Source organism: Oryctolagus cuniculus, chromosome 15 (genome assembly GCF_964237555.1).
Source record: "Oryctolagus cuniculus chromosome 15, mOryCun1.1, whole genome shotgun sequence".
NCBI classification, from domain to species: domain Eukaryota; kingdom Metazoa; phylum Chordata; class Mammalia; order Lagomorpha; family Leporidae; genus Oryctolagus; species Oryctolagus cuniculus.
This window is the reverse complement of record NC_091446.1, coordinates 24,315,379-24,387,467: the sequence shown is the minus strand read 5'-3', so window position 1 is coordinate 24,387,467 and position 72,089 is coordinate 24,315,379. Positions and strand designations below refer to the sequence as shown.

The 72,089-nt window shown below is 39.4% G+C and overlaps 2 long non-coding RNA genes across 2 annotated transcripts; both read left to right on the top strand.

Annotated features, from left to right (window-relative positions):
* The first annotated feature begins 36,544 nt into the window (after positions 1-36,544).
* On the top strand, positions 36,545-53,682 carry LOC127484239 (uncharacterized). Its single transcript, XR_007911110.2, has 3 exons — positions 36,545-36,682; positions 39,543-39,597; positions 53,609-53,682. It is a non-coding gene; the product is annotated as an uncharacterized lncRNA (long non-coding RNA).
* A 546-nt stretch (positions 53,683-54,228) lies between these two features.
* Positions 54,229-67,528, top strand: LOC138845492 (uncharacterized). Its single transcript, XR_011382769.1, has 3 exons — positions 54,229-55,023; positions 65,844-65,930; positions 67,436-67,528. It is a non-coding gene; the product is annotated as an uncharacterized lncRNA (long non-coding RNA).
* The last annotated feature ends 4,561 nt before the right edge of the window (positions 67,529-72,089 follow it).

Genomic DNA, 72,089 nt, shown 5'->3' with positions numbered 1-72,089 from the left:
ACCTACCCATTCCTCCTGTGTTCCTTCTCTTTATGAGGAATATGCCCAACTTCTACAACATTCTCTGTTTTTCCATCTGCCTCTCAGCTGCAGATTTCCACCTTTTCTTTTCTCAAGCCTCTATTTACGGCACTCTCAAGACTTGTCCTCTCTACTGTGAGGTCAAGGACTTTTTTGATCTTTTCATTGTCTAAAGCATGGTTTGGGATGGATTTTCTTCCTCAAGATCGTAGTTAGCTTGTCTGAGAAATATACCACACTTTGATTCTCAAGTGAAAGAAGAAAATTATAAAAATGGGAAATAGCCACATATGCCTATAATGATTTCTTCCCCCTGGGAAAGTAATTTAAATGGTTCACAAAAATTCCTCCACATTGCACTCTTTCCTCCTCAACACTCAAACAGTTTTTGGGACCCACTTTTCCACACAGAGGGCTACAATATAGACCAGAAGCAAAATCTTCCTCTCTTTTCCATATCACCAATCCAGTCACACGGTATCAGAGCAATAAAAAAAAAAAAAAAAAAAAAAAAAAAAAAAAAAAAAAAAAACCTCCTTCTTGGCATCTTTGACAGATGACAAAAAGCTAGGTTGGTTCTCTGTAGATTGTTTGCATGTATCCCAAAAAATTAATTTTTTAATTTTTTTCATCTGAAAGGCAGCGAGACAGATATTCCATGCCCACAACAGCCAGGGCTAAGCCAGGTAAAATCCTAGAATTCACTCCAAGTCTACCATGTGGGTTGCAGGTACCCAAGCACTTGAACTACCATCTGCTGTCTCCCAGGGTGCAAATTAGCAAGAAGCAGAGATTGGAAGAGGAGCTGAGAGTCAAATGCAGGCCTTTTGATAGGAGAGGCAGGTGTCCCAGGTGGTGGGTATCTTATCAAGTATCCTACTAAACACATGCCCCACAGAGTTTTAGGAAAAGAGTTTCATAATTTGCAACTCACCATCGAATGGTGATGCCTGCCATTTGGCAGATTTATGATGTAAGGTGAGGTACACAAAAGTGAGCAAGATGTGAAACCTGACCCTGGAGAATGTATTGGCTCAGTGACTGCCCAAACATGTAAGAATAATAGTGGAAAGTGTTAATAGTAAAAACAAGTAGAAGATGCTGTTCTATCACAAAGAAGGGGGAACCAGCACAGCTTGGGGAGGGAAGCAATGGTGCTTGGTTTTCTTGACAGGAAAACGGGACTTTTGTAATAAAAGGCAGAAAAGCCCCCTGAATGAACAGAGGGTCATACAATAATCTAGCATAATGAGTATGCTGTTATCAGTACACAGGCTGGAAACTGAAGAAGTTGTTAAGCATGAAGTTGGAGAGGGTTTGGGGCCAGGTTTTGAAATGGGTTGTTCAGTGTTAGTTAAAACATGGAAGTAGCATTCCACACTGGGGAGAGCATGCTGAGTAATACACATGTGATAACAGAATTTCATGGCTATCCACGTTGGAAGAAGAGCTAATAGGTTGATAGAACATTTAGGGAAATAGGATGAGAACTACATAAATGATTCCACTTTTGAGAGAAAATGATAGAGCAAGGGGTGACCAATAGGAACAAATGCAATACAGAATAAGAGAATAAGGATTAAAAAACGATATAGCCTGGATGCAATACCTCAAAGTGAGTAAGAATGACTTGGGTGGGCTGTGAAGGCAGGTGGTGGGATGGAGGAGTCAAGCAGCAGGATGAGCAGTTGGCCATGCAGGGATGTCAGCTCTGTCCACCGTTGGGCTCCAGGCTGTGGCAAAGCCCGAGCAGGAAGCATTCAGGGGACGTTTTTTCAGGGGCAAGCCCTGGAAAGTGTGCTCACCCCCTCACTGATATTCCACCAGCCAGACCTCAGCTGCACGACCTCCTCCAACTTCCAGGGGAACTGGAAAATGCAATGTAGCTACACAGGATTAATAAGAAACAGGATTCGAAGTAGTAAACACAGAGCAATGTCTGTCACGGCTGCTTTTCCTTGTTCTTTTATGGAATTACAGACAAAGTAGCAAAAATAACTTCTAAGCAAAGGAAGAATTTTCAGGCTTTGCTTGCCTCTGCTTCCTGATTACAGTTTATCTCCTGGGAGAGACAGAAAAGTCTTTCTTCTTAGGAACAGCAGAATAATAGCTACAGTGTTTTGATCCCATTTGCTTTCAAGTTTGAGGGAAAAATCTTTACAAGCAGCTGTCGGGGTTCTCAGGCCCTACATGGGGTACAGTATTTGGATGGGTTTAAAAGCAGAGAGAAACAAAAGATGAGATCACAAATGATTATTACTAAGAGACTTTCTGGCCAGAAAAAAAGTTCTGATTATTACCAACCATTGTGGTGCTATAGACCATGGGTTGTGCAGATGCGAGCAATCTCATTCACAGTATAGCCAAGCATCAGACAACGTCTATTGGAGAAGGTGAAAACTGTCATTGTCCCACTGAATCTAATCATGGCCAAGAAAGAAGGAAGTATTCAGGGCATGAGAACCTTGGAATAAAATGACCATGTCAGAGAGGATTTTAAAATAGACAAGCAGAGACTTAAGAGCAGATTTCAAAAAATTCAGACAAGAATGAAGGTTTTGTAACTAATGGCTTTGGGAGGATATGGCTCAAATGGCATAGATGAAAACCTGAATATATGACCATAGAATCCTTCACAGTGATTCCAGATGAGAAAAAAGAGAGTCAGATAAAGGGAACCAATGCCATAGCTTCAGCACTCTAAGTAGATTCCATAGAAACAGGAAACTTGTTAGAAAAAGGGCTGAACTCAAGAAAAGATACAGGTGGAGAGAGATTTTGGATGGCAAAGAACTAAAATAAGAGAAACTTTTGCAGGGTACACAGTAACTATTTGTGTTTGCAACAAAATGAAAAGGCCTAAGAGGGGTGGGTAGTTTGGCTGTCAGTTGAGATGGCTATGTTCTGTATCAGAGTGCCTAAGTCAGAAACCCGTCTTTGGCTCCTGACTCCAGCTTCTTGATAAGATGGTTCATGTAATTGGGTCCCTGCCTCTCAAGTGGGAGACTTGGGTTGAGTTCTCAGGTCCCAATCTGGGTCCATCCCAGTCCTGGCCATCCCAGGCATTTGGGGAGTGAACTAGTAGATGAGAGTGCTCTCTCTCCCCCTCTCCCTATCTGCCTCTCAAATAAGAATAAATATTAAGAAGGAATGGACTACACAAGCGTTGAGTATATTTACCCCTGGAATAGGGGAGAGATAATCCTGTGAATTCTTATTTTTCAGTCTTTTCCAGATACTATTGTGTTAAATTCAGAACTCTAGGGAAAGCATTGCTTCTCATTATCAAAAATAAACAGAAATTCAACTTAGAAGGAAAAATTTCTTTTCATCCACAAGAAAGGAACTTATGTCTCAAACTCAGGTAGAACTAATTCAGGGGTATGGAGAAATATGAATAGCAGTTTTCACATTGAAACTATCAATAATCTTTACAAACTGGAAGCAGAACTTCAAAACTCAGAGCAGAAAAAAAATACATTCATTTTTAAAGGGTCAGAAAAATAGATTATAGAGAAGAAATACTCATCTGTCAGTTTGCTAACAGTTTCTACAATTTGAGAACACAAACAGATGTTTATATGCATTTGCAAAAGCAAGCCATGTTTGTTTCAATATAGTATCAGTTTATTCAGGATAATATGTGCCATACGATTGCCATTTAGTTAAGTGGTATTGATAAGTATTATGGTTCTATTTGCTGTACAGAAGAAAATTTGAGGGCAATACACTCCACATAGAAATTTTTGTATTGTTTATAATTTAAAATAATTAATCAATAAGACAAAGCTTTCATGTATCCTCCTTGTTAAAAAAAAAATCTGCATTACCGGTAGACTAGGGACTCCTTTGACTACCTCAACCAATTCTGTCCTTCTCTGTTCTTCAACATTGTAAATCTTTATGCACTCTTCCTTGTCTTCTCTTATTTATTTATATCCAGGCATGCACATGGTAGGAGGAGGAAATTAATATTAATATTTTGAATTTTTATCATAAGATATCCTATTTTCTTAGCTATTTTGCAAGTTTTATTCAATAATGTTCACAAATATTTCTTATGCCATATATTAAGATCTAACTTATTTTATTGATTTCTGTGGAATATTCCTTTGTATAAAATATCAGTGTATTTATTCACATTTCTTTAAGACCCATTTCCTACTCTTTCTGTGTGTGAATGAAGGATTAGCTGATCATTTGCAATGAGCTAGCGTCACTCAGCCCAGTGTGTGTGTGTATTACAATGTTCTGTGTTTTCCTTTGAGCACCATTGAGTTGCTTACAATATGCCTGCTAAGTCCCACTCGTAGACTTTATTATGTTGCTGGTCCTCAGATATGAGTGTAATCCAGTCTACTTCTGTCTCCTGATCTGCTATGAAAGTTCTGGGGAATGTTCAGGCCAGCTTTAGGAACACAAATCTGGGAGACTGAGGTCTAGCATGACTAGGAGGTTCCCAATTTCAAAATATTGACAGTGTGTGTGACCTTTCCAGATGACAAGCAATGTTGGAGATGTGCTACTTCTCTGGAGACTTCGTTCATTTGTGCATTTGTGCATTTATGCATTCATTCAGCTTGTGGGGTGGCAGGTGCCATTCTGTCAACAGAGCTACACACAAAGAGCTACAAGCTCCTGGGGCACTTCCCTGGCAGGTTGAAGATGATCTGAGCTCAACAAATCAACAGTAAATGAGGGAGTTTGATGTAGTAACATGGCTTTTAAGAAAATTGAATAGATGAATGCGTCTGAGTGATTATGAGGAAGGTGACGCAGTGTTTCATAAAAGTAATACTTGCAGTAAGAATAGTATTTTACATGCAAAGATTATGTTCTATGAGAATGCATTTATTAAATCATCTATTCCTCACAAACATTCGGTGATGTAGGCAGTATTTTCAACGTTCTTTTATAGAGGAAGTAACAGAAGTTCAGAGCAAATAAATAGCTTGCCGATATCCTAGCCCTTGTAGAAGACCTGGATGGGGCAATAGCAATAGTCTCTTGAGGTGGTGATATGAGAGCTGACACTGGATTAATAAGCCATTCACAGAAGCCAAAGGGAAGTTCAAACAGGGATTTCTTAGGGTGAAGGTTCTTGATCCATGTGAGAAACAGAAAGATCATAGAGAGGCATCTCTAGGATTTGCTTCATCAAAATACATTCTGTGGAAGCATTTGGGGCATCATATCTCTTAGAATAAGTACTATTAGAAAATGAGGTCCTCACATCGAAATATCTGGCAGTTGGTATGTGATGTTCGCCCTGTCAGGTTCTGGGAAACCATTGGAAAGGGCCTTGGAACAGTTGTGTTTTCTTTTTAAGATGCAGATTCTGGACTAATACCACGAAACTAATGAGAATTTGGATTTCAGCAAAGTATGATATCCTGAACAAGAGCTAGAGAAGTCAGGTCAACTTTAAGTGGTTGCATTATTATACCATCAAAGTGTCTGTTTAATAGCAAAATAACAAGTAAAGCAGTCATTACTATCCTTCACTCCGGCTTTGTCTTTGCACATGGTATAATCAACTTTGAAAAGTTCCCAGTATGAAGGCATAGAAATATGTCATTCAATTTGTGGATAGCATAAAGCTGTGATGAAATACAAAGAGGGAATGTCAGAATCAGAGCTAATATGAATTAAATAGACTCCACATAAAGGTCATTCTTACAAGAGGTAATCTATCTGAAAAAAATGAGAAGTTGTGAATGAAGTACAAATATCTGAACACATGTACATTTGTTTGCTTCTGCCAGTGTGCATGAGCCTGTGTATGCTAATAAACGCATACCCAGAGCATGAAGGTGTTCCTGATCTAACCAATATGTTTTCAAGTGGACAAGTAGGATGCATGTTTGGGGACATTCCATGTCAAATCCCTTATGAGTAACGAGTCTGTCCTGGCTCATTAAAAAAATACCTTTGTTTATTTGTTTAACAGGAGAGAGACTAAAAATAAGTTCTAGAAATTGGTTCAAATATGAATATTCTGAAGAAATAGAACTTTACCTTGGGAAAAAAGTTTGGGCTAACTGCCTTTGCAAATATCTGAAAGATGTTAAGGTACAGAGATTAGAGCAAAGGGTCAAAGTTAAAGTCAGTCATCAGCAAATGTGGTTTGGCTGGTAATGTTATCTTGAACCATGTTTCATATTTGAATGCATTCCCAATATCTAAAACCAGAGATTTTTTTAACTTTTATTTAGTAAATATAAATTTCCAAAGTACAGTTTATGGATTACAATGGCTTTTGCCCCCCAAAACTTCCCTCCCACCCGCACCACTCCCATCTCCCACTCCCTCTCACATTCCATTCACATCAAGATTAATTTTCAATTCCCTTTATATACAGAAGATAAATTTAGCATATATTAAGTAAAGATTTCATCAGTTTGCATCCACACAGAACATAAAGTGTAAAATATTGTTTGAGTACTAGTTATAGCATTAATTCACATTGGACAACACATTAAGGACAGAGATCCTACATGGGGAGTAAGTGCACAGTGACTCCTGTTGTTGACTTAACAAATTGACACTCTTGCTTATGGCGTCAGAGTTTTTAATGTGAATCTACTTCTCTGATCTTTTCTGAAGGCTTGGAAAATCCAATGATAGTGGTCTATGTTTTTCCATAATAATAATTGGGGCTCATGTCCTTTAGAAAGTAAATGCACATGAACTGAAGTTCCTGTCATTTCTTATTTTCACTCCAACTTACTATGTTATACCTAAGCCAAGTATTCATTTAATTATCTTCCCAATCCTACTATCCATGGCTAGAATGCTTGTTGAGGCCTATTTCAACGCAACGTTCAGAAGCAATGCTAAATTTGGCCAGCAGTGGACCTAAGGGCTTTAGGAGGTAGCGCACTTCCTGACACTGGAAATACCGAAACCATGAATCAATATGCAGGGGATGTTTGGAATGAACTAAAGGACCATGCCTTAGTCTATTCTCTATGTGAAGTAACATGGAGGTGAATGGGGACAACAGAAAATAAATGAATGACAGAGAGTGAAAAAGAGAGAGGGGAAGAGAGTCATTAGGACATCAGAAGAAAAATAGGCAACTTAAGTGTGCCAAGAGGTCCAAGAGGCAGTGGGAACAAATGAGACTCTAAATGATGACTGTACATTTCAGAGCCAATTGTAAATTTATCTGCAACAATTGCAATTAAATGAGGTGTGTCCTGGGCAGCTGTCTTAATGCATTAGTCAGCCAACTGGAACCGTGAAAAAGTGCATTCATCTTCTATTTAAAGCACTGGTACCAACTCCTTAAGGGTTGGTATCTCACAGGTCTCAAATTAATTAGTGGAGGTATTTACAAAAATAGTCTCACCAAATCACTTGTGGCCTATGATGGATTAAAATGGATCTGTTGTTAAGTATTGTAATTACGAAACAGTTTTGCGAAGTGTTATGCTTTCCTTAATTATAGAAACAAACAAGGTGGTAGGCAAACAGACGCATTGTTCCCATGCACCTTCCTAGTTTCTTAAGTTTAGCCCTTAGAGGATTCAGCGGTTGCCCTTTTCCACCTGCCCCTAGCAAACTGTTAATCGTGACTGTTTTAGGAAAAAAGCATAAGCTCCGTTTAGAAGCTACAAGACTATGAAAATCTATGCAAATTCACAGAGTGGGAGGAAAACAGGAAGCAAAGCTGATTCTCAAGGAGGTCAGTTCACTTCCTTCTTCAGAGTCTTCCTGCAGTGGGCACACTGGGGGCAGCTCTGGGGCTGAGAAATCAGGACTCCACACTTTGCTCACTGCCGCTCCTCTTCATCTCTTTAAAAAATCAGGCAATGGAGAAATACTTGGAAATGTTTTTTTCCTGATATTTTCCCAAATCACAGTTAAGTATTTTTACCATCACATCTTTTTTATGTAAAGCCTCATTGGAGGATCTCTTTAAAAAATACAAATTTCTGAGTCACTCTGTAGACACTGAAAATCAGAATCTCAGTACAATGTAGCCTGGTAAAGTCTGTTTTTAAAATTCAATAGAAGATGCTAATGCACATAGATATGTGGTAATTACTGATCAAGAGCCACCCTCTGTTTAGAGACTGTTTCAAGCTTCTGATAATGACATTGAGATGATTCGAAGCAGCAACATGGAGTGCATACAGCTGTTGGGAACTGAAAGGAATTCTCAGCCTGGGCATCTTTGGAACATTAATTGGCTGTAATCTATAGAGGATGAAGATAAGAAGGTAGAAATAGTATCAGTATTTATGGGGTACCTTAGTGCCTGAATACTTTGCTTGACTGCCAGTCTGTACCCTATGCTTGTCCTCAAAGCTTGCCCTGATGCCACCCAAAGGGTGACTTGAGAAAAGCTTACCCCATCTCTACTTATGCTATCCAAAGAAGTAGAGGACATTAGGGTTTTCTCTGGGCAGGAAAAATTTTTACTGAAAATATGAAAGAATTACGACATAGATAGTGATGTGTGATGGATGGTTTGAAAAAGACCACTTGGCAATTGTATTTACCTTTTCCCATAACAGAACAAGAGGGCACTCATTCAACTGGGGAAATCAAAAAGCAGCACATTTCAAATAAATGAAAGGAAACTTTGCAGCCCATAATGAAGTCCATGCACTGGCTACAGATTGCCAAGGAACATTACTGAAGCAATTAAACATTTGTGGGTGAACAATAGCATTTTACAGCCTCAATAGGTAGAGGAGGAATAAATCCTGTACTTCTGGCTCAACTGGGCTTCTTTTTCTTTAAGTAGTAGCTATCTTCATACCTGGGAAAATAAACTAATCCTTCAGCTTTGTACAAAACATGCCCCTTCTCACTCAAGCATATGAAAGAATATTCTTGCCCAGAATCACTAAATATATGGAAAGAACAGGACTCTGTTGTGAGTCTCCAACACCAATCTACTCATAGGTTTGGAGACTGGCTGTAAAGGACTCCTGGGACTAGCTTGTTGTCACACTTGCAGCCAAGATTTATTACAGCATCTTACTAGTAAGGCTATATAGCTGCATCATAAGGAGAAAAGACACAGGGCGTCTGGTGAAATCCATGTTCAGACTTCCCTGTCATCTTTCTTTCCCTTGAAAGGTCACATAGAGCACACTCTACGTGAAAATTGGTGTTAGCTTTCTGCCTAGCAAAGTCCATTAGAGAATCAGTACTGAATGTTTTACTGGGGACTGATCTCAAAGGCTTTGTATGCCTAGCATGCACACAAACTTTCAGAAATAGAGCAGGTGTTCAGCATAAACCATATTGTTTGCACAGACAGTGGTACCCTCATTGGTTATCATTCCGAGAGCCAAGGTCTCAGACGTGAGCCAAAGGCCAACCTGGCAAACTAGTCTCTCTAAGGGTAACATTCTCAGACCTCCTATGTTTACCCTCAGATCTAAAATGAGCCAGTGGCAGCTATGTAGAAATCAATCGCTCAACATTCCAAAGGAGTATATTGTTCTATCGTTTTAAAACATGGATAAACAGATAGTAATCAAAGTCTGTAAAACTTGGTTTTCTTGTCCTACATTTTATCAAGGGTCTAATAACTTTTCTCCATGAAACATTTTTACTGTATGTTCGACATTAATTACACAGAAAACTTGGAGCAACTGAGAAACTCCAGAAACTCAGGGCTAACATTTGTCCACTTACTTATTGCGTCCCTATGTAAGAACTAATATCCCTTCTCAGAAAGGTCACTTTTAAAATTACTTGATATACTATCACAAGCACACAAATGCTCAATGAATTTCCAGTTTCTAAATGTATCTCAAGGGTGTAGGTCTTGATATTAAAGTATGGCCTTGGCTCGACTTCAAGGTTTGAGAATAAATGCCGGGAATCAGGCATGGGATGATAATGCATTTACTTCTTACATATAATTTAAACAGTGGTTTTGTACATTGAGGAATAAAGGTTCACTGATTACTTTTCAGAAAATAATCACCTCTCAATATAAACCATTACCTATATAAATTCATTTATCTGAGTGAAATCAGAAGCACAAGAGAGAAATAGCTTGTATCATCTTAACCGTGGTTATAACTCACTGAAAAGTGGTTGTTCTGAAATCATGCATAATTTTAAAATCTTTCACACTTCCCATTCTAATTCAGGATCTGGATGCCTGAAGCCTAGAGTATTCCAAAGCCAACTTCATATTCTTCCTATTTCTAAGGTCTACTCATCCCACACCTATTATTGCTAAATGAATCTTCTCAGACATGCTGATGTTACTCTTTTTCCAAAAACTTGATAGCTTTCTTTCAGCTTGAGAATCAATCTCTCAGTCCTACCCACTACCACCACCACCCCTTATTTTGGTTCAAATTTAATTCTTCAATTTAAGAATGAATCAATTGTCTTGTCTGTGACAAAATTAGAATTTTAAATACAGGGGTTTTTTTTCCCCCTGCTGTGCTTGTGAGAGAAGCAACCAGACTGTACTTCTCATCTATCTTACATGCGGATTAAATCTTACCCATCCTAAAAATGTAGACTGTTTTGGTCTCCCATACTGGGTGTTGGTGCCCTCTCACTATTTTCTTCCTAACTGCCTAGATGAAGGGAAGCATGTGTTCCTAGGATCCCCAGAGGGAATTTCATCAAGGGTTAGTTTTTTGTCCACTGCCAGATAACCCATTCTAATTATCTCATCACCCATTCTAATACTCTCATCTCCCTAGTCTTGTTATGTGCCTCCCTGCCACCTATAAGGTGAGCCACTGTACCAACAGCTCATTGGGACAGCTTCCATGTGTATTTTCTATAACATCAAACCCTGAGCCATGGAAGAAGGTTCCGTGTACTACTCTTTCCCTTTCACCCTCGTGATGCACTCCCACACTTATCTGGCCCCTTCCTAGACGCTTTAGCCAGGCCCTTCAGCTCTTTGAGTTTGCAGAGACTCCATGTTCATGTTCAGGTTCTGTTGACACCTGTCCATATGGAAAGGCAGTGTAGCAGAAGCAGCCTTTTGCAAGCATTTTGCTACGTCAGCTGTGGTCTTTTGTAAGTCCTCCAGATGAATCAAGTTTTTGTCTGGTAAAGAGGTGAATGCTACTTCGCCAGGCCCCAGTGTTTAGGGCATCTAAAGGGATCAAGATACTCAGGCTTGCCAAGCACATGTCATCTACTCAGATCACAGGCACTATTTTCCCTTTATGAGTCCTACCTTTAACATAAGACATCTGTTGAGGGTATACATTGCCTCCTTTGTGACTTTAGCACATTTACAGTTAAATCCTGGGTATAAATTTCAGCCCAGTTTTAGGATCACCTTAAGGATTGTCATGAATGCCTTCTGGTTTTCACAGGTTGTCATTGTTTTTAAAATTCTCCAAAGAAACTGATTGGAGTAAAGTTTGTGACAATCCTCATAATTATTTGTGTCCTGACAGTGTTTAAATTGTGAATTAGGCCGGTGCCGCAGCTCAATAGGCTAATCCTCCATACACACCGGGTTCTAGTCCCAGTCGGGGCGCCAGATTCCTTCCCGGTTGCCCCTCTTCCAGGCCAGCTCTCTGCTGTGGCCCGGGAAGGCAGTGGAGGATGGCCCAAGTGCTAGGGCCCTGCACCCCATGGGAGAACAGGAGAAGCACCTGGCTCCTGGCTTCGGATCAGTGTGGTGTGCCGGCCACAGCGTGCCAGCCGTGGCGGCCATTGGAGGGTGAACCAATGGCAAAAGGAAGACCTTTCTCTCTGTCTCTCTCTCTCACTATCCACTCTGCCTGTCAAAAAAAAAAAAAAATTGTGAATTACTGTGTAAGCTACTACACCACTGGCATATTACGCCAGCCCATCATAGCTTAGAGTTTTAGGGCCTTGATTGCTACAGTATGCCAGAGGTTCTTACACCCAATTATGAAGCCAGTTTTGGCCACTTGAATGGTGAGAGATCCACTTCCAGAATCCCATGATAAAGAACTCTAACATGCAATATTTTCAAAGAATATAGTCAATATTTTTCATTGTCTTACATTATTGGATATTTTCTGCCAATATCATTCTCTTTTTTTACATAGTAGATACTCTATAACATCTATATATGAAGTCAGCACAGTTCAGGTTTCTCTTGTATGCTGCCTAATTTCAGTCAGGGAAAGCTTAAATGAAAAATAGTTTAAAAAGTAAATACAAGTAAAATATAAATGAATCTGTTTTAGAGAATACACGTGGAACACTTCTGTCAATTTTGAAGTTAATCTGTTTTTCAAACAGAAACCTTTTATTTAAGGAATACCAACTTCATGCAATTCCCTAGTCCAACTTTAGGAAAATAGTGAATCTTCACATTGTACTTGTACACCCACTCTACTTCCTCCTCATTCTCCTATTCCCATTCTTATTTTTCACTAACATATATTTTCAATTAAATTTATATACACATGATTACTAAGTAAAGAGTTCAAAGTCATAGCATCTCAAAGTGTCCATTTCATTTCTATAGATTACCTTTTAGGTGCTCTATTAGTTACCACAGATCAAGGGGAACGTATGGGTATTTGCCCTTTTAGGACTGGCTTATTTCGCTAAGTATGATGTTTTACAGTTTCATCCTTTTTTTTTTTTTTCAAGTGACAAGATTTCATTTTTATTTTTTCTCCCATGTAGTATATTCCATGGTGTACTTTATCTTTTTCTTTTTTTTTAAGGGAAAGAGTTTACTGGGGGAAACCTGACAGACCAGAGGGAAGGGTCGAAGAGGGAGAAAAGGGAGGAGAGCATAAGAGAGAGATCGAGAGAGAGAGGGAGAGACAGAATGCCACACGTTCAGGAACAGGTACTCTTAAAACTTTGCCAGGGGGGCAGGGAAGTAGGAGCCGTGAATCCCATTAGGGTGAGAGTGGAGCTGACACCAGTGGTTGAGATGTGGTGGGGAGGGCTAGGGCCTAGAATATGTCTGGGGTGTAGATCGCACCATTGATAAGACTGCATCATTTTACTAACATTCTCCCCTTTTATTTTTTATAAAGTAAGAATTGTATGCGATTACATTAGCCCCCAAAGTCCAGGAGGGGTAGAGGGATGATGATCTGTCTTTAGAGCTACTTCCTGCTGACTTGGGGCAACGAGGTACTCTCTGCTGGCATGGGGTGATGTCTCAAGCTTTTGTCTCCTGGGTGGGGAGCCAAATATATCCCTGTAACAGCATTTGGTTGACTGGCTGGTGAAGGCCTTGGTTCGTTCCATTATCACCTCTTATAAACACTTAAACAGACACTGTAGTATAAAAGACAGGGTGAGAACAGCAACCAATGATCCTAAGAGTGGCATTAACCAGGTAATGAGAGGATTTCACAGAGGAGAGGAAATGAGGGGTGTCTCTGGACCTTCGTGAAGACTGTCTGATCTCAACCAAGACTGGGAGAAAGGCCACTCATTTTTTGTGGGTAGAGGGGTTTGTCTGTTGAGAAATTCTGAACAATCATACAATGTTAAGTAGGGGAGAGGACCATCAATATACACAGGTGTGGAGTAGAGCCATTGATGTTAGAGTAAAGGCTATGATTACAAAAAAATGAGGCCCCAAGTGGGCTAGACAGGGTCTTGAACAAAGAACAGACTCATTATTAAAGAACCTAAAAGAGATGCTGTCTAAACATGAATAAGTTTTCTGATTGAGAGGCAAGTAAAACCTGACAGAAGGGGCCTGATAATCTGGTGGGCTTTAAGGCCTTGTCAGTTATGAGGCCCAGCCTATCTCATCACATGGGGTGTGAACCTCCTTGAGGAAGGCACCCTGTTGACTGCCATTACCTAGCTGGCCAGATAAATGCAGATGGCATCCTCTGCCTGCAATGTTACTGAACCTATTGGCGGTCCCCTCAGCAGCGGTCACTTTGGAAGCTGGGCCGAGTGAAGAGCTTTTCAGCTTAGAGGCAGCAAGATCTATGGCTCTGACCTGGTCGTCCTTCGACTCCAGGAAAGTTCTATTTCCAGTGATCCAACTCTGACTTTCCACCTTCTAAGCCACAGCAGTGGACTGGCCTGTTGGGTCTCCTTGATGGCAGATCACTGTACAGAGCAGCCATTAATAGGTCTGCCACCTATCTTCACATTGCTTCCGATGCCTAGCTTTATTTGTCTCCTGGTTTCTGTTAAAGCAGAGCAGAGGATGCAAGTCAAGGGGATTTTCAAGTCCCATCTCTAATCTTTGTGGCCTAAACTAGAAGTCTAGAGTCACAGTCATATTCTGATAGTTTTGTGAGGTAGACAATGCCCATGAGGAAAGCTATGTCCTTACCTTAAAACTTTCTCTCCCTTTATTTCATAATTTCTTTATCCAGTCTTCAGTTGATTGACATTTGGGTTGATTCCATATCTTAGCTATTGTGAATTGAGCTGCAATAAAACTGGAGGTACAGATGACTTTCATATGGTGGTTTTTGTTTCATTTGGGTAAATTCTTAGCAGTAGGATGGATGGATGATTTGGTATGTCTATTTTCAGATTTCTGAGGAATCTCCATACGGTCTTCCACAATGATTGAACCAGTTTACATTCCCACCAATAGTGGATTAGGGGTCCTTGTTGACACATCCTTGCCAGCATTCGTTGTTAAATGTTGATTTCTATATGAAAGTCATTCTAACAGAGATGAGGTGAACTTTTCTAGAGAAAAAAAGACAAGTAGTGAAATTGTCATGGGAACATTTATTTCCATTAATCTTCATTTTACCCAAATTCATGAAACAGGTGCTGTACCACATACAAAGGCTTGAAATCTTATTTCTGACCCTCTTAAAGACCCATTTCTTCCCAAGAGTGGAGGAAGACCTTGGGAGGTATTGGCTCAGAGCATGGCAACACATTGCTTTTCACTTCTCTCCTCCTCTGCATCCTCCTGCTGGCTGCACGAAACAGATCTTCCACAGGGTTATGGTCATCTGCGGTGGTAGGACAGCACTGACGGGTGAAGCCTACATTTACTGAGAAGGTGGAATGCAATTTCTTGAACTGATATCGGAATGGGTGAATATCAACTATACTGAACCAGCTAACCAACTCTCACCCTGGATTGTTCCAACATTTTGAGTATGGTGTGTCAAAGCAAGTTGAGATTCTACATTGGAGTCATTACATTTTTCCTTATACATTATAGTTATAGACGAAGAAAGCGCTATTAGCTATGTTTCCAATTTTAAAATTCTAAACACCATCTTTCCTTTACATGCATTTGGATTAGAGGTAGATAGTTAAATTTCCGTAACTTCATTATTAGCAAAATTTTGGTCAGTAAAATAAAATACCTATGAAAGGCACAGGTTAACGTGAATGAATTAATAGTTTCCTTCATAACAATTTTAAAGGACTTTTGAAAAAATTTAAAGGCAGACTTATAGAGAAAAGGAGAGGGAGAGAGAAGGAGCAGGGCTGAGCAGGCAGAAGTCAGGAGTTTCATCCGGGTCTCCCACAGAGTGGGGAGGGGCCCAAGTACTTGGGCCATCTTCTGCTGCTTTCCCAGGTACAGTAGCAGGGAACTAGATTGGAAGTAGAGCAGCCAGGACATGAACTGGAATACACATGGAATGCTGCCAGCGCAGGCAGTGGCTTAACCCACTGTACCACAAAGCTGGGCCCTTAAGAGACTTTTTATAACAGTTTTCTTTTTTTATCTTAAATTTTAAATCAATGGTACATGTCTATTCGAACAAACCCAGAGCTTTTTCTTACTAGGGAAACAGGTAAGAAAATATATGCCAACGTTTTCAGTAGTGATCTTCTAAGATATGTAATGGGATAGGTAGCAATATAGCAGCCCATGATTGCCTGTCTACCTGCCTACATCAATAGTCTCCTATTCTTTCATGGTTTCATTAACATCTCCTAAGCCACCAATGGAATCTTTGGTTTCAGCTATATTTTATCCAGAAAAGTATTTTAAAATCTGAAGTTCATAAGTTTCTGTTTTCATAGGGAACAGCCTCATTTTGCCTACAGTTAAAAATTCATTTTCCAATCCACATTTTCTGGCATTAGAAGTTATTTTTTAAATGATCTAAAGTCTCTTAAGTATAGGGATGTGATGGCCAACACAGAGTGGTCTCTGTTAATGTATTCATTATAGTGACCAAGGCCCGTTTGGTTAGAAAATTCTCTACCCATTGAGGTAGTATAGGATTGCAAGACTTGGAGAGTTGTTCTGTCTTTTGTGACATAGTTGAGAATGTTAGTCCTTCTGTCATTTTTCCTTTTTTATTCCCCACCATCTCTTTTGGACAGAAAACAAGATTTTGATTTGTGGTATTATGCTCTGGTGATTCGGTTGGTGTCTGGTTCCTGGCACCCCCACCCCACCCCCAGGAATGAGAAAAGCTAATACAAGTAGACAAGGAGAGTGGTAGTAGTAGTCATAGGTGTCATAGGCTGCATAGCACATTTTTTACATTATAAAATCAAGTTGTAAAATAAAAATTAGACTTCTGTTTACCATTCCTATACCTCTGAAATTGTACACTGAAGCAGGCTTGGATCTCCAAAGCATCCATGTATTCAGTGACGAGTTCAAGGACACTAAGAACTGTCTGGGTTTGCCATCTTCAGATGCACTTTGTTCTTCTTGAGGCACAATGTGACTATGAGAAAAAGTAGATGGTAAGCATACAGGTTTTTTTTTTGTTGTGATACATATATACATCCAAGTTACCATCATAATCAAAATATAAGTCCCTTTATATCTAACCAGAAGTTTCTCTCATGCCATTTTTTTAGACAATCCCTACCTGCAAATCTTTTATGGCCACGGCCACTTCTGTTATCTCTCAGGATTGTTTTTTTTTTTGCCTGTTTTTTAAACTTCATTCATATGGACTGTTTGGATTTTAGCCACTCTAGTAGGTGTGTAGTAGGATCTCACTGCAGTTGAACCTTCACCTGATGAATACTAATGCGGAGTATCTTCTCTGTGTATTGATTGGTCATTTGTGTATCTGTTGAAATACTTTCTGTTAAAAGCTGGAGCTGCTTGTATTCTGATGAAAAAGTTAGAATAGTCTTCCTGTATGTTGGACATATGTGCTTTGTCTGACTGGGACACAAATACTTCTTCCCAGTCTGTGGCTTGCCTTTTCATTTTCTTAATCGTGTTTTTTGATGAGCATGAGTTTATAAGAAGTCTAAATTTAAGATTTGGCATACTTTTCTAGTGCTAAAAGAAATTGAACAGGATCTCTTTGTTCAAAATAGACTACTGTAAAATGCTCTGCAAATGTGTGCAGTGAGGGAACCTCCCTTTGGCTGATGTTTTAAGTGCCATGATTCTTGATCGGCGACTAGGTCCGCGGACTTTCAGAACAGGTCTAGTGGAGGTGCAACATGCCACGCGTGTCTCCTGGTTGTTGTGTTAACAGAAGCGAGGTGAAACTTAGGTGATAAACATGCGCTGAGAGGAGCTGGTTGTTCTAATGCCTGAGGTGTGCTCTTTGGTGGCCTTTTCAAAGCACAGCCAGGAAGCATGTGCACAGTGTAACAATAGCTGCTCGCTCTTAGTATAGCGCTGGGGTAAACACAATTTAATTTTTCATGAAGCTAATGCAATTTAAGCTTCATAGTCCTTGACCCTTCTAAGGCCCTGGAAGGGACACTGGCCATATATTTACATGATCAGGATCTTCACTGATAAAAAAATCCAAAAATATTTAAATCAAAGCAGGCTAAGACCACTGTGCTTCTCCGCTCTGATTCCTCCTACACATTTGCCTTTTCCATTTAACAAGTGGTTTTCAAATTATTCATGAGACTTTTAGGGACCTAATTAAGCTGGGGAAGTTAAAATTAAGATATGTTTTGGTTTAGTGGAATACATCTCTAAGCATTACAATTACCCAGTTTTGTTTACATTACTGCTAGTTTTCCTCCTGTAGGAACGACTTCTGGGAATAGTTCTCCCATGCACTGTTCCAATTTCCTTGCTGTTGTGACCAAGTAGCACAGGACCAGAGATTATATAGCAGTATGATTAGGATGTTTTTGGGCTCCAGGGCCCTAGAAGCACAGATGTAGTAAAAATTAAACAAGGGTTGACATAACCATATCAGAAGCTAGTCTGTGGAATATTCGTCACAGTTTTAGGCACATAGAAATGTAGGTGAATAATTTGGTCGTCGTTGCCAAAAAAAGGTCACATAAAGATATGCTCAATAATGTAGGTAATATGTAATTATCAACACAATTCATGGCTTGTTATTAGAAGTACATGATATATAATTTAATACAGTTTGTGTTCAGGTAATACAGTGCTACCCAAATACCTCAAGGACTAAAACTAGATGTGCTTGTTGGGAACTAAACAGTTTGCATCCCAACATGAGACCTTGACTGAGCTTGTTGGCATGTCTCATTCTGAAGAGCCTTCTGGAAGTTCATACAAAAGGGTACACTGTCCTTTCCAACAATGGAGAAAGTCTAAAACAAAAGTTTACATATATTCATCAGCAAGTTAAAGTGTATAACATGAGACTCATTTGAATGTGCAATTTTATCTATATAATTGCTCTCTATTATGCAATGCTCATGTTTTTTAAATTGTTTTTCTGTAGAAACTTTTTATTTAAGGAATACGAACTCCATGCATTTCATAAATACAACTTTAGGAATATAATGATTCTTCCCACTGTAGCCTCTCCCAACCATACTCCCACTCCTATTCCTATTCTTACTTTTTTTACTAAGATCTATTTTCAATTTTTTCAATTAACTTTATACACATACAATTGATAAACTCTTTACTTAGTATAATAAAGTTAAACAAATTGTATGCAAAAAAAAAACCTGTTCCTCAACAGTTGAGACAAGGGCTGTTCAAAGTTTGATGCATTTATTTTTTCTGTACATATGTTCACATTTTTAAGACATTTCTAAGTAACTGAATGAAAATGAGTATTGAACTAACTGATAATCCAATTAATCAAGAAGGTTGGGTGGTATCAATTCATCAGGAAAAGGTTTAACTTCTTGCTAATTTGAAACACATTACTAACACGACTGACGATAATCTACATTCGTAATACATCTTTAATAAGGGCATCATTAATAAGCCACTTATGAATATGATCTAAATATTAGCATTAGTCATTCATATATACATCTGATGTGCCTTGAAATCTTATGGGTCACACATGAAAGAAACTCGGTAACAGTCCCAAAACAGGTATAATATAATCAACAATGAGTTTTGAATAGGAAACACCATTCCCAATATATCAGCAATTGCTGAAGCTTTAAAACTGTGGGTAGGTTTTATTTAAGTAGTCATATTTGAGTCACCTTTCAGAGTTGAAACTCCTCATCCTTTCTTGTAAGGAGGGTCTCTTGTTTAGTCAGCATTTCATTGCTTTAAATGAAATGCCTGAGAGAAGATTCTTGGGAAGGAAAACATTTATATCCACTAACTGTTTGAAGTTTCCTACTTTAGGATCAGGTGTCCCCGTTAGTCTGGCTTTTGGTAGAGGCTAGCAATGGTAGAGCAGTTGTGAAGAAATGAACACATAGTCAACTAAGAAGCAGACCAAGAATATTGCCAAAACTCAATTTAAATAGCCAAGCCTCTCCTAGGAACCATCTGAGGGTGCACCTGCAATGACCACAATTTTCTGGCAGGCCCAGCTCTCAGACACCACCCTTCTTCTATCAGCCTTTAACGTGAGACTTTAGGTGTTCAAAGTCTGCATTAGTTTGGGGAGCAAAGTCCTGGTCAATCCATAATACCTCCACCCCACTATTTCCCTTCAGACTCAACAAATGCCTTGAGAAAACACACACACAGATTGACTTTATCATGAGGAATGAATTCTGGGAAGCTTAATATAAAACTGATCATGGGAGTATTTCAGGCATGGAAAGCCAAGACACTCTGGCAAAAAGATCTCTGTGAGTGAGATCCCAGTGGAAAGAACAGGTCTTCAAAGAGGGAGGTGCCTTTCTCTGAAGGGAGGAGAGAACCTCCACTTTGACTATGACCGTGTCTAAACAAGATAAGAGTCGGAGAACTCAAGGGGCTTCCATAGCCTTGGAAACTCATAACTGGTGCATAGGGAGATTACTGATGCCATAAACAGGAGTGTCAATTGGTAAGGTCAACAACAGGAGTCACTGTGCACTTACTCCTCATGTAGGATCTCTGTCCTTAACGTGCTGTACACTGAGGCTTAATGCTATAACGAGTACTCAAACAGTATATTTCACTTTGTGTTTCTATGGGGGTGCAAACTGTTGAAATCTTTACTTAATGTACACTAAACTGATCTTCTGTAAAAAAAAAAAAAAAAAGAAAGAAAGAAATTATCAATTCCCAACTTGACTCACTGGGATTAAACATGACAATAGGTCTGATCTGATTTCATCATCATTTAAGAAGAATCATCTATTATTTTTCACTTTATGTTTCTGTGTGGGAGCAAACTGTTGAAATACTTACTTAAGGTATACTAAGCTGATCTTCTGTATATTAAGATAATCGAAAATGAATCTTGATGTGAATGGAAGGGGAGAGGGAGTGGGAAAGGGGAGGGTTGTGGGTGGGAGGGACGGTATGGGGGGGGAAGCCATTGTAACACATGAGTCGTACTTTGGAAATTTATATTCATTAAATAAAAGATAAAAAAAAAAACTGATCATGGACACATTCCAGCCCAGATCAAGCACAAAGCTGCCATCCAACCCTTGCAGCTGTGTGTTTCCACCTCTCTGTCATTGCAATTAAGATTTCTATACTTTTATTTCTATTTTAATTTTAGGCTTTATAGTAAATGGCTTCAATACTCCACTGATGTTACACTTACCAGACATGGGTTAATAAGACCCATTAAGAAGTAAACAACCTAAAACTAAGCATAAACCAAGGAAACACAACAGATTAACAATACAGTGGTGGAGACTAACATAATTGCAATGTATCCAATTTGTCCAATGAATTACAGGCAAAAAAGATACAGTTTAGAAACTGGTAGATTTGTTTCAAACTATAGGATCAGTTTTAGTTATGTTTTTAAGATTTATAGTATATGAAGATGAAGCAGCAGTACATAAATGCATCTAATAACAAGAAGAGTGAGTAACTATATAGGGTTATTTGGATCATCTCACCCTCTGTTGACCGCTAGTGTGGACTACATTACAATCTTTCCCAGAAATTAATAAATGCCAGAGGATAGCTGGATCAGATCAAAGGAAAATACCTTAGAAAAATGGGCATCAGTATAGGTTAGATATCATCTAAGAGCCCACACAACATAATATAGACCATTTGTGTATACTTAACACCCTCCTATTTCTCCTTTCGTGCTCTTTCTCCAATAGAAAAGTACTCAGTATTCTGAAGGTTAGACTCTTCTTAAAAATATGGTTAAATGTTAACTCATTACCTTATTTCATTTAGAAGTTCACATAAACCAATTTAGTAAGCTCCTTCTCCTTATTCTAGCAATTGAATGCTCTGCAGTCCTAGGAAGCTGTGGAGGCGAGTAGGGAGTAGCCAAGAGAAAGGATGTCATTTTGCAGTCTAGGTCACGAGTGAGCTCAGACTTGGGAATGATGGGTGTTATGTAGAAACTCATTGAGGGTTAACAATTTGTCATTCACTATCCAGTACCCCCAGAATAATGCTTAGCATGTGGGAGGTACTCATTAAAAATATTCTTGAAGAAGACTGGTAACACACACTTGCTTAACTAATGTTAAGCATCATCAATAACACTCAGATTTTTCTGCTATCTAGCAAAGTGTAACATTTATCATGTGAGTCAAGACACATCCATTAAATGATTAATCCAACACTCACCTTGGAGACGTAAGTTTGGAATTCTTTCTCACCATGAAAATAAGTTTACATTTTCACTTAGTTTCATTACAGGGATGAGGGAACTGAGTTTTCATTATAGTAAGTATCTACTTCTAGCCACCTAGTTTTATTTGGGCGCTTACTCATTTTTTCACGGCCCTTGCCCCTTTCCACAGAATCTGGTGCAACACTCTACTTTTGATACTCTGGAGGGACTCAGAGCCCTCTCCTGCCCCCAATTCACTTCAAGGTGGTGACAATTAAACAAAGAGGATGGAATGCGTTGGCAAGGATAGGGCATCTCAGTATTTTACTTTTACTTGGAGACGGAGCCCCATTCCTGATACAGTGAAAAGAGAATGAATTAGAGAAAAATTACAGAGTAAGGGCACGGTGACCTAGCTTAGAGTTTCAGATAGCAATCCGGACTTAATGTTTCAGACAGAAGGACATGGTAAGTTTTAAAATCAGGACAAGAGAAGCCTCTTTGGATTTCCTTCTGTTTAACTAGCTCCACCTTGTGTCTCTGAACAGTCTGCATGGGTCTTCCCACAGGTAGGACGAGACTGCACACATCATCACTCCTACGCCAGGATGGGCAGTCTGAGAGGATCATTCCTCTCTGCTGCCTAAGATAAAGTAGTTGCACCTCATTGTGTATTACTGTTCTCATTACTCTATGTATTTCCAGAAAGGGGGAATACTTTTAATATGAATGGGGTGGTTTGAAGGGGACATAAAGTCTTACTCAAAGAACTACCATAATCCAGTTGTTCGTGAAAAAAAACTAAGTTTAAAATTAAACCATCAACTGTCATCTTTCCCTCACCCCCTGAAGCAGTGTGAATATGAATGACCTGTTATGCTTGTGGCCAGATTATTCCAGAAATGGTTCTTTGGTATAGACAGCTAGCCTGAATTCTGTTTGAATTGCAGTATATCAAGGAAAAATTTCAGTAAGCTACTCTGCTGCAAGTACTCTTTCTTTAAGAACTACTAACCCTAGAGCTTTCTATAAAGCTGTTAAGGTTTTTTGAGTAAATAATGCCCACTTTGCCATGGTTTTCATTCAGCTTAAGTTTGGCAAATACAGCAAGGCTCAAAGGGCAGAATAGCAATACATTGAGAGCTTTTGAAGATATTGTCCTTCCAACAAAAAAAACACACTGAGATAAATACTTCTCAGTGTCTTAAGTGCTTTTCATAATTTTTCATAGTATTTTAAAACAAAAACATCAAGTTAATAATGCCCAGAAGATAATTTCAGTATTTCTAAAATGACTAGGGATGATTGATTGTATATAATAAGTGTTCTTAATGTCATTTCCTTATTAAAACATTGACATAATTTTCTAAAATGTACAATGTCCTGTGAAACTAAAGCTATTCTGAAAATAATCTGAAAATATTCTACTACATATCTTGCACTTCCATTAAAATTAACAAGGATTTGGTAAGCTACAGAATTCAGAAGGTGCTAAATGCTAACTGGTTTCCTTAAAATCTTGTAGGAAGCCTGTTTGCATTGCGGAGCTAGCTGGTGTAATTGGTGTTATATTGTTGGCTATCACTACTGTTCTGATGTTTGAACGGAAACTTTCACTCTGAGCATCTGCTGTAACCTTTGCAGTTCTTTTTTTATTTATTTTTATTTATTTTTTGACAGGCAGAGTGGACAGTGAGAGAGAGAGACAGAGAGAAAGGTCTTCCTTTGTCGTTGGTTCACCCTCCAATGGCCACCACGGCTGGCGCACTGCGCTGATCTGATGGCATGAGCCAGGTACTTATCCTGGTCTCCCATGGGGTGCAGGGCCCAAGTATTTGGGCCATCCTCTACTGCACTCCCGGGCCATAGCAGAGAGCTGGCCTGGAAGAGGGGCACTGGGACAGAATCCGGTGCCCTGACCGGGACTAGAACCCAGTGTGCCGGCGCCGCAAAGTGGAGGATTAGCCTAGTGAGCTGCGGCGCCGGCACCTTTGCAGTTCTTACAGTGAAACCCTTTTATGTGGCTTCTCAAATTCTGGTTTCTGTGCGGGTGGATTAGCTGTGTACAGTCTGCAAATGTAAGTATGAATTCATGGACAGAGATGAAAAAATAGGGTATGATGAGAACATATGCATGAACACAAAACCAATCAGGGCCACCCTTGTTCTGCCCCAGAGTGATGTGCATAAGCAATGCATGCAAATTTATTAGCACTAAGTCTTCAGACATTTTGCAAGTATTTCTTGTCTGTTGTCTTACCTATGATTGTGTTTCTAGTCATCTTGGGCAACTAGTCAACTATAACACTTTCATTAATTAATGTTGCATCCACGGAACGTCTCTGTGTAACCCAAGAGCTGATAACAAGAAGCATGGCTGATTGCAACTATTAGTTTAAGAATTCTAATGATGGTCATGGTTTATTAATGCACTGGTCTATATCTGTTAGTGCTTTCTGCATGCTTCAGTGGGAACCTCCTTGATTTGTTGAATGTGAGTAAAGAGAAAATAGGCATGTGAATTATTGCTGGCCTGTGTGCTATTTCTCTATGTTGAATGGGGGTGGGCATTTTGGTTTTGCTGGCGCTAAATGAATTTGGCCTTTTGATGTAACTTAATTAGTTACCAACACTTGTGATGTGATTTACTTGGGTTAAAGCCAAGCTTCATAGCTTGCATGTACAATGTGACAAATTTATGTGAAGGCTTATTTTTATTGCATAATCACTGGTGGAGGGATACCAGATTGATTTATGTCTCTCCCTATTACATGTACAGTGAGCAAAGGCTGTGGCCCAGGGCTTTTCCAATGCTAATTGCATTTCCAAATTCTCTTGGCGTTTTATACTTCCCTGTTTCACTCCAGTACAAAGAAGTAAAAGTGAATTTACTATAAGGATTACTTGGAAGTAAATTCATTAGGCAATGGAGTTGTTAAGTTGCATGTTGTAACACTTGTGCCCAGTAAAAAAAAAAAAAAACATATATATATATATATGCACTCTTATCACAAATGATAACACAAACTTTCATAACAATTTTTGAAATTTCTACACAGGCAAGCATATAACTATACTGAGAAAATTAAAATTCACATTGAAATCTGGGCATGTTAACTCAGAAAGAACAGCTGTTTTCTCACTAGTAACAACTGCATGGATTCCCAAGTACCAAATTGAAGTGAGACTTCCAAATTATTTTATGACTGACTTTAAAGTTTACGTATCATGAAAGATCTATGAAAATAGAAATATTTCTATTATTAAAGTGCTTTTCAGTAGTTATTGAAACACCTGGAACTTCTACTACTAAAATGAATACTAGATATCTAACTATCTCAGCAGTCTATGTCTCGAAAACACTTAGCCTTGTCATTGTAAGATGAAAACTTGGTGATGGGGCTGGCTTTGTGGTACATGGGATTAAGACGACACCTGCGTGCTGGCGCCGTGGCTCACTAAGCTAATCCTCCACCTTGCGGCACCGGCACACCGGGTTCTAGTTCAGGTCGGGGCGCCAGATTCTGTCCTGGTTGCCCCTCTTCCAGGCCAGCTCTCTGCTGTGGCCAGGGAGTGCAGTGGAGGATGGCCTCAGTCCTTGGGCCCTGCACCCCATGGGAGACCAGGAGAGGCACCTGGCTCCTGCCATTGGATCAGTGCGGTGCGCTGGCCGCAGCGTGCCAGCCACGGCGGCCATTGGAGGGTGAACCAACGACAAAGGAAGACCTTTCTCTCTGTCTCTCTCTCTCTCTCACTGTCCACTCTGCCTGTCAAAAAAAAAAAAAAAAAAAAAAAGACGACACCTGCACTGCTAGCATCCTATATAGACGCCGGTTTAAGTCCCTGTTGCTCCACTTCCAATCCAGCCCCCTCCTGATGCACCTGGGCGAAAAGCGGGACATGGCCCCAGTTGTTGGACCTCTGCCACCCATATGAGACACACAAAGGAATTCCCAGATTTTGGCTCTGGCCTGGCCCAGCCCTGGCTGTTGCAGACATTTAGGAAGTTAACTAGCAGAGGGAAGATGTCTGTCTCTTGATTTCTCTCTAACTCTCTTTCGAATACAGAAATAAATCTTTAAAAAGCAAAGAAAAATCTAAACTTGGTGGTAACAGTTTCCAAGAAGCATTAAGGGTTGTTGAATGCTTTTGTGGTTGATACTGTAATACACTACCAATCTCACCCTTCAGGAAAGAAGAATTTGCAGCCTCAGCTCCCAGCTGTTAGCACCTTACAGAGATGGCCTCCGCTGAAGGGAGCTGCCTCACTCAAGACCCCCTTCAAAGGCTAGGCCCAAACTCAATGAGTAAACTTCATAGGAGTATGGAGACCAACTCCTCTGGCTCCACTAGGAGGAACTCTCACGGACAAACTGTACAACTTGTTCTATGTTCTGTTCTATGTTCTATGTTCTATGACTGCCTTTAACACCGACTGGAGTTTAACTTCTTCCTCAGCCAAACCCAAAAACACCGAAAGCACAAATGAACAGAATTACAGGTGATTGAGTTAGTGTTAGACTGTTACAAATCCATCGTTTATTATAATGAATATTTTATCATCAGACAAAAGTCCTAATAAGTTGTTTCAAGGAGAATATATAAGATTAGAAGATGTCTGGGCCAATTATAAGCCTAAGAACACACCCACATTTAAGAGGCAACTGGAAAGAATATAAAGAGTGACTCAGAAAAGAGATACTCTAATAGCATTAAGAATTAAAATAATGTGTAAACAGAAATCCAAGAGCATCAAGGAGTTCAGGGAAGTCATTTCCTTAGACAAGGGCAGTTCCAATCAAGTAGATTGGGACAGGAGATAAATTGCTATGGGCCAAGACATAATTAAGAGGTAAGAAAAACTTAGGAAGGAGGAAGTTCAAATGATGGTTCCAAGATCCATGGCAATAAAGTTAATGTCAACAATGAGAGATGCAGCTAAGATGAGAAAAAGAATCAAGACAGGCATTAAAACACGTGTTATTAGATTAACTTCAACATGTTGGTAAGCCACTGGGGTTATAAATACCAACACACAGAAAATTTTGTAGGAGGGATGGTTACTGAAGAATAAAAATCTGAAAATGGGCATTGGTCTAGTTTTACAGTGGGGAGATTTTGAATTGGAAGAGGGATACCATGTCTTGAGACTAGTTGATAGTCTGAATAAAAGGAACTTGAAATATAGGAGATGTGGTAAATTGAGGAAGTGTATTCCTCATTGTCTCAGGCACTCTCCAGTGTGTGGTAAGAGTGAGAGAATCAGGTCTTGGTGAAGAACTTGAAGGTAGAAAAGTTTCAGATACTTTCTGAATGGGTTATGAGTACAGTGAGGCCATGCATTATTCAAGACAGCAGTCTGAAGAGCTGTGAGGCTATAGTGTTTGTTAACTTACCCTTTAATCATTTACTAATGTATTGTTTTTGCTGGACAATGTTCAGAAGACTATTTAGGGTGGTGCTGACGGAATTGTGCGAGATGGGGGTGGAAGGTACGTGTTGAAAGGATAGGGGAGTAAGAGAGAAGTGCTGGGACAAGACCATACACAGACCTCCCTCTGAGTATGTTGAGGAGGCTTGTGAGTCTGGTGGATCTTCTAACACAAAGATGTCAGGAGTTGGTCCTCTGTACAAAGCTCAAGGCAGTGAGAAAATATTCTCCAGGTAGAAGAATTAGAGGCTGTTATCATTGAATGGGACCAGAATTTGCAGTGTGGCACAGTCCTCAGAGATAGTAGATATGGGGGTGTTGACACAGGCACAGAACAGAGACCCAGCTAAGATAAAGGATTAGAAGCTATGAGCAAATGCTGAAGACTTTACCTACCCTGAGCCCTAGGATGTTGTATGGCACGGAAATAACTTGCACCTTCATTCTGCAACAGTCTTTGACACAGATTTGGGCTACAGCAATTAGCTCTGTGTGTGTGTGTGTGTGTGTGTGTGTGTTGGGGGGACTCATGCTAGGGGGATACGCAGAGCTGTGGGTGATTTCTAATAACTTAGAAATGCAATGATCTGGCAGAGATGTTTGTTCTTTCACCTGATGCTGTAGGAGTGCTATAGGGAACAAAACAAAACATAGGTCATCCTGTAATAGGGCCCTATGGAAAACAGTAAGAGCAGAGCAGATATCAGAACTGCGGGGAACTCCAGTATCTCAACCAAGTAGCATTCTTAGACTGCCTGCTGAGAACCTGGAATGCTCCTGAATATCAAATATAAATTATGTATGTGTATATAAAACCAAAGCAATTCTTGCATTTGTGCAATAAACATTAAATAAAGTAGCACTGTTACTAGTAGCCAAAAACGTGAAAGTTACCCACATTCCTAACTAGAGTGGATAAAGCAATTGTAGTATAAGCGTACAGACTACCATGCAGTAATGAGAATGAATATTCTACATTACAAATAGCATGAGCGAGTCCCATATGCCTAAAATTGAATGAAAGAAGCCAGAAGAAAAAAGGCTACATATTCTGTAATTCCATTTGCCTAAGTTTCAAAAACAGGAAAAACTAATCAGAGTTAAAATAATGGCTCTTTGGTGGAGGTGGTGACCACAAGGCATAAAAAGTTTTCATTCTGGTAATGTTCTATTTCTGATTCTGGGTACTGGATACACAGCTTGAAAAATTAATGTAAGCTATCCATTTAGGAATTGCACTTTTCTGAATAATGTATAATAAAAAATGCTCTTGACAATGACAGATTAGCTAGTAGCAGAGCAACTATTCTATAAAAATCAACTATACAAGCTATGTAGCATTTTCTTTCAAAATATGCATGTATACCTGAAGGCCTCAGCACTATCAAAAGACTCAGGGCTTGAAGGACCAAGACCTTCAAGAGAAATAGGACCGAAAGGCTGAGAAAGACAAAAGCAGAAGCCGAAAGCCAGGGGAAATGCACAGAACAATTTCTGATGTTCAACAATTTCTGATGGAAAGACAACCATCAGATTCCAGGGCTTGTTCAGGCCTTGGGGGTTATTCTTGAAAACAAAGGTGATTTCCATTAAGGGAAACCTGATATTTGGTGCTAATTTGCCCTTAGATGTTTTTGCTTAAGGACAAAGGGTACAAACCAAAAAATAACAGCTAAAAGGCATAAAAATTAGCTTAGGCTATAGCAATATTATGTGTGGGGGGTATATAAAATATGCCTTAGAAAATAAGGATCAAGAAAACATTTTCAAACATCTAAATGCTAAGAGACCTACACCATTAGATTTCAGGCCTCATGAAAAGCTATAGAATTCCAAGATGGCTGAATACCGGCGTCTCCGATATGCCTTCTCCCCCACAGGGAAGAACTGAGACAGCAATACAGAGCTACATCTGGAGATGAGTGCCCAAGGGAGAATGATGCAATTGCTCAGGACACAGAGAGCTGGGCTGGCAGCAGTGGAAGAAACTGAAACCCCAGTCCAACGCGAAGGAGAATCTACTGCAGGTTAAGGGTAAACGGAAGAACTCAGCAAAGCCCATCTGCACAGCTGCCTAGGCAAGTACTCCTAGCTCCAGGAGGAATCCAGACACCACAGCCTGGGAGCCAGAAAGATGTGGGCAGATGGTATTATTCAAAGAAGAGACTCACATTATATCCCCTGCAAGCCCTGAAGCACAGACTGTGGCAGTGTGGCACCATTCTGAGAAAGCAATCACCATCAAACCCATACTTCCCTTGGGGACAGAAGTCCCTGTTTATCCCCATCCCTGGAGACCCACAAACATTCCACTGCAGTTTGGAAAAAAAAAAAAAAAGCCGTAACTATCTCTGAAACCTCATGATTCCCAATAAACTTAGCAGAACAGCAATGAACCCAGCACCCTAACACACCTGACACCTGATACTCTGGACTACAGGGAAATGTGGTATAAAGCAGCAGAGAGATCCTAGAAATGGGGCAAATACCAATCTTCATTTCATTTAGCTTTTGGTGTCTATTTCTGCTCTGGTCTTTATCTCTTTCCTTCTACATACTGGGTTTTGTTTGTTCTTATGTTTCTGGGCATTTGATATTGTTTATTTGATAGTGTCATTTACCAGACAATTATTGTCATAAAAATCTGTTAGAACTACTTTTGTTATATTGTATAGATTTCTATATATTTTGTTTTATTTTTTTAATTTTTGTTTTATTTGAAAGGAAGACTGACAGAGAAAGAGACAGACAATGATCTTCCATTGCCTGGTTCCCTCCTAGGCAGCAGCCAGGATCCCGGAACTCCATCCAGGTCTTCCATGTGGGTGACAAGGGCCCAAGGTAGCCATATTCTGAGCTCTCAGGCATTTTAATAGGGAGCTGGAACTGAATTGCAGCATTGCAGGTGATACCTTAACTAACTGTACCACAACACCAGCCCCGAAGTTTTTAATTTTGAGGAATTTTACCTTCCCTTTTGATTTCTTAAAAAATATACTGATGTATAAGTTTTGGGATTCTCTTTGTGTGACACTTGAGAGTTTAATTGTAATGTGTCATAGTGAGGATCTTTTTTGGACATGTCACTACTGTGTTTGAATGTCCATACATTTTTTCCATACTGTCGGAGTGTTCAGCTACTATTTCATTGAATAGGCTTTTCTTTGCCTTTGTTCTTTCACTTTCCCTCAGGAATTCCTATTATTTAGTAAGTTCACTTACTGGAGTCCTAAGTTCTCTTCATTCTTTTTTCCTCCTTTTTTTCCAGGCTTGGAGATTTTCAAGAACTACCTGCAGTCAAGCTAAGATATTCTTTCTTCTGCTTCATCTCATCTCATCTGTTGTCGAAGCTTTCAATTGAATTTTTTTTTTTTTTTCGGTTACTGAGTTCTTTGTCTCTAAAATTCCTGTCTGGATATTTTTAAGATCACTATCTCCTTGCTGAATTTTGCACTCATATCACTCATTCAATTCCTAATTGAAAGCTAATTTCATTTAGCTTTCTAACTCTATACTCTTGTATCTATCTCTTCAAGTAACCTTGTAATCATTCTTTTTAACTCTTTTCCCGGCATTTCATCATTCTCCATTTCCTTGTTGTCTGATCCTAAAATTGGGCTCTTTTGAGGGCATCAAATGGACTTGCTTTTTCATAGTTGTTTTCTATATTCCTATTTGCACATCTAGAAGAGCAGCCGTTTCTTAATTTTAAAGCATGGCTTGAAGGCTTTTAAGATGTATCTTCAGTTTTCATTTTGGTGGGCTATTCTGGCTTGAGTTTTAGCTGGATTTTATTCTATTGTCCCTATACCTTCTTTAACAATGGTGGCTCTGGGAGACTCTTTGACACCTACCTGAAACCTGGCATATAATTTCCCGTCACTGTCCATGAGAAGCACCAGCGCTGGCACCAGGAAGGGCAGGTTATGTAGACATCCCTCAGTCACTGATAGTGGGAGGGGCTTAAAATGCCATAGTGGTGCTGGTGTTGTGAGCACACTGCGCACATGCACACCACTCTGGACAGTTCCAAGAAATGGTGCAAAGAGCAGGCTGAATACTGACTAGGAACCCTGGTGTTTATGGGTCCTTGATCCTGAAACCAGACAAGAACACAAATATGTGAACTGCACACTAATATCCCTGATGAACAAAGATACATCATTCTTAACAAATATTAGGAAATCAATTCCAGTAACACATCAGAATGATCATTCACCTTGATCAAGTGAGATTCATTTTGGGTCCCCTGGATGGTTCTCCTAAGTCAAATATATACATATATATCAACAAAATGAATGATCAAATTTATAAGACCATCTCAATAAATGCAGGAAAAACATTTGATAAAATTCAACCCCCATTCATAATAAAAAACCTTGAGCACATTATGTGTAGAGGAACATACCTCAACATCACAAATGCTATATCCACAATGAACGTCATATTGAATGTGAAAAAGCTTAAAAAAGCTTGAAGTATTTCCTGTGCGATCTGGAGCCAGACAAATACATCCACTCTCATTGCTCTTAATCAGAATATTACTGGAAGTTTTAGCAAGAGTAGTTAGGCACGAGAAATAAATAAAAGCCATACTAACAGGGAAGGAAGTAGTCCAATTATCTCTGCTTGTAATTGACATGATTCTAGTTAGATAGAAACTCAAGGTCTCTGCCAAGTGACTACTGGAACTGATAGAGGAATTCAGTGAAGTTGGAGGATACCAAAGCAACATACAAAAATAGGATTTTCATGTCCCTATAGTGAACTTGTTGGCAAACTCAAAGATTAATTCCACTCACAATAGGCACAAAAAGTACCTTGGAATATATTAAATCAAGGATGTGAAATACCTCTACAATGAGAACTGTAAAACACTTCAGAAATAAATATAAGAAGCAAAAATGCAAAGGACTCCCATGTTCATAGATTGGGAAAATGAACATTATTAAAATGTCCACACTACTCAAAGCAATTTATAGATTTCATGCAACCCCCCCCACAAATTCACAGAACTCAAAATCTCATTAGGAAAGCAACAGAAATCCAGAATAGCTACAGTAACCTTCATCAAAAATAACAGGGCTGGAGGCATTGCAATACTCTATCTTCAGACAAACTATAGACCTATTGAAATCAAAGCATCAAAGTACTAGGATAAAACACATAGACCAATGGAACAGAAGAGAAACCTCAGAATGAGTCCGTGTACCTATAATCAACAAGCGAGCCACAAACATGCCTTGGAGAAAAGACAGTCTACAAGAAAGGGTGCTGAAAATACTGAGTAGCTCAAGTATAAAAAATTGAAAAAAACACCCTTCTTAGCCACTTCTCACTATATAAAAATCAACTCAAAGTCAAAGATCTAGATGTAGGATCTGAAACTATAAGAAAACAGCATTGGATGAGGACATTCCCAAGACCAAAGGACAAAACGAGGAGACCACCCAGCCCATGAGGAGTAAATAAGAAAACTGGGGAAATAGTAATACATCTATCAATAGGAGCAAAAGTTTTAATTTCTTAATTAAGTTGTTATTTGTTTGCTCATTCATTTGATCATTAAAAATGATATTACTGAAATATGAAAACGCTAATAATTTTAAGAAGCCAGATATCAAGTAACCTGTGCCCTGATGGTAATATCTGTGGTAAAGTATTTATTATAGATGGATAAGGACTAAAAAAGAATGTAAGGCCAGCGCTGTGACTTGCAGTGCCAGCATCCCATATGGGTGCTGGTTCAAGTCCCGGCTGCTCCAATTCTGAACCAGCTCTCTGCTATGGCCTGAGAAAGCAGTAGAAGATGGCCCAAGTCCTTGGGCCCCGCACCTACGTGGGAGACCAGAAGAAGCTCCTGGCTCCCGGCTTTGGATCAGCACAGCTCCAGCCATTGTGGATATCTGTCTGCCTCTGCCTTTCAAATAAATAAATAAATCTTTGAAAAAAAAAAAAAAAGAAAACAGAGCATAAACATTTTTAGAACAGTCCTCAAGACTCAGGCAGAAGCAGAATAGATAAATGAGATGAAATTAAGAAGCTGCTGCAGGAAGACAACAGACAACTGAGTGAAGGTGTAAGGGACAGAATACAGAAGATACTCATGAACTATTCATCTGACAAATGAGTTATATAACATAGGAAACTCAACATCAGTGAAACACAACCAACCCAGTTGATAAATGGGAAGCAATCTGAATAGATTTAGGTCAAAAGAAGTACAAACGTCCAACTAACACATGAAAAAAAAAATGCTCAAGTCACTAACCATCAGGTCAATGCAAATCAAAACCATTATGAGGTACCATCTCAGTTTGGTTAAAATAGCTATTATCATTAAGCAAAAAAAAATTACTGGTATGCATGTGGAGAACAGGAACGCCTTACACACTGCTGATGGAAATGCAAATTAGCACAGCCTATAAGGAAGAGGAGATGTAGTTTCCTCAAAAAATTAACAATAGATTTAATATATTGTTATGAAGGAAGTTAGAGATTTAGCCTATGTGAGTGTGAGAAGGGCCTGAAAACCAGCACCTACTGCGGAAGTTCCAGAAGCCCAGTATTCTGAACTTCAAAGACCTGTCCAGACCCTGATAACCTCCCAAGTGGTACCAGCCCTTCCCAAGGAAAGCTCCCAGGAGAATCCTCTTCCTCAGAACCAAATGAGTTACCTGACTTGATAATATGGGGCAATAAAACCTTCACAGATGCCCTAAGGGAAGCCTCTCTACTCTGTTCAGGGCACCAAAAATCTGGGGAGGATTTTATTAATTGTCACCCAACAAACCCTTCCACTAGGACTCCCCATCCTTGTCCTGGAAGAGAGGAGGAGGTGGGTAAACAAACTCCCTTAAAAAACAAGGGAGTCCAAATATACTAACACTCAGCCCCCTGCGCTCTGCTGAGCTGTCCAGCTGGCCTGCCTAGGTGTGTTCTCTCCATTCTACCATGTAACCTTGTTCTCCCCCAGTCTGAGTGACTGGGCAATCTCCATATCCCTTCCATTCTGACAGATGCACAGTCCAATAAATCCTTATCACTTTGCTCTCTGTCTCGTGGCAGAATTCTTTCTTGTATGAAGACAAGAACCCCATGACTTCCATGGCCTTTTCTCCAGTGTCAATATGATCTAGCTATGCCACTTCCCATTATGCACCTGTAGTGAAGTGAAATCAGAATGTGAAAATACCTGCCTCTCACATTTCAACAAAAGCACTATTCATGAAAGCTAGGCCTCAACCTATGTACCTATGGATCAATTAAAAAATCTGACACACACACACATACACACACAGAGAATATTGTTTGACCATAAAAAAGTGAAACCCTGTCAACTGCAGCCAAATGAATAGATCTGGAGATCATCACATTAAGTAAAATAACCCAGACCCAGAAAGACAGATACTGCATGTTCCATCTCAAATGTCAAAGTCATGTGTGTATGGGTGTATGCACAGAATTTAAAATACTGATTACTAGAAGCTGAGAAAGGGGAAAAGAAGGGTGGTGGAATATTGCTGCAATACTGCAATAAGGCAAATGAATGTAGTATGTTCTGCTATTTTGCTGCACAGTGTGCTAATTATAGCTCACAATCATGTTTTTATAAGAATTAGAACTGAAGAGCTAGTAGACATCACACAAAGAAAAGGAAGGAAATAGAAAGACTAGTTGCCTGGTATGTTTGGTTTACTCTCTGTATGTGCTGCAGTACCACTCTATCTCTGAAATCAAGTATTGCATGTTAATCCAAAATTTAAAAATGATAGTAAGAAACAAAGCTACAGTTAAAACACTGGGTTTGGCCTAAGGATACATAAACCAATGGAACACATTAATGGCTACAGAAACAGATCATACACAAGGTTTTGGAAAAGGCTGACCGTTTAAAATCAATGAAATGGGTCAACTGGATACTTTTATGGAAAATATATTGCCTAATACTACTTCATATAATACAGAAAATCAATTCCAATTGGATTGTATGTATAAATAAACTAGGAAAGCATCTCGAAGGTGATATAAGTATTTCAAGACCCGAGTTAGTGCTTTTTTACTTATGAGTAATCTTTGGCTAAGCATTAAAGAAATGATAAATTGTATAGATTAAAAGGAAATACTTTGTCTACTCAGAAACACCATTAATAGAGTACACAAAGCCACAGGAAAAAGTATTTGTAATAAATATTCAGAAAGGGATTATAAACAAAATATATAGGGAAACCCTTCATGTCAGTCAGAAATTCAATAGGGAAGTGAAAAAGATTTTAACATAAATGATATCAAACAGTAGCTGAAACCCTCTCCCCTTCTCTCTCTCCCAAATATGCATGCTTGTGTATATATTCTATCATTAATAGAAAATTCAAAAAATAAAATCATAGTGACTTTGTAAACCACATACCTAACAAAATTGCTAAAATCGAGGACTGCCAAGGCTGGATGCTATTTTTTTTTTAACAATGTGAAGTACACAGTTGGCTGGTGAGGACATTAATTGGCTCTCTCAGTGTTTTAAAAACAAAACAAAACAAAAACAAAACCTAATGCTATGAATCGCTTCTTGGCCTTTTGGCTAAAATCTGGTGTAAAACCTAATGCTATGAACCAGAACCAAACAAATCCACACCCTTTATTTTAGTTTTGCTCTCACAAGACAGATCTTCGCAAGGGGTTTATTTGCTGAAGTGAGATGGTACTTGATGGAAGGAAGACATAAACCCGAGCCATTCTCCCTCATTGCCCAAATGATAGATAAACATTGGAATGTATTCTTTGCCCTTGAATCTCAATTGGGTCTCACACCCTGTTGCCTTCATATCCCACCCCCCATGGCCACCTGAAAGACCAGTTCCAGGAATTCCCCTCTGCCTGCTGCCCCCTACCTCCACCCCCATCCCTAGCCCTCCTAAACTATAGCAAGGACAGACCCCTGGAAGTCACGGCCTTCTGGCCTGTGCTCCATCATGTGTTTGTTGGCAGTTGGTCACCCACCTCTCCAAATTTATTTTCTGATTAAATTCGATCTGGTTGTAAATTCATACACTGCCTCCTCTCTATTCCACGCCTCTTTTCCTTTCATTTATGGTTCCTTGTGTGAGGGGGCATCAATAGGCAGCTCTTTTCCTAACAGTATGAAGGAAGCCCAAGAAAGTCACGTGTTGCCGAACAAAGTATCGGTGTGCACAACTGGAGTTGACTCGAGAACATGTAAAAGATGCACTGGGATTTGAGTCAACCATTATGTAAGGACTACTACCAAGCTATTAATCCACTGACTTCCAGCCTGCTATATGTGATCCAGTGTGTGACTGTGTGATGTGTGTACTTTCAGGGAGTAGGAGGTTGGCCCAGTTCCAAGAACTAGACAAAGTCCTCTTGCAAAGGATCGAAAACAACTATGTGATCCTGGCTGGAATGCTAGTCCATGACCCAGATGATCCATTTCTAGGTATGTGTCTAATAAAAATGTAAATGTGTATTAGAGGCATGAGCATATTTATAGCAACATTAATTTTAATATCCCAAACTTGGAAGAACTCTCATGTAGTATAGATAAAAATGTATTACTTTGTACTGAAATTTCTGGAAGAATGAATCAACTAGTGTCTAGCAAGGCAATATGAATGAAATCCAATTATCATATTGAGGGCCAACAAGATACAGAGGGTTACATATTGTACGGCTTCATCTATATAAAATCAAAATCAGCTACATCCATTTGTTGTGATAAGAGGACCAGAAAATATAAGTTAGCTTGAGAGAAGTACTATGTGTGGTACCTGAGGCAGGGTAGAGAAACCATCAACTCATGTAGACTGTTCCATTTCTTGATCAGAGTAGTGGCTGCATGTGTGTGTTTCTGAGAAAATTCATTGAATTACAATACCTATGAGTGTTGGCCTTCCCTTTTGTAAATTATCTTCCAATAAAAAATTTATTTAACAAATATAAACATAAGCCATTTAAGGAATTGCCAACATTGACTTCACCTTCCTTAGAAGGAGAAATCCTATATTTGAGTAAAAATGTAATGACTGTATCATTTTTTTTAAAGATTTTATTTGAGAGGTAGAGTTACAGACAGTGAGAGGGACAGATAGAGAGAGGTCTTCTGTCTGATGGTTCACTCCCCAAATGGCTGCAGTGGCTGGAGCTATGCTGATCCGAAGCCAGGAGCCAGGTGATTCTTCCTGGTCTACCTTGCGGGTGCAAGGGCCCAAGCACTTGGGTCATCCTCTACTGCTTTCCCAGGCCACAGCAGAGAGCTGGATTGGAAGAGCAGTAGCCAGGACTAGAACCGGCACCCTATGGGATGCCACTCCTGCAGGTGGAGGATTAACCTGTGCCATGGTGCTGGCACCAATGACTGTACCTTTTAATTACATTTCTTTTTTTTTTTAACTTTTATTTAATGAATATAAATTTCCAAAGTACAGATTATGGATTACAATGGCTTCCCCCCCATACCGTCCTTCCCACCCACAACCCTCCCCTTTCCCACTCCCTCTCCCCTCCCATTCACATCAAGATTCATTTTCAATTCTCTTTATATACAGAAGATCAGTTTAGCATACAGTAAGTAAAGATTTCAACAGTTTGCTCCCACACAGAAACATAAAGTGAAAAATACTGTTTGAGTACTAGTTATAGCATTCAATCTCAATGTACAGCACACTAAGGACAAAGATCCTACATGAGGAGTAAGTGCACAGTGACTCCTGTTGTTGACTTAACAAATTGACACTCTTGTTTATGGCATCAGTAATCACCCTAGGCTCTTGTCATGAGCTGCCAAGGCTATGGAAGCCCCCTGAGTTCATTGACTCTGATCATATTTAGACAAGGCCATGGTCAAAGTGGAAGTTCTCTCCTCCCTTCAGGGAAAGGTACCTCCTTCTTTGATGACCCATTCTTTCCACTGGGATCTCACTTGTGGAGATCTTTCATTTAGTTTTTTTTTTTTTTTTTCCCCCAGAGTGTCTTGGCTTTCCATGCCTGAAATACTCTCATGGGCATTTCAGCCGGATCTGCATGCCTTAAGGGCTGATTATGAGGCCAGAGTGCTGTTAGGACATCTGCCATTCTATGGGTCTGCTGTGTATCTCACTTCCCATGTTGGATCATTCTCTCCCTTTTTGATTCTATCAGCTAGTATTTGCAGACACTATTCTTGTTTATGTGATCCCTTTGGTTCTTAGTCCTATCATTACGATCAATTGTGAACAGAAATTGACCACTGGGACAAGTGAGATGGCATTGGTACATGCCACCTCGATGGGATTGAATTCGAATCCCCTGGTATGATTTCTAGCTCTACCGTTTGAGGTAAGTCAGCTTGAGCATGTCCCGAATTGCACGTCTCTTCCCTCTCTTATTACCACTCTTATATTTTACAGTGATCACTTTTCAGTTAAGTTTCAGCACTTAAGAAGAATTGTGTATTGATTACAGTATTCAACCAAAAGTATTAAGTAGAACAAACAAAAAAAAATACTAAGAGGGATAACATATTAAGCTGCTCATCAACAGTCAGGGTGAGGGCTGATCAAGTCACCGTTTCTCATTTGGGAGGGTACTAGAGAGACTAGCACCTCTGTTTGCAATCAGATGACTAGGACCTGGCAGATGTTAAAATATCATTATCATAAATTCTTTTACAGGTTCCTAGCTTCGGCTCTATTTTTATGTTTCCTTTAACAGATCCCCAGTTCTGAGCAACTCTATGTTTTGTGAAATCCATCTCATCTTCAGACCAGTTTAAGTCTTAGGAATCTTTTGTGTGAAGTAACACCTCTCCATACCTTTACTAAACATGGAAACCTTTCCAAGAGAGTGCTCTCTAGGCAGGCTTAGTTGCATTTCTGTATGTTTTCCCAGAAGTGTAATTGTTTTCCCAGTATCTTGTAAAAGTATATGTCCTTCAATATCTTCCAGTGAGCCGCCCTAGACAGGGTAAGCAAAGTCATCTGGGTTCAAATACAAATGGAGACAGAGCTAAAATAATTTTAGAAATGTAGTCAAAGCCAATAGGAACTGGTTTAGAATTGCAAATGAGAATTGCATTGCCAGAAGGCAGATGTTGTAAGGAAAAAAAAGCATGGGTATGTAGCCTGATGCGCTGCCAGAGGTTACATTTGTGATTTTTCGCTGTTCTGAGAGATTGTAGAAAACCTCTTTAGGACTAGTAAAAGGATCCTTTCATCATATTCTTTAACTCATGGAGTTTACAGGGAGATTCTAATAGTTACACATACAACTGCCAGTCATCCTGTAATCAAGCATAAATTTCTGTATTTTTCCTGGAAAAGAATGCACTCAGGACCAGGGAGAAGCAAAGAAATAAGAGAAAGCCACAGATGACAGGTAAGTTAAAATCAACAAATCTGTTATGTGACAATGATAACCAGGAAGTGATGTAGATCTTTAAGAATTATTTTTTTTCAGCCCAAAACGAAATTGAGCATTGAATACGATGAAGTTATCAAGGAAACAGATAAAATCACTTAGTTTTCAATCTTGTATGCGTCATCTGGAAGAATAATTTGCGCAACTTTATTCTTTGTATCCCAACATGAACTAAACACTAATATTGTTGAAAGTTGAATTAGAATTATTCCTTGACTTTACATGCTAGGAATTGATACCCAAGAGACAATGACAGTGAAGAGGGATACAGAGTGGGATAATGGCAGGTAGAAAGTTGGCTTCAGGAGGTGAATTTTAATAGACATTCATTGGATTTTCCACCTATATTTACATCTATTTTGGGATGTTTAAAATACAATGGCATCTTTTCCTTTTTCAACTTTTTAAGGGAAAAGGGAAATTACTAGTTTTGCAAAAGTTTATTAAATGTTTATTTTAATGAGCATTTTAATAAACATTTAAAAGTCATCTAGGGCATGTGACCTACCTACTAAAAGGAAAAATATCTTAGTTCCTTTACTATGAAATGCTGGCCGCTACACTTCTGGCGATAAGAAACGGATCTGAATGCCTCTAAGCTTCATGGTCTGATTAAACTCTGACTAAACTTTACAAGTTCCCCTCCCCCCCACATATGTCTTTTTAAGCACTGTTATAAAACTTGCTAACAATTTTTTTTTGTCTCTTTGAAACATGTATAATTAAGATTTTTGCCTTTGTAAAGGGATCTGGGAGCCGTCCATTAGAAATATTATCAAGAAAACATTCCCATCCCCATCGTTTAGACTCTGTGGTAGTTTAAGAGCCAAACTTTGATGATCACCAATTAGCAAACAAATGACCTGACCACACAGGGCATCTATAAGCTCCCATTACTTTAACATTACCTTTTTGTTTTAGTAGCATGGGGTTTATTCTTTCTTCTCTGTTCCAATAGTCTCTAATGAAGTTTTCCTTAACTTTTCAACTGGTTTGGCATAGTTTTATAAACTCTTACAAATTTTTTCTAAGACCTTATAAAGTATTACTTTTAATGTGGGTACATGTGGAAATAGCGAAGTCATGCAGTTGCAGTTGATGCTGCTATGGGGAACCTGCACTACCCCTCCTTTTCCACATCCACTTAGACAATGGAACTTTGCAGCATTCAGTCATTGGTATACTTTCAAGGTGGGAATTCCCTTCAAGTTTGCCCAGTGACCTTTCTAGGATTCATACTTCTCTTCTGCAAAATACAAACTCGAAGAAGGCAGAGAAGTATATGACTAGATCAAGTGAGGGGCAAGTTCAGCAAAGGCTTTTTGATTCTTTAAGTGGAAGCAGTTTTAGAAGTTGGTTTTTACTCAAAAATCAAACTCCTTCCCTGCTGTTGGCGTCAGTATTGATAGCCTGTGTTCTGATAATGTTTTCCATGTATTTGGAAAGAACCTCGTCTGTAGCCTTTGACTTACTTTGTCATTTAAGATCCAACCTTAATCTACCCCTCTTTTGTATTAAGAATCCTGTAAAATGCATCTCCTTTAAGATACTAAGCCCACAGGATGCGGTTTGTTCATTTATGGTGCCTTGCATATTATATATGCCTAATCAATTTGGTTCGTCAATGAATGAATTGCAAAGTTGGATGACTTTGTCACTGGTCACCATAAAGGTCAGTTCTCTTAATTTTACCTCGTTTAAGCATTTCATTTTAGAAACATGCTTCCTGGAGTTCAAATGAGCTGTTATTTATATATTTGAACAAGAGGCTATTTGATTCATCTTTTTGGTAGAGGATGAAGATCTGTTTCTAGTACTCTATTTTCTCCTCCTCCCCTTTTTTTTTGTCACTCAGACCAAAGTAAAGAAATCTTTTAACACTGATGATACAACCTTTATCTGTAGCAGAGGGAATGTTACTAGACCCATGCTGGCCCTGAATTCATGTTGATCAGTTGACCTCTAGAGTAGAGTATTTAAAACATAGTATTCATTCCTCTAGTTTTTAATCCCTTATTTGGAATGTGATTTATTTGTAAAAATACATATCGCACAGCAATTCCCACAACATCAAGATATCCAGAACTGGAAGATGAAGCAATATCAAGTGTCATTCTTATGTGACAAGAAGTGTAGAGATAGGTAATGTTGTGTTGCTATAGTTTTATTGTCGCCATTGTATATATTTAGATATTTTCTGTTTCTTCTTCTGTTGATTTTTGTCCTCTTCCTCTGACAACTAGATGGTCACTTCCCGTGGAGGTATGGCAGGAACAAGGGGAAAGAGAAAAACGGGGCAGCCTAACCCAATCATACCTATTTGTGTTAATGACTAAGAAAAAGCTTTCCTGGCTGCCCCATCTACAGCTGCCATTTAACTCCATTTTTCACCCCTACGCTGATTACAGGCCATGTGTTGGGAGACTAACATGGGTAGATTAGAGCATCCTTGTTTATTTTCTTAGGGGTGTTAGAAAATCATAGCACTCTTTCTGAATTAGGAAAACATGGCAGTCAGGAATTTAGCCATCTTTTGGCAATGCATATTGTCTGCCAATTTTTTTAAAAAATTATGAAGTTTATAACACCTGACATATATAAATTAACTTAAACTTTGCCAATTACATTATGAAATGGTAACTCATCATTTACATCTTATTGGTGAAGAAACTGAAGAGTAGTGATTTTTAGTACTTAGCTAAGGTCTTAGAGCTAAAAGGAAGAGCCTGGGCCTGAACCATGACATTTAGTCTACTTCTTTTCCATATGGACTAATCTTATTCTAAATGTTATTTGTGGCTTGACAAAATAGCTGGAATATCTCTAGTAGTTTTTGGTCATGATTTTATGAACTGGGTTATTTATAACAGAAAAGCTGGCATGTTGCCAAACTGATTTTGATTTCTGAATTATCTAATGAAGATTTGAATGAAACTTTTGTTAGTTTCAAGCATTGAAAGTCATGTCTAAAACATATCCATTGATTCAAATTCAATTCTACAAATATTTATGGACTTCATAAACTAATAATTATGACATGGTAAGTTATCAGAAAGAATTATTCATTTACACACTCATGCTAACTATGTCTAACTGTGGGAGTCTGAGAACATAAGGAGGAAAATGATATTGATTGGAAGGTTCCAAGTATAAACCTATGAAATCCATGGTAATCGGTAATGTTACTCAACTGTAGGAGCAGAACATTGAGAAATTCAAAGCTGCAGCAGTCTTACATACCTTTTGAAAGCATCTAGTTAACATTAAAAAAGAAGTTATCTGTCTAAGCCTACAATGAGTATTACACTTTGCAGGGAAATTATCAAAAAGTATATTACTATCAGTATTAAAACTTTGGTGCAGAAACCTATTTCTCAGAGTTCTAAAATTCTACGGTTTGAATGCACTATGTGCAGTGTGGTGATCAACTTATAGAGCTTGAGAATGCACTATAATCTCATGTAAATATAATTGATTCTAGAAATGTGGGATTTTGTGAAGCACTACCACCTTTAAGTGTTCATAAAAACCTAATGCGATAGATGCTAGACTTGGGATCAAGCAACTATAATACAACAATTACGCAGTATACATGCTGTGCATGTGGAAACCACATTTACCATTCTTTCAAAGTTTTCATTCATTCTTTCATACTTTTTTGAGAGGCAGATAGACAGAGCCCTTATCCACGGGCTCACTCTCCAAATGCCCACATTTCCTAGGACTGGGTCAGCTAAAATTAGGAGCCAGAAACTCATTCCATTTCTCTCACTTGGGCATCAAGGACCCAATTGCAGGAGACTGTTGCTACCTTCTGGGATCCACACCAGCAAGAAGCTGAAGTCACAAGACGACTCTGGCATCATACCCTGCCACTCCAATATGGTATATAGGAGCCCTGGGCAGCCATTTAACCAAAAGCCTGCTCACCTCCCACCCCTGCCCCAGATTTTATTTAGTTAGTTCAAGTTTTAAAGTAAAATCTTCAATAAGAACAATGCAGTATGTCTCCTTAGGAAGGTTACAAATTACCAGCACACGTAGGTTTGCCCAAATGCAAGGAAAACGTGGTGATAAACTAATGTTTTTTTCTTTATCTAGGGCTATAGATCACAGCACTTAGCTCAGATTTTAACTTATTAGATAATCTAACACCTGTAGCTAGTTCTTGGTTCAAGCTATAGCAGGTACCTGAAGAAAGACCATTAAGATACACATGAAGTTTTTTGGCACCTTCAGTGACAGAATTTTTCTGCCTTTTGAGAGAATCTCTGAAGTCATTTGGTCTTTGTCTTGGGCTCTGCATCAAGTTATGCTTATGAGTTGTTGAGAGGCATTTTACAGTGACCAGGGAAGATTGGCAGAATGAAAGCTGGCCTTTATTACTGCCAGTGTGGGGAGCTCGTATCCAATCTTCTCTGTACCTTTTCAGTTACTTGTATAAATAAATCCACCTTTGATTTGATCCAGTGCATATCTCACTGAATATTTTTGGCAGGTCTCATTTGTGAAATAGACACAGAATTCATAGCAAAGAAACAAAGATTGCAATGTTATGAAGAAGTATATATAGAAAATATATACTTATCCTAATCCATTCAGCAAGATAAATCTTCAACTATAAAAAGTGTCCATTCAGCCAATTGGCATTTCCAAGTGATCATCAGAAACATATGGTTGATAACAAATAAACACATCTCAGGCTTGAATTGTATTTAATCCTTTCTTGAAAAATTTGACATGTCTTTCTGGTGGCTTCAACCAATATTGAAAAAAGTAATAACCCATTCATTTTAGAGACCTAAACTATCTCCTGATTATATACAACTACATTTACATACATAAAAATGCACACTTCCATGCACACACACATATATGTAATAGTTTTTTTTTTCCAGTTCCAATTCTGTCATTTATTAGCAAAGTGACTTCCCGAATGTCCTTGGACATTGGCTTTTTTTTTAACTTTTATTTAATGAATATAAATTTCCAAAGTACAGCTTATGGATTACAATGGCTTCCCCCCCATAACGTCCCTCCCACCCGCAACCCTCCCCTTTCCTACTCCCTCTCCCCTTCCATTCACATCAAGATTCATTTTCGTTTCTCTTTATATACGGAAGATCAGTTTAGGATACATTAAGTAAAGATTTCAACAGTTTGATCCCACACAGAAACATAAAGTGAAAAATACTGTTTGAGTACTAGTTATAGCATTAAATCTCAATGTACAGCACACTAAGGACAAAGATCCTACATGAGGAGTAAGTGCACAGTGACTCCTGTTGTTGACTAATCAAATTTCATAAATAAATAAATGCAGGCTGCCTTAACAAATATCAGACAGACTGTAGTTAAAAATAGCTATCAATTTTTTCAATTTTCTGGATGATCGAAGTCCAAGATCTAGGTGCTATGCAGTTGATTTTTTGGAAAGCCTCTCTGCCAAGCTTGTACACACATAGCTGCTTTGTCACTAAGTCCTCACAGCCTTTCCTGTGCATTCAAGGAGAGAAAGACCTCTCTGCCGTCTTCTCTTCTGAGAACAGCAGTCCTAGTGGATTAGAGCCCCACCCACAGGACCCATTGGACCTTCATTGTACCCTGGAAAGCCCTGTTTTCAAATATAGTCACCTGAGGGGTGTTTTAACCTGAACTTGAAGGGGAAGCAAGTCAGTCTATGGAAAATGCACACAAATGCCTACATTTATTTTCTCTCAATTTTGGTAAATAGGATCTTTGAAATGAAAAATTGCAAAATATAAGTGAAGCTTGTGGATGTTCAGGACTCCATGTGTTCCCTTTCCCTACACCTGTCCACCCTCCACATACACAACAGGAAAATAACCGGCCAACACTTAATGGTCCATCATTACTTCATAGATTTTGTTGTAGTTTTAACAAAACTATGATGCAATTTAGATTTTATCTGTAGGTAAATATTGCAGGAGATATACCTAATGACTTATTTTTCTCAATTTCCATGTTACTGAGAGCCTTATAATTTGACAACTCTAATCATGGATTAAGGCTTCTTTTTAACATGCATTTGTTTTATTTGAAAGAATTACAGCGATGGACACACAAAGGAGAGATTTTTCCATCCACTGGTTCACTCTCTAAATGGCTGCGAAAGCCAGGCCAGAGCCAAGCAGGAGTCAGGAGCCAAGAGCTGCCTCTGGATCTCCCACATGGGTGCAGGGACTCAAGCACATCAGCAGAGAGCTAGATGGAAAATAGAGCAGTAGGACTCAAACTGGTGCCCATAAGGGTTGCTGGCACTGCAGATGAAAGGTTAAGTGCTGCACCATGGTGCCAGCCCCAAGGGTTGAGGACATTTTGTTCATGTTGGACCAGGATATTACCTTTAGGCTCAGAATTAAATGCAATTTTGATCCTGCTCAACTCTTCTATGCCATATATCCTGGCCATGGTTCAAACTGCTGTTTAGTATATTATATTACATTCCTGCCTCATGTTTCATTTCATCACTGTCAAATAATATTTTTGATGTGGCTTCAGATGGGTTGTGGTATGACAGACTATGAGTTCCATGCCAGACAAAACACAGGCTCTGCCTTTGGTAAGTATGTTATTGAATCATTTTGACAGCAAGACATGCTTAGTGCAGAGACCTCTACAAGAACCTTATGTACATGCTGCAATGGCATTGTCTTTGCAGCATTTATTTTCAAGAAGTATTGTGGTATAGTTGAATTCTAGTCTAAAAACAAACAAAAAAAACCACTCTTGAGTCTTGAGATACCCATTCCTAGGAACTTAGGAGGTAGCCTTGTTTATGAATAGGGTCTCTGCCGATGTGATGCAGTACCTCTAGATAAGGTCATACTGAAGAAGGATTAGCCCCTGTGTCCATACAGGAAGACAGCAGTGTGAAGATGAAGGCACATAGGGCAAAGATTGGAGTCAGGTAGTGAACCCAGAAGTGCCAAAGCTTACTGGCAAACAACTAGAAGCTAGGAAGAGGCAAGGGAGTGTTCTCCTTCTTGCAAAGGGAGCATGGCTGTGCTGATACGTTGATTTTAGACTTGTGGTCCTTGAACTACCAGACATTAAGTTTCTATGGTTTTAAGGTACCCAATTATGGTACTTCATTCCAGGAGTCCTAGGACACGAATACTGATCATCACAATAATTTATTGCTATTATCAGAAGAACAATAGAATACAGTCACTGAAGGATGAACAAAATTTAGGCCTATCTTGGGACCCACTTCCAATGTTGGGATGGCTAGTCTAATACTGCAGAAAAAAGGACTCAACTCCTCAAAGCTTAGTACTTCTTAAAAAAAGGTTTAGATAAGGGGAAAAGAGTGCATTTCCTTGATGGTACTCTTTATTTCCTTTTATTGTAGCAATTCCAATGAGAAGTACGAAAAGATTTTTATTGTCATATCAGATTTACACGGTAAAATTTAATGTACTTGTCACTTTTAAACACTGGAAATATCAATAAAATGTCAAATTATATTTGACTTCAAACCCAAGTGGTTAGAAAAAGGCAATACAAATTTATAATCATTTAGTCTTCCACTTTTCTCCACAATAAAATCCTATTTTGTCCTTTATGGGAAGCTCAACTTATTTTGTATAAAGCTAGTAATTTATGATGACTTCCATCAGATCTGAAGTATGTTTCTCTTAGAAATCAACAGTGGGCCTGGAAGTCCAACCACACTTTTTAATTATGGCTTTGGAGTTGTGCAATGTGTGGCTTGTATGCCTCATACAGTTGCTTGCAGGATTATACGAGTTTGTTCAAAGTTCTTGAAGAAATAGAATTAATTTCTGGACAGTGGGCTAGAAAAAAGGATACCAGTGATGTGTACTGGAGTGTAGGGCATAAGTTCTGTTAATGCTTTTTGTGATCCATCGCACTCAATGAGCGTCTTGCCCAGCATGTCAGCAGGAACTGCATCAAAAAACTTTCAGCTTTCTATTCAAAACCTTCCTTTCTCCTCCTTCCCTTCCCTGGGTTCTTGGTATGGAAACAATTTATTCTCTTGGATTAAATAGTCTGTGGCCTGCAGCTGTTTTGCTAGCTACTGTTGATGAGGATTTGAGGGCAGACCTGTTATACTTGGTCATACACATTCCAGCGATCAGAACCTCCATCATTCCTATCAAGCAAGCCCAAGTGGGTGGGCAGTAGTCAGAGAAAGTGAAGAGGAGACCCTGAAAAATGCAACAGAAAACTCAACCACCAAGGAGGGCAAATGAGGGGAGATCGGGAAAGCATCTTCACCGGCCCTTTCCTTGGCATCTTTGCAAATGCATTTCTCTACTATTTCAGGATATTCAGATCCCCAGCTCATAAATTGCTCCTACATGGAAAGTATTTGAAAATGAAGCCACAGTCATCCCTTTTCCATACTTTCTCCTTCTGTGTCAGTGTGTGTGTGCCTTATTTCTTTTTTACAATTATGTGGCATCATTTTTGTCCCTTAAATACCAGTAGACTGTTTATCCGTTCTTTCTCCAGAAAGGTAACTATGTGAATGATCTGGAAATACCAATTTTGTACCCAAAAATTCACTTTCTTTTTTTCTAATGCTCCCTCTACTATAATTAGTTCTTATATCAACCGTTAAAGTTAATATGATCTTTGTTTATGGGTGATTTGAAAAGTTCATGTCAAAATGAAGTTACAGGTTTTTGATTTAAAAAAAAATGAAATCCATGCCTATTGTTTTAATGTATGCATTTTCTTGAAATTTTTCATGAACCCTTGTTTATAACTTAGGTTGGTCCCTGTTAACATAGACATTTAAAATAATTTTTAAAAAAAAAATCATTTTTAAGTCTGAGTCACAAAGCGAGAAGAAAAATCTTCCATGCACTGATTCACTCCTCATTGGCCACAACAGCCAGGCAGAAGCCAGGAGCCTGGAACTCTGTCCAGATCTCCCATGAGGGTGCAGGATCCCATGCACCTGGGTCCTCTTCCTCTGCTTTCACAAGTGCATTAGCAGGGAGCTGCTTTGGAAGGTGAGCAGTCACAACCAACAGCCATATGGGATTGCTGGCCTTGTGGGCCTTGGCTTAACCTACTGCACCATGACACCGGAGTTTCAAAAAAAAAAAAAAAAAAAAAAAAAAAAACAACTATTTGTGATGTTTAGATGGCATCAACTCTTTGGCCCTTTGCAAACTTTGTCATTTTGTTGGCTTCTACTTTATTTCTTCTGCTTTCCCTAATTGACTTCCCTCCCTTCAGGCATTTAAGCTCATCCTCCAACTTCTCTCCTTCAATCAACAGCTTGACTTCATTTTTCATGAAGAAAGTAGGCACCATCACATGAGAATGTTGTTCCTTGTGCCTACAAATTGTACCCTGGTAGACTCAGTCATTTTTTGAAGAAGAGAAGACCCTAATCCTCTCTCATAATTTAAGTACTTCCTTTCAAATAATTCATCAGCATTTTTTAATCTGCCACAGAAAACTTTTTGTATTTAGCAGAATATTTTCTTGACCTGGAAACATAGTTTTTAGGCCTAAGGTCTTAGATTTATTTTTATTAGTAAATTTAATTTTTTAAGCATTCTTCATCTTGGGCTCTTGTCTCTATTTCATCTCAAAAAATAGAACAGGGATATTTTAACATTAGATATTAACTAGATGTGCAACATCCACCCTAGTATATCAAAAGCTTCCATTTCCTACAGTGATGCTGAAATCATTCATGGTCTAACATTTGTGAATTGTCTCTTTGCCCTACAAGCAGCTGCATTGTGTTGGGGAGCGGGGGAAGCTGTGTTTATTCTATCTCTAGTGCCTGACATGAAGCCTGGCACAGAACGGGCAGTCAGATAATGATATACGATGGATTTCACAGTGAAATGACTTTGCTGTAAAACAAAGGCCAAGGAGACCTCCATACAGCAGCCGCTTCAGGCAGGCAGTGTCCCCAGAGGAACCCTGCATAAAGGTAGGCATGGAATAAAATTTATTTCTTGGCATACCACAGGAAAAGAGAATAGAAAGGCACAATTTTTGCAAAGAAAATTTTATGTGGCAGTAAACAGACTAGATATTTAAGAAAGAGAGAAGTCCAAGGAATTGGAAGCGTGAAGTAGCTCAGAAAGAACATGAACTCTTCAGATTTTCATCTGGGTTTCCTCCCATCATGTATTGCATCTTTGATTTTCTGATTACACTCTTCAGAATGGATCTATTAGACCAATGGCCTCATTTAACTGCCTCCAATAAGTAATAAGTGCTACAGGCATTATCAGGGGTATAAACCACAGTACAAATTTCAGAGTCCTCATGGAATTTATGGTCTTAGTAAACATCTAATAGACAGTGGCCTGCTTTAAAAGCTCTGAGATTTGCTCTAAGTGTTTACTCCTTTTGTAAATTACCATAGCTGGGCTTTTCCAACTTTTAAGACTTAAGAAATGCCTCTTGCTACCTAACACACTTGAGACAACATCCAACAGAAATCAGCTCACCACTAAGGACCCTAGCAATTCCATTAGAACTTGCCTTGATTCTCAAGCAGGATTCTTTTTACAAAACTAATACATCTATCACCCATGTAATATGTAATTAAATCCAATCACAATTCTGCTCTTGATTGTTGTTTGACATTCATCAATCTCTCAATCTTGCATTCTGTTTTTTACAGTAGTAAAATGAAGGCAATAAAAATGACATCTGTGTTTTTCTGGCTTAATCTGAGAATAGTTCTGGAGTTGCAGAAAAATTGCCAAGATAGTAGAGTCCACATATACTTCATTGGCAATTCCCTTATTAATGTCAGTGGTGCACTATTAGAATTAACCAGACTTGATTATTAAACAGAATATTATGCACACACATGTACATTAACCCAAATCCCTGATTTAGATTGAGGATTGTGGTGGCATCTGTTATTTGCATTTGAAATCTCTCTTCTCTCCTTCCTTCAGTAGGAAGTAATGATGGATGCTCCACTGATCAACTCATTTCCCCAGGCTCCCTTGCAGCTACGAGTTTCTGTGCGACTTCCTTGTGGGCAATGAGTTCTAAGTCAGAAATCCTGAGTGGGGCTTTTCAGAACGCTCTTTAAGGAATCAAATGTGTCTGGGATCTCTCCTTTTCTTTGTTTATTTAAATCCAGGAAATGCATTTTCAACTTGTATCTATACTTGTCTATATATATAAGTCAACACAGTACTGTGTTTTTAATAGTTTTATTGAACTGTGATTTATATACCATATGACTGACCTTATGCTATAAAAATTAATGGCTTTTAGTATCTTCATGAAATCGTGTGCCCATCACCACCATCATTTTAGAACATTTTCATTACCTCTCAGAAGACTCCTATACCCATTACCTGTCACTTGTCATTCTTTCAACTCCCCCAGTCACCTCCACCACTCTGGGAAATGGCAAATCTACTTGCTGAGTTTATAGACTGGTTTATTGGGGATATGTCATATAAATGGGGTAATGACTGATATCCAGCTTCTTTCCTGTAATATGCTTTTGAGATTTGTGGGGGAAGCATTTTGGTGCAGTGGATTAAGTTGTGGCCTATGGCACTGGCATCCCATACCAGAGTGCAAGTTTGAGTCCCTGCTGCTTCACTTCTGATCCAGCTGTCTGCTATGTACCTGTGAAAGCAGAAGATGGCCCAAGTATTTGGCCCACTACCAAACATATGGCAAACCTGGATATAGAGTTCCAGGCTCCCAGCTTTGGTCTGGCCCAGCCCCAACTTGCCCCAGCCTCACTGTGGCCATTTCGAGAGTCAAACAGCCAATGGAGGACCTGTCTCTCCTTCTTTCTCTGTTGGCTCTGCCAGATGAATATAAGATTGATCTATTTTGGAGCTTATATCATTACTGCATTCCCTTTTATGACTGAGTAATATTCCACTATATGGATAAATCACATCCTATTTATCTATTCCTTAGTTAGTATGGCTGACCAGTATTCCATAGTGTGTGTTCACCGCAATTTCTTTATTTAGTCATCAGTTGGTGAACATCTAGGTGGATTCTGTCTTTGCTATTGTAGAATTGAGCTACAATAAACATGGGGTTACAAAGAACTCTTTCATATGCCAATTTCATTTCATTTGGGTAAATTTCCAGGAGTGAGATGGCTGGGTTATATGGCAGATCTATTCTGATTTCTGAGGACTCTCCATTCTGTCTTCCATAATAGTTGTACTAATTTACAGTCCCACCAATTGTGGATTAGGATACCTTTGCCCCACATCCTAGCCAGCACTCATTAGTTTTTGATTTTTGGATGATAGCCATTCTAACTAAGGTAAGATGAATCTTTATCATGGAAATGCAGATAAAAAAACACGATAGAGATACTGAGTATTTTTTCATGTGTCTATTGGCCGTTTGACCTGCATCCTTTGAAAAATGCCTGTTTGTGTCCTTTACTCTTTGTAAGATTTTTATTTGAGAGCCAGAGTTACAGAGAAGGAGAGACGGAGATGGAGGTCTTCTATTCACTGATTCACTCCCCCAAATGGCTGCAGTGGCCAGAGCCAGGCTAATCTGAAGCCAGGAGCTTCCGCTGGGTCTCCCACACAGGTGCAGGGGCCCAAGCACTTAGGCCATCCTCTACTGCTTTCCCAAGCCATAAGCAGAGAGCTGGATCAACATAAGTGCAGCTGGGACACAAACTGACATCTACATGGGATGCTGATGCGGCAGCAGAAGGCCTAGCCTGCCAAGCCACCGTACCAGCCCCTTTTACTCATTTAACTGGATTGTTTGTTGTGTTGAGTTTGAGATCTTTATAGATTCTGGCTATTAATCCTTTATCAGATTAATAGTGTATGAATATTTTCTCCCATTCTGTTGGTTGATTCTTCACTATGTTGAGCATTTCCTTTGCAGTGCAGAAGCTTATCTTGATGTACTCCCATTTGTTATTCTTTAACTGAAAAGCTTGTGTTTTGCTAGTAAAACTACTCTTCTCTGAGAGTGAGATTCACCAGCATTTTGAGAAGCACAAATGCTCTCGGGACCAATGCAATGGATCTCCAGTTACAGTTGAGAAACTCTGGCCTCCTTTCTGCTGGAAACTGAGCCTAATTGTTTTAAAGGATCCTAACAGTTAAAAGGTACATGTGTGATTGCCACTACCAACTCAATGAACCATCTCCTTGTTTAAGAATGGCAACAAAGATCCTTTAGTAATAAAATTAATGAAGATTAAGATACATGTGCACTTAATCTAGTATGAAGAAGAGTGCAATGAAAAAAATTAGTGCAAAACATTTGAGAGATTAAAAAATGGAGTGTTATATGGGAAAGAAATGAAACTGTTTTTTACCTTGATTATGGTAATGGTCACATGACTGTTTACATTTGTTAAAACTCATAGTTTGGGAGTGGGTCACTTTAGCTAACAAATTAAGACACTGCTTAGGATATTCTTGTCCCATACCAGAATACCTGGGTTTGAATCCTGGCACCTACTCTTGATTCCAGCTTCCTGCAAATAAAGACCCTGGGAGGTAGCAGATGATGGCTGATATTGTTCAGTTCTACCACCCAAATAGGAGACTCAGAGTGAGTCTCGGGCTTCTGGCTTCAGCCTGTCCCAATGCTGGCTGCTGAAGGCATTTGATGAGAGAGACAGTGGATAGAAGATCTTTGCTTGTCTTTCTCTTTGAAAGTGAATAAGAGGTAAAGGGTTAAAAACACAGGTTGACAAACTACCACAGTCTTTTCTATTTGTGCACAAAGATGGTTTCTTGTCAAAGAATTCATTTCCTCAGGTCCTGTTTATCAGTTTATACTGAAAGAGGTAATATGTTCATCCTCTGTACTTGACAGCTTGAGAATGGAGGCCATGTCATAATTCTTGAATTCTTTCCTTAGCCCAGAATAGTCCTTTATACACTTCTCTATATAGTGAGATTTGTCAGTATAACTAAGGTTTAAGTATTTCTTCGGCATTTGCTATATTTTCATTCACTGTCAGATTAAGAGGTCACCAACTGCCAATTTCATAATGTGGAATGAAACAGAAAGACAGGAAAAGACAAGATCACACATACGCCCCTGTGTGACCTCACACCCTACCTGATACCTTCACCACGCCCCTGTGTGACCTCATCCCCCTACCTGGCCACACCTGGGTGCCAACCAGCCAATCAGATTAAGTAACCACTCCTCTTTGAAAGTGAGTTAAAAGCCTGGCACATGGTATGTCCTGGGTCTTCTCTTCTCTTTTGCCTGTCCTCTTGCCAGGAGTGGGGCTTGTTGTAGTGCTGCACCTCCAGGGCATGAGGACCACACGCCCTAGGCTTCCGGGCCTAGATGCTCATCCACGTTCCTGCTTCTTGGTATGAACCCATATTTACCTTACTCTCGGTCTCTGCCTTGCTGCCGGTGATAAGCGGTGGATAGCAGCTCGAGGTGCTTGCTGCAAATGGCTTTGGCCTGCTCTGAGTGGTACGGATGCTACCCTGGTTTCCAGACTTTCCCCTCTCCAACCTGAACTAAAGCCCTCACTTTCCTAGATACCTTTATCACTAAATAAAAGCTTAAAATGTACCATGATGCCTCGTTTATCTGTGCCGGTATTTAGAATTCCTCTCTAAGTGTTAGGCAAGAACCCTCTCGGGCTTATTAATATTGGGGATTTAGTAATCAGCCCATGGTGAAATCGTATAGCACCCCAAATTCTGGTAGCATATGTGGCATCCCAGATAGCATTTCTGGGGAACCTTAGGGGCCACATTTTGGTGTAAATTTTAGGGGGTCATGTCCGATTTCAAAACTGCTTGCACCTATAGAATCACTTCGGCCATTCCAGTAAGAATTTAAAAAGGCATTGTTTGTGCGGATATTGGTCAAAATAAGTGAATACCAGTACATTTTCATGACAGTTTACAGAAGGGTTAGATGGACATGTGAAGTGGCCAAGGGATATTTAAATTAGAGCTGAGCTTTGAATGTGGAGTAGGGAGACACAGAATGGTAAACCAAGTAGAGCACACAAGCAAGGACTTGATGGGGCAGAAGAACCCGCAGATGCCAAACCGTTGCTTTGAAGGCGAAAGGACAGAAGTTAGTACAAGTTGGGAACCACTTTACAAAGAACCTTCAATAATTTCAAGTAAAACAGTTTGCATTCAGTTCAACAGTTGAGAATTTATGGTGTTTTCAGAGAGAAGTGTTGACAGCAGTTTTATATGCCACAAACTTGGTACAGCCAAGAGGTATCTCTACTGTTGTTTAGTTTTCCAGATGCAAGGCTTGCCCCTCAAACTTTGCGATACCCTGGAACCTAAGAATTTTGTGCACTGAAGGGACTGATTGTGAATCAAATTTTTCATCAGGTTTGGAAGGATTTATTGAGGAATCCTGAAGGAAAAATCTCCTGTCACCAAAGTAAGATTTAAACCTCTTAAGTGCACATAAGTCAAGCAGAAATTATGGTAATTGGACTTAAACCTGCTTCCCTCTCTGCATACTGTAAATAAAAGACGACAGTTTAAACAAAGGAACAAGATGTAAATACAAGGGTGAGATCAAAGCAAATCTGGAATTTAATTCTACACAGAGAAAACAAAATCCATGATATATGGCCAGCACTTTGCAATGCATTTTGGAGCACTAAAAACTGGCAGTCTAAAATATGATTTGCTCAACACATCTATATAGAGTTTGCAAAACAATTTAGAATTCACCCTTTTTTTGGTGTCACCCAATTAGCTTGCATTTAATGAAGTCATTGATTAATTCCTCACTGAAATATGCACAATGACTAGTGTATTTGCATACAAATGAACTACTCACATTCCTCAACTTTCCTTTATCACCTAAACCACTCCCAGGGGTGGTATCCATGTTATTGTCTTTAATATTTTAATTCTTTAATCAGCTTGCAAAAATATATGAACATTTTAAGACATAGGGTAGACTTGTGACATGAAATTTCTTAGGTAATCACTAAACTTTATAGCATTATCCTAACAAACAAAAAAGTTTCCAATAGTGAAGAGTTTTCAAATAAGGAAATAACAATGTTGAGCAGAGTCAAGAATACATTGAGGCTAATTGTTATACACAACCTAGGGAAATGAGTCAGGAAAACCAATTGGGATGTGGCAAGGAGTCCACACAAACTTTATTGGTCATTGTAAATTAGGACAGCCTCAGATGTGCAAAATTAGTATTTACCTAGCTCCCTCATAGGTAAGAGTCAGTCAAGTAATGAAGAGATTTATATTTGGGAATAAATCCTTCAACATTTATCATGCATTCACAATACAAGGGATGGTGTCCTCAGTAGGGTTAAAAAATGGTTCTTGTAGTATCAAAGGTCTTATTTGTGTTATTATACATGTATATGTTTCTATTAACAGATATAAAGTATGTCTGTTATAATTTCATGGAGGGATTAGATAAAAACTGTCTAAAGGGTTCCGGTGCAGGATAGAAATATTTTACATTGATATTGCTCTATATCATGGTCTAAGCCTTATGTACGAATCCAGTAGAATTGAAGTCCTTTGAGCACAAGGATTTTTGCCTGTTTTTTGCACTGCTGTATCCTCAACTCCTAGAGTCTTCACAGTAACCACTCAAATATTAAATAACTGAATCCTTTCAGTTGGCAGCACGAACTGCCCCAGTGGTGGTGATACCGTCCTGACGTTTATCACTGTTGTGATCCAATTTAGCGCTTGGTATCAACACTTCCTCCAAGGGCCTTCAGGTCCCTCAGCCTTGCAGCTTTGACCACAGGGCCTGTGGACATAACGCTCTTTCCATTCTGAATCTTCCCTCACACATCCTAGTCAACTTGAACTCATACTTCATGTCCATCCCCAAATGACAGAAAGGTTTCCCAAGTCTATTTCTTTGTCTCAGCGTGAAACAGAGGGACTATATAGTATGCCATATATAACATATCAGTAATACCCATTTTCCCACTGCAGTGTAATACTCCATCACCTCTGTTTCGGCTAGTTAGTTTATCTTCTGCAAATAACACTCTGTCTAGTATTATGCTTAAGTATTTCCAAACAACAAAAGCAATGCTAATTTTGAAAATCCCAGAATTCAATGGCTACAAACATCTCAGGTGTGTGATCAAGATAAAAATAGGAACCATATTAACTCCAGGTAATAGAAATAGTTATTCACTACCAATTAGTCCCCCATGAGCCACTTGGAAATGAGAATGAATTAATCAATGAGTTGTAATTGAGAAATTGCTGTGAGCCTGATATTATAGTAGAATCTATTTCTTCAGCATTTTAGTGTCTGTAGACATTGACACACATACTGGAAACTGATCATTTCTCATTTGCTGCAATGTGGAATTCAGTAGGACAAAGGAGTGATGCAGACTTGAGCTTTCTGCTGAGGGGTTTCCGTGATCCAGAGAGCCAGATGGGCAAGGTTAGAGTGAAGCACACAGTTGTTGACTATCTTATGATTCAAACATGCATGAATCCCTTCTTGTTCATTCACAGTCGATCCTTACTAAAACTGAGATAGGTATGGTTTCTTCCATTTTAAAGATGGGGAAGCGTTGGTTCAGAGTGGTGCTGTGACAGTTATGCTTTGGAGAACCAAAGATTGGTGTAAGTAGTGTCATAGTCTGAATATTTCTGTTCCCCCAGTGGACAATACATTGAACCCTAATCCCCAGTGTGATTCCCTTAGGAAGTAAGCTGCTGTAATGATCATGTCACGAGGGCAGAGCCTTCAGGATTAAGATTAGTGTCCTTGTCACTCCCCTGCTGCCTGGCTGCTTTCACCATGCGAGAACACATTACAAATGTAGCACTACTAAATGGAAAGTGGGGCTTCACTACACACAGAATCAAAGTCAACCCTCAGCAGATGTGAATGTATAAGTGCTATGATCTTGGACTTTACAGTTTCCCCAACTCAAAGAAAGAAATTTCTGTTGTTTATAAGGTACCCACTTTTTGGCGTTTCATTGGTAGGAGCCCTAAGGGACTGCAACAGATACTATATAGCTGGAAAATAAACCACTATGGCATCACTCTTCTATAGAGTTCAACACCAAAGACATAAAAATAAAGTTTCTAGAGCATGGAGCAGCAAGCTTGTTATGAGAAGTTTCCAGATAGTAAATACTTCAAGCTTTTCAGGTTATGCAGTGTCTGTTGTAACTGCTTAACTCTAACTTAAGTTCAAAACCTCCACTGAAGTAAAATTATGTTCATTGAATCTCACATGATTTTCAAGCATTCCAATATAGTCTATTTGTTCATCAGTTTAAAGGCGCTAAAACCACTTTTACCACAGGGACTGTCACAGAACAATAAGTCAGAGTTTTGGCCTTTGGAGCATAGCTCGTTGATCCTTGTTCTGTATGGCAATATTAGTAGTTGTAACATTTAATCAGTCCTCTACCGTGTCCCAAATCCTAAGCATTATAAATACAATGTAAAAATTGACAGAGTATATGTTGGATAGAACAAGTGAGCAGTCCCATTTCCTAAATCACTCTAAATTCCTGCAGTGGCCGGGGAGGAGCGAGGCCAGAGTCGGGAGACCAGGACTCAGTACATGCTTCTCACATAGGTGCCAGGACCCCGGTACTTGAGCCAGCACCACTGCCTTCCAGGGTCTGCCTTAGAAGGAAGCTGGAGTCTGAAGTGGTAGTTAGATAACACACCCACGTACTCCAATATGGGACATGGGTGTCTCAACTATTAGGCTAAATGCCTGCCCCTCTGTAAAAGGATGTATCATTCACATCTCTCTGTGAGGTAGATTGTGATAGTATTACTTCTACTTGTTCAAGATTGCAGAGCTATAGAAGGTAAAAAGAATCGGGATATAAATCCAAGACTTTTATATTCCAAACTATAAGATTATGTTTATGGATGAAAGCTTGCTTTTGTGATTCAAAAATATGAAGGAGTACGAATTTATATAGCATGTAGAAAATGGGATAGGAGTTCAGGGAAGACCTCAATCGTAGCTTGCTCCTGCAAAGATTAAGCAAGTTCTTTATCTAAATGCTAGGCAGGATATCATGGATGGGATGGGCATAGCATAAACAAAGTGAGAAATATATATGGTCTTACTCATATAACGTCTGAGTCTTCAACAGGGTATATTAACTATTAAAAGGGCTTCAATGTATGGTTTCTTAATTTCAAAAAAATGTGTCAAGGCCGTGCAATATATTAACAGGGGAAATGGAATGAGGAGTATATAGGAACTCTTGTCTTTGCAATCTTTGTCTGAATCTAAACTTATAAGTTACAAACTTTGATTTCCTGCTATTTTTCAAATGCAAAGTTGAAAAGCATGCCAGCTCAAACTATCTCTCAACTCAAACAATTACTATTTTCTCTGTGCATGTCCTGGGATTAATCGGCGGATATGAGTTCCCCACAGCTAGTCCTGATTCATTTCCAGAGGTGCACACCTCAGAGTGGCTTAGAAATGGGAATGCAAGATGCAATACTCTATCTGCTCCTGCTGTCACTCTGAAATTTTTGACATCAGATCCATGGCATAGCGGCTTTTTGATGTTGGATCGATGATACAAACAACAATTTTGAGTGACAGCTTAATCAAGTAAAAACTGCAACAACTGTACTTCAGAGGCATAGAAACATCTGCTGGAGATCTACTGAGAATCAAAGAATGAACCTGAAAGAACTTCATGCTATAAAAGAGACTTCCTAGAGGCCTTCTCTCCAAAGGGTTTCTTTTCCATTAGAGAAGATTGATGACAAGTCAGCAAAAGGAAAGCCTTTCTCTTTGAGACAAGTTCAATGCCGGTGAGACACTGGAATACAGCATTAAAATGACGTCCTTTCCAATGCCCCATCACAGTTCCTTCTGCACCATAGGTACTGTCAATCATGATTACTTAGCCGCACCTAGAAGTAGACTTCTCTGTAGTATCTCAATACCTATTGTAAAGGAAATCCATTTTCTAGAGACTCTAATACTAGTAAACAAAGCTCTAAGTAAGCCAAGTTTTCATTGAGTATTCCATCTATGTATTTTTTACATGTTAATTTCTCTGCAATCAAGATGGATTTTAAAAATCTACAGTGTTGGGGCCAATGCTGTGGTGCAGTAGATTAACACCCTGGCCTGAAGTGCTGGCATCCCATATGGGCACCAGTTCTAGCCTTGGCTGCTCCTCTTCCAATCCAGCTCTCTGCTATGGCCTGGGAAAGCAAAAGATGGCCTAAGTGCTTGGGCTCTTGCACCCACATGGGAGACCCGGAGGAAGCTCCTGGCTCCTGGCTTTGGCTCGGCGCAGCTCCGGCCATTGTGGCCATCTGGGGAGTGAACCAGCAGATGGAAGACCTCTCTAACTCTGACTTTCAAATTAAAAAAAAAAAATCTACAGTTTTACATTTGTCGTCTACCTGGATTGAGAATGTTGTTTTCTCCAGAGTATTTATATTGACTGCTGGTAGTCAACTTGTGGAACTACACTCGTGAGATCACTTAAATTAAAGGTTTGGGAACATCACCCGTCTGTTTACAGACATTAAACTTACCAAAGTGGTTGATGAAAAAATACCCAGGGGAGATTTTTCTTCCCTCACACCTCCGGTTGGTGTGATGTTGGAGGTATGCCTATTTCCTTTACCAGTTTCCCACTCGTCTCCCCAAGTTGAGATGTTTTGGTTTCCTTGCTGAGACACATCAGGTAATGATGCACCTTAGCCTTCATACATCATTGAAGATGGATTATGTCAAGTTTGAGTCCTTATTTTTGCTGGATATAATGATAAATATTTATATACATTTTATCATCAATTTCTCCCATTAGACCAGTGTAAGTCATTATTTGCTGTTTGTAGCTCATCCTTCATTCTGACAATGCTTTATGTATGCATGGTTTTGTATCTGTTGTATTGTCTATATTACTCCACAATTTTGTTCAAAGCTCAATCTTCAGTGAGTAAAAGCCACATTTTAGTTAAGAACTCATGGGATTCAAGTCAACAGTTGTTTATAAATGCAGTTCCTAATGTCTGAGCCAGATTGGTTTTTGGTCATTTCATCTTTTTAACAAAAAAATAAAGCATAGCATTCAACATTCTAATAAAGGAGTCATGTGTGGAATAAAATTATGGTGCACTAGCCCTGTGGAGTAATATCCAATCAGTAAAATAACTATTAGAGCTAAGTGGTAACACAAAAATATGCTTTATGCAAAGAGAAGTTGAATAAACAATTATATCACTGCTGTAACTGAAGCTGCATACATTGCTTTTATAGTCTATGCCCAAATTTTAGTAGGGGACACTGAAAATGAGCACTTTGGGAATGTTTTGGCTCCAGATTTATGATTTTTCTCATCTGGATTTGCTTTCACTTATAATGAAACCAAACAAAACAATGGGAAGGAAGCAGAGGATGACTGGGGTAATTACATTCGAATCCAGTTTTTATAGCATAATCTCTGCTTTTTCTGTTTCTGTTTGGTTTCAGCCTACTGCTTACCAACCACCATGCTTAAGCTTATGGAAGGCAAGATGACCTGTGGGCCTGTTCTACCCCTCAGAAATTACTAGGGATGGAGGTTAACTCTCCTCTAGTGTACACCGTGTGCACACTCCAAGCAAGGTGCTTTCATAAGCACTTCTGATGAGTTTGATTTTTACAGCTTTAGTTGTTGTATTACTTGCATTTGACAAGTGGGGAAAAGCTAGGAAAGAGATCATGTAACTTGCCCAACACAACACAATTCCTAGGTACCAGGTCTGGGACTTACACACAGCAATGTGGCTCTACAATGCTTGTTTGCAACTAATGCAGTATGTTACCTGTCATTTTGGTTTAAACTCACTGGTTTACCTAGACAGAGCTCTCAGTCTTGAGGCAGTTGTGCCTTCTTTTCCAATCCATATGTTTGCATGGTGGCATCTAGAAGCCCTTTCTCTAAGGCCTAAACATTCTAGCCAGAAATCACAGGGCCCCTGGAGGGTACCTGACCCAATTTAGCCAATCTGGTTTTCTTTCCTGAGACTCTGAAATTTAAACTGAGAGCACTGTTGGAGTTGCTAGGTTTGTATGGATCAATCTATGGTTTGTTGATATATTTTTTTAAAGTTTCAAGTAGATAAAAAAAAATGAAACCAATCTGAAAGGATGGATGAATGATCGACACACAGGACCCAAGCAAAGAAAAAGCAAACCAGTCAACGGAATGACAGAATGAGAACTGCTCCTGCAATATGGAACTCCTCGCTTCAGGCTTACTCTGAGATCCTGCCCCTGGGCTCATTGTATCACTCATGGATCCTTCAACTTTATTCCCCGTTTTTACTTCAGCCGATTCACTATTCTGACAAACACACTAAACCTAATCATTTAATAATGGCAAACATAATATAACCTTACGGAAAATAAAAGTATCATGAAAAACTGATGGATGTGTTATATACATTATGTTTTTACAAATACGCATGTAAATGGTATAAAAGGACAATGATGAGATGATCATCTTTACCAACTTTACAAATTCTAAGTGATTTTCAAAGCCCAGCTAATGCTTCCGGAAAAAAAGACTTGGTTTTGTCCAAACTTCTAGTGATTCTCATGACATCTGTCCCAAAATGCATTGAATCCAAGATTCTGCTTATCAATTAGATTCGTAGCAGTGGTAGCAATTTGTTCAGTCTTTTGGAATAGTGCTTGTTGACTTGAAGATTCTGGTCGAGGCATCGTGGTTAAGTGGTTAAGGGTTTGGGATTGATTCCTGCCTCCATGTTAGATCTAGCTTCCCGCGAATGCACCCTCTAGGGTGCAAAAGATGATGGCTCCCGTTTTTGGGTCCCTGGCACTCATGTGAGACCTGGATGGAGTTCCAGGTTTGGCCTGGCCCAGTCTCAGCTGCTGTAGGCATTTGGGGAGTAAACCAACAGATTCAAGATCTCTTTCCCTAGCTAGCATTTCAAATACAAAATACAAAACATTTCAAATGCAAAAACATTACAAGTCTAGATTCTAATCTTTTATATGTCTCATTTTAAATGTCCCTACTAGTTTTACTGATTAAAGTTCTGATTTCAAATAAACATCTACAACATAATCATGTTGACTAGAAGCTCATTCTTGACTGTTCCTAAAGTTTCTCTAATACTCCCTACATCACTACTCCAAGCCAAAATGTAGCTTCATTACCCCTTTGGATGAGCTAGAATTTGCAAGATAAAAGTCACTTCATGCAGTGAAGGTAAAATCAGCTTGGAAGGTATAATGCAAACATAAAATCTAGAGTTTAGGAAATACAATTTCCACTTAGCTTACTCATCGAACTTTACAATTTAGATGTTGCTTAACAATCCTCAGTCTAAGTTCTCCGCTACACAGAGTCCATTTTTTTTTTTTTTTTGTTTCTGGGACAAGTGGACTTTGTATTTTCCACAGTTGTCCTTGTTCCCTGGCTGGGCAGCTTAAGAGTTACCAAGTTCATTCTAAAGCTTTCCTGTGTTACTCACATTAGTCTTCCCGCTCTAACTTTTTATGGCTAAACAGCAGAATCGGTATTTGTGAAATCTTTTGTGTAAACTCTACCATTTCTCTCACATCACTTTGTTTCATGTTTACTTAGGTGCTTTTCTGAAAGGCATATCCCACTGGGGAAATGTGGGCAGTGGAAACAGCTGAGCTGGCTTTGGGTAACCTCTGCCCATTTTACACGGTTCTGTGAGAAGTAGACACAGATACTACAACCGATTTTAGCCGAAAGGCCAGGAAGAGATAGAGAAGTAGATACAGAATACACAAAATACTTGGCACAGCACCCTATGTGTAGTAGATATTAAAGAAATGCAAATAGAGTTATTTTTAATTCACTCCCCCATATCTCACTTCTGGAGTCAAATTACCTAGTTCTTGTTCTATATTTCTTATCTTGGGGCAGAAAAAATAATTTTTTTGACAGGCAGAGTGGAGAGTGAGAGAGACAGAGAGAAAGGTCTTCCTTTGCCCTTGGTTCACCCTCCAATGGCCGCCGCGGCTGGAATACTGCAGCTGGTGCATCACGCTGATCCGAAGCCAGGTGCTTTTCCTGGTCTCCCATGCAGGTGCAGGACCCAAGCACTTGGGCCATCCTCCACTGCACTCCAGGGCCACAGCAGAGAGCTGGCCTGGAAGAGGGGCAACCGGGACAGAATCCGGCGCCCCGACCGGGGCTAGAACCCGGTGTGCCGGCGCTGCAGGCAGAGGATTAGCCTATTGAGCTGCGGTGCCGGCTGCAGAAAAAGTTTATCATGCATTTTCCATCTCATTTTGCCTGTCAGTTGAGAACTCTCAGTAAAGAGCTAACACTCAGTTGACTCAGAGTGGGAAACCTACCATTCAACCTACTTTTCTTTCCTTAAAACTTTAACACTTGTCCAATGGAAAATTCCACTCTTTGCTACAATGAGGGTAAATTTGCCATGCACACTTAATCACATAATCACACACACACACACACACACACATACCATCTCCAGGCATCTCAGATTTGATTCAGTCTTTTGCTGCCAGCAGACAAATCTAAGACTTTTCCAAGACATACTTTATTGAGCAAACAAAGAGGAACAAAGAATGAAAACCTTACTTCTCTGCCACTGAAGCAAACTTCAGCCAGACCATGCTGAGTAGGAAGGGCCTTTATTCCCACCAAAATGTCGTCTTTTGCATGTCCTCTTTGCCTACTGAACCCAAAACTTCCAGAGCTGGTGTCACAGAATGAATGGCATCTTAGAAACAGCCCTGGTAATACACGATAAAATTCACCAGCACATAGCAAACAACTATTTTGTTGGCTACTCATTTTGCCTGAGAATTAACAGATCATTCCATGGAATAGGATAAAGTTACCTGTTGGCTTTGAGAAAGGTAAGAAATCTTGCTATGGGAGATATATGCAATTCTTGTAGAAGAGGAATGGTGTGGGTACATCTGTGTGTCTTCCTGTTCCAGTGTGTACATGTAGTATACATTTAGGAAGGCATATGTTGCCAGAGACAATCTTGACATCTGGTAGTAGAGAACAAGGGGATTCCTGGGAGAGGAAGGTGACTCTGGTGAAGAGGGAGCACTATGGTGAGAGGCCCTTTTCAACTAGTCACTAGCCTCCTACCCAAATGACCACCCCACCCACCCCACTTCTTTTCCTTATGGAGTATTCTGTATTCATTTTGCTGTGATTGAAGACAAAGTAATGCAACTTCAAAGAGGCACACTTGTGTTTCATGTGTGCTGTGAGGCCAGAAGATAGGAGTTCTCACATAAAATAACCCGTCTGTGGCACAATGAAGATGTGAAATATAGATTGCACCTATTGCCTTCACTTTTGTATTAATGCATTAAAACACATTTACCACTCAAATTATCCTCTGGATCCTGTTTGTTGAGGAAACATAATATGCCTAACTTATATGCCAGGGACACATCAAGATTTCACTGGCCTTGTTTTGATGAAACAAAAATTACATGGGAAAAGAGATAGACAGGTACAATAAGAGGTGGTGGCACCTCGAAAGCATCCTTTTGGTTTTTTGTTCTTTTGGTCATTGCATTCCACTTGCCAGTAACTTATCAGCCAGTGCTAACAGATCCCACCAAAATGGGGGGGGGGGGGGCAAGTCTGGAATGTGAGATGATAGAAGGTGGGGATGACTTGTTTTCCTTTTTACCCTTCATTTTCTCCCAATGCTTATCACAGGATTCAGTGACCTCTCTCTGAGGTGCTATAGCCCCTCAGGGAACAGGTCATTGGTGGACAGGATAGCAACTGAGTGAGCTGGTTACTCTGTACTTGGAGGTCCACTGTAGTCCAACTAGCTAGATTCCATGAGCAGAGGAAGGTAGTTCACTCCAACTCAATGCTCCCATGCAAGACAGTGAGCTCTGGAATATGGTGTTCCTGTTCAACATCGGTGCTTTGTATCTCTTGCAAGAACACATTGGATAGTGATTCTGCCCAGTGTATTGTACAGGTTAATCGTTCTTCATTATTGTAAACCTTTAGAGACATCACAAGTGTCATGAACTAGGATTTCCGGTTATTTGACCCTTTGAAATCTTAAGATTTATGAACTTTCACCTGTTTGCCTTCTTGAGTAGCTCTAATAAGCTGAATATGGTTTTCCCCCTCTTCATGTAATTCATGATGATTCTTATAAATATGAAACCTAAGACCTTGGGCAGATTTTGTTCTCCCTCATGCAGTTTTGTTTTTTCAGACAAAATGAGACGTGGGTGGTGTATGTGATTACCGAGGACCCATGGAGCTCCAGATTTTTACGATTCTCACATTTATGCAAGTGCAAGTAAATCAAACACTTTTTTACTTATCTCAATACATGAACTCTATTCCCATCTTCTGAGAAACACACAGAAAAGCTTATTAAATAGAATCTCTCAAAAGCCCAAAAACAATCTTGCCACTTTGGAGAGGTCCCCCCTCCAAATACCAGCCAGAAAGCTGTTTAATTTGATGGTTATTCTTTGTCAAAACCCCACTGTTTATTCAGATTAATTAAAAATAGTTGTTCCAGCTGCCACATGGTAGAGCTGCTTGTAATGAAAATGTCTGCAATCTCGAATTCATCAACCTACATCTGATCCCATTCAAGAATCTTTAACCTTACTCTGCAAGGAAACAGAACATCCCAACCTGCCTCAGAGCTGTGTCAGACAGAAAACTGAATCCTTATTAGCGGGCCCTTTATTGTAGAAATCTCGTGGCAGAAAGCTGTTAGAGATAGCCCCCATAATTGAGATTAACAAATTGATGGGTCTAGATTAGGCCTAAATTAGGCAACGGGAAGTCAAACTGAGCCGTTAAATCTTAAACTCATTTAAAATATCATCTTCTAGCAAATGATATTTTTAAGTGTTTTGCTTTTGATTATCAAGAGTCCTTATGCGTTATGGATTAGTAGATGGTATCATTTCTCAATAAATACAGATGGTTAATAAGAACATAGCTGTTTGATGAACTAAACCTAATTTGTAAAAATCTTCCAGGATCAAGTATTAGCTGAAGTCAAGTTTTTCTTATCCCAAAATAATCTCCATATAATTCAAAGTCCACATTTAAAAGCAGAAATGATTCATATCTATAGTATTAAAAATTGGCTTCTAGTATACACAAAACCGCCAAAGAGAAATGGAGAGGAATATATATTCCACCTCTATATCAAATTGGAAATGCATCTTAGTCGCTATAGCATTTCATTATTGCATGTAGATGAACTCAAAATAATCCAGACAAAACCATTTTTGTCACTACTTCAGATGCTCATAGAATTCCAGCTTTGATTTTAAGGATGAAACATTTTGCTAATTAAAGGGTAAATGGCTTTGAGCCTTCCCCATTACCACTGCTTTAACAGTCAGTTCTGTCCTTGTCTGAACCCAGAGTGTTATTTGGAAGACATTTGTTAAAGTCAAGCATGTGTTCCAAGTTTGACTCAGCTTTGATTTTCACGTTTTTGTTTCCCAACTTGCCTATCTTAGTGTTTGCTCCCTTTCTCTTACTGATTCCCAGAATAAGTGTACCAATGATTTTTCTCCTCTAAATAGTTAGAGATGAAAATAAATGAACTGTGCCTATGCCTGGGTCACTATTCAGGCAGAAATACTTAAAGCCAGACTCCTACTGTGCCACAGAGACCTAGGGAAACGTAATGGAGCAGTTATGGGCACCCGTTTATTAAATTGCTGTCTTCCTCGGCTGTTTTTGATTTTGCAAATGCTATTTTTTAGATTGTCACCTTTTGCCCCATGTCCTTTTCCCCACCAGTCTTTAACTCTAATTTGTCCTTTTTAGGTATCACCAATGTTCTACCTATGAAATCTCTGAAGAGACTGATCTGTACAAAAAAGAAAACAAACCTTGATTTTCATTAATAAACTCTTAAAATGGGCTCCAGCATGCTCAGATTTTTTTCTAAGAAACACACTGATCAGCCATTGTTCTCTTTCATAAAGGTAGATACATTCAGGGGCTTTAAGGTTCTCATCAACAATTCTCAAGGTTGCTGCGTTGTAGCATCTTTGCTGCCTTTCAGTTCCAGGTAATAAACAGCCCCTGTCGCTCCGTGCTCCCAGAATAGGGCAGGCCTTCCTGTCCCACTTATCTGCATTCTCACTGTGTGTGGGAGTTCACTATGGTAGGCGTTGCTCCAAGAAGGATGACAAACCCCGGACCCCTTGCCAAGCAGCCCTTTAAAATAGAAAGGTGGGCTGGGTTATTTTTATTTTAAAAGGCTCATTTTTATCCTTGGCTTCTATTTATCCGTCAGGGGGTCATCCCACTTTGCACAGCATGGGAGACCAGTAACAAGCATTTGACCAGTTCAAGAGGCAACTGCTTCACACAAGGCGGCTTCTCGCAAGAAAACCATTAAAGCACATCAATCCTGACAGCTGGGTGGACACCCTGAGGGCTGTGCTGTGGAAACCAACTTCCGCATGTCTGCTGGCTTTCCGGGGGCTGGTGTGGCTGCCTGTTTAAATGAGCATGGAATTTCAGATACTGAAGTGGGAGGGTGCTGTAGCAGGAGGCAGGGTGGTGGCCAGCTGGTTTAACAGCTACCTAAACAGTCTTAAGCAATTTGGTGATGGCCTGGAAAGTTCCATTCCTAGAATTATGACCCAGCCAGTTTGCAGCACAAAGTCAACATACAGGAATTGACCCTGATGTTTGCAAAAATTTAGAGTGGGTTCTGGTCACCAGAATGCAATGGCTTGCAACCGAGTCACCACGTTGGGCATTTTCAGCAGTGCAATGGGACATCACTCTGAAGATCAAAACTCCCATGGTAAAGCAGGTAAACCCACTAACACCACTCAGATTTTACACTACTTTACTCCTTATTCTTCCTTTCCAAGCCCTATCCATGTATAGTATATTCAGCCTTGGAGAATTTCAGCAAACTGCAGCAGCTGTGGCCTCAACACCTCCAATTATCAGTGTCAAAGTTTTGGCTAACAGGGAAGGATTATTATTGCTGATATATACTGAGAAAATGTACAACACTTAGACTTCTAGATAAAATTCTCAAAAGCTAGGGGGGCAGAGTGGATCACCAAGGCCTCACGAGCAACCTGGTAACGGTAGGGTCCTATGCAGGTATGAAAGGAAGATGTCCGCTTTGCCTTCTCCAGATTTGTTCAGATGAACTGACGTTAACAGGAGAAAAAGCACATGTGTGTTAATGCGCACAGAGGCAATCCCTGGACCTGTTGGCCTAACACAGCTCATAAGCTTACATACTGCTCCACATAGTTACCTTATGGTATAGCCTTGCCCTGCACTAAGAGGGAGAGTAAGTGTTTAGGGGGCTTTTGTGGGCTTACAGTGGTCTGAGGCACCATTGGGCTTGCAGAACACACTGTAGTTTGCCAAGAATTCTATTTGGAATACTAAAGGGACCCCCAAGAAGATGACAATGGTGCCTGACCAAAGTCTGTATAGATGTGTTGATAAACTTCAGTCCTTCCTGTGACTTGAGTTCAGAGAATGACAGAGAAGGCACCAGAGATAATCATTTTCTACCCTGGCTGGTCTAGTCTTTAGACACGTAAGGTATCAGGTTAAAGCCTCTCCTCTCAAAATGCCTTCTGAGGAATGGACTTGTGTGCTGCATTTGGTGTTGGTGGGAAAGTAGGGGCTTGACAGTCTCTGGACTCCTTCACTGCCGTGCTCCTCATTTATCAGTTTCCAAGCCAGCTAATGGGTGGCAACAGAGTCGAAGTGATAAGCACAGAAGATGCCAAATGCATTTAATGAGTATTATTCTATTTTAAGAACTGCATTTCCTGTGTGCACAGGTCTGATTGCTGTGTTTGTATTGCCTTATTTAATCCTTTCACAACCCTATGGGTTACTAGCATTATGCTCTCTGCTCCACAGATTAGAACTTGATGTCTTAAGAGATGAAATGTTGTCTACTGTCGTGTACCACAGTACAATATAGGGATATAAACTTTTTGCCACATTAACTGAGTCTTGATTCTATTGCTTTTGAACTGTGTGAACTTCCTCAAGTAACTTATCTAAGTCTTATATTATCACATCTAATAGAGTGACTGTGGGAACTAAAGAAGTGGCTGTAATTTCTGATTAGATAAAATGTGTAGCAGAAGACTTGACACACAGGAAGCAATGAGGTCAAGCTATAAAAGAAAATATAGCAGGTGGTATTACTGCTGTTTAAACAGTAACTGAGCTCCATAGAATCTAAGGGATTTATCCAACAGCACACAGCTAGAATATTGTACAACTGAATTGGAGATTAGAATTTCCAAGTAGTTTGGTATTCTTTCTGCATTATCACAAATTCATCCTACATTAATGAAATCCCCAGTGTTTATTTTATTTTTTTCAGAAATGGAGCTGGCACTGAGTCTCTGCCTGAGGTGCCACCATTCCATATGTGTTCTGGTTCAAGTCCCAGCTGCTCCTCTTCTGAGCCAGCTCTCTGCTTCTGTCCTGGGAAAGCAGAAGAGATGGCACCAAGTGCTTGGGCCCCTGCACCCAGATGGGAGATCTGGAAGAAGCTCCAACAATTTGGGAGTGAACCAGCAGATGAAAGACCTTTCTGTGTCTCCTTCTGTTTCTAACTCTACCTCTCAAAGTATTTTAAAAGATCATCTCTATTTTTCCCATACTATTGTTGAGCCAAGAGTGTTCAAGATTTTTTTTCTATTGTTGGACAAATGAAAGTGAGGTGCTTTGGTTTTATGAGGGTGGCAGCAACCTTAATTTCAAGTTGAGTATACTTTGGGAGGTCTTCTGGCACAGAAGTAAGAAGGACCTCTTTCAAGTTTTCAGTTCTCTGTAGTCATGGTTAAGATGATCCCTAAGCCCAGAGTCCCACTCTTAAGAGGCAGAGGAGGCAGGTCATAGTACTAGTAGGAAATCTTAGTCCCATTCCTTTAAAATGGTTACCTGACAAAATGACTTAGATTTACCCATAGATACTCATTTACTTCCTCTGCTCTGAGAAATACAGTGAAGCCTTTAGTATAGTCCTGGGCAAATAAAACAGGACAGTACTTACAAAAATAAAGTGTTCACAAGGAAAAAAATATATATGACACCTTTTCCTTCACTCTCCATGGTTTGTCTGAGTGGCATCTGGGTCAAGTAGACTGTGGTTGTGAATGTTTTATTAGATTTTTGACAGGACATACATCTAATCATAGAATAAGGCTAATGCTTCCTAATTAGCCAGTCAGTACACTACCAGTTGGGAGATCTGTGTTATATTTAGAGTCTATGATTCTGAGATGGCTGAGAATAGCCTCAAGTTGAATCTGTTCCAGTGAATTCTCCTGATAGCTTACTCTTTCTCCAATGATGCTAGATATTTGCATAGTGACACAGCACACTGATGCTACTTTTTAGTGAGGCTCTAACAAGACTCAGCTGCAACAGTACTTTTCACAACCTAAACCAACAATTGGGTATAAAACTGTATTCCACTGGCAAACATACACACACTGTAAGGTCAACATAATCCATTTCTTCTTGAAGACTCAGGTTTTCCACTGCCAGTCAACATCCTTAAGTTTTAGTTCCAGCAGAATGGTTATCAGTCATCGAGTTCATATCTGGGCGTTAGTTCTAACTAAGGTTGATGTTTTTGTCTTGAAACCAATGGAGAATAGTTAACCACCAATTATACTTTAGTGATACAAAACAGTTAGTTTCATGATGGCTTGCAATTAAACATGCAGTATTTTCAGCTAGCAATTTGGCTGGAACAAGACACACTGTCCTAAAATATTGGGGTTAATATGTATACCGTGAAGTCAATTTTCTCAAAAAGATGCACTTAAGGAAAGAGGGGGCAGAACAGAGAGGAGGCAGGATACAAATTCACAGCCAACACATTCATCCAAGAAGAAAAAATTCAGAGCTGGCCAACAGCTGGTGTGTACACAGAACACATGGCAGAGGGCAAGAATTTAGTTATGGGGTAGGTAGATATAGCATAAACCAGCTAAGGGCCATGATGTGTGGTGTGGAGCTGAGCTAGAGTTTTGTGGGCTTTTCAACCTTCCTCTTTGTGAACCAGTTAATTGGAAAAGAATGCAGGGGTAAAGGGGGTACAAGGGCGATTTATCTGCTTTCAGGCAAGGAGCTAAAATGGCTGTCACATATGTCTTTGTTCCATTGATGCCAATTTTTTTTTAATGATTGGGAGAAAGGAGAGGGAATTCAGGGCATTAAAGACAAAAGTTAGATCTTAGATCTTGAAATAGTGACTCAATCTAGTAAAATTTCTTGTTACCCAAAGGTGAATTTGTGTTAGGTCATTTGAGGTTAAAGTGAGATTTCATAATGATGCAATTTTGTGTTATAGCTCTGGTTAAAATGGTAACTTATAAAACACTGTTATATCCATTATTTTTTATGTGCCCACTTACAGTTTTGAACAAAGATACAAACACAAGAGCATACACAAAATGAA